Source organism: Anser anser, assembly GCF_964211835.1.
Source record: "Anser anser genome assembly, contig: HAP1_SCAFFOLD_32, whole genome shotgun sequence".
NCBI lineage: Eukaryota > Metazoa > Chordata > Aves > Anseriformes > Anatidae > Anser > Anser anser.
In genome coordinates this window covers 4,548,642-4,618,782 of record NW_028154148.1, presented here as the reverse complement: position 1 = coordinate 4,618,782, position 70,141 = coordinate 4,548,642, and the positions used below count along the sequence as shown (strand labels likewise).

Genomic DNA, 70,141 nt, shown 5'->3' with positions numbered 1-70,141 from the left:
CATTGTTTGAAACAGCACTGCAAATTTCATTGACCTGATAAATGGACTGAACTTGAGTTTCCCCCATGTTCCTGCCTCCCTCCTGCTGCACAGCAGGAAGGACTCCTCTGGAGCCCACAGCAGCCCCCGCTCCCAGTGCCACTCTCAGCCAGCACCAGCCGCAGCTCAAGCAGGAGAGCTGCAGAAAGGTTCTCCTGCAAAGAGAGAGGCTTGGACTGGGGGTGCTCTAAGACTTGCAATAGTTTTTCCTCAGAGAAGCCTCTTCTAACATTGTTCTGCCTTCTTTCTTCAACAGACAACTGTGTCCAAAGTCAGGAAATGCCCAACAGCAGCTCTGTGAGCGAGTTCCTCCTGCTGGCATTCGCAGACACGCGGGAGCTGCAGCTCCTGCACTTCGGGCTCTTCCTGGGCATCTACCTGGCTGCCCTCCTGGGCAACGGCCTCATCCTCACCGCCGTAGCCTGCGACCACCGCCTCCACACCCCCATGGACTTCTTCCTCCTCAACCTCGCCCTCCTCGACCTGGGCTGCATCTCCACCACTCTCCCCAAAGCCATGGCCAATGCCCTCTCTTCTTTGTATCAGCAGAATTTCATGTTCTCACCATCATGTCCTATGACCGCTACGTTGCCATCTGCAAGCCCCTGCACTACGGGAGCCTCGTGGGCAGCAGAGCTTGTGCCCAGATGGCAGCAGCTGCCTGGGGCAGTGGCTTTCTCAATGCTGTCCTGCACACGGCAACTACATTTTCCCTGCCCCTCTGCCAAGGCAATGCTGTGGACCAGTTCTTCTGTGAAATCCCCCAGATCCTCAAGCTCTCCTGCTCAGATGCCTACCTCAGGGAAGTTGGGGCACTTGTAATCAGTATTTCTGTATTATTTGGTTGTTCTATTTTCATTGTTATTTCTTATATTCAGATCCTCAGGGTGGTGCTGAGGATGCCGTCTGAGCAGGGCCAGCACAAAGGCTTCTCCATGTGCCTCCCTCACCTGGCCGTCGTCTCCCTGATGGTCAGCACTGGCATTTCTGCCTACCTGAAGCCCCCCTCCATCTCTTCCCCATCCCTGGACCTGCTGGTGTCTTTCCTGTACTCGGTGGTACCTCCAGCAGTGAACCCCCTCATCTACAGCCTGAGGAACCAGGAACTAAGGGATTCAGTGAGGACACTACTTGAATGCACACATCTTCAGCAAATTCACCTATAATAATATGCCTACAATTAAAAATCTCAACTTTTCTCAGAAACTTTCAAGATTTCTTCTGTTACTAAATGCCTGTATTATTATTTTATATAATTAATATGCTTTTGATTAAATAATGTTATTCTTAGTCTCCTCCTTGTCAGTTATTTACCTATAGAAGCCGGCTTCCTGTGTACCTACACCTACTGAAGAAACCTTGCGAACTTCATAGGTCTCAGCTTCCGTTTCTCCCCTTGCCTGGAGCTGGGGGAGCAGCCCCAGCACGCAGGAGGGGCTCAGGGCCCAGAGCCCAGCTGCCACAGGGAGGAGCAGCCCCGCTGGCCCTCGCGGCTGCCCCTCACTGCCCGCTGGGCTCTGCCTCTCTGCTGCCTTCGGGTCGGGGCTGCTGCTTCCCTGGAGCCATGGCCATGGCCAGCAGCAGGACGTGGCCTTTCCACTGCTGCTCTCTTCTGGCTTCCACATTGTGCTTCTTGTATTTGGATAAGCCCTGAGATCTCATGTATGTTGGTGACAGTCCTCTTATCTCTACATTGGCATCTCTTCAATGTCTCTGCACGCCTCTTGCAAACCTGTTTCAGGAATAAACCCAAGGAGCTGCTTCCTGAACAGACCTCTTTCTTTTCTGGGCCTCAGAATGGATCAGAACCCCAGAGTGATCAGTGAAGGACCAAGGGCTGGACCGGGAGCTGCCTTCCTCCTTGACTATGCCCCAGAAAAAAGTAATTGGCCTTGACTGGCCTGGTACTGTCCCAGTGGTGCTGTATCTGATGGCAAATGGCATCCTGGAGAGGAATCTGGAGCTGCTCTGTGCATGGGCCAGGCCTCTTGTGCTGGCCTGGGGAGCGGGGCTGGCCCTGCGGGGCACAGGCACTCTGTGCTGGGGATGTCCCAGGCAGGAGAGCAGGGCTCCTGCAGCTTCACGGCCCTCCATCTCCTGAGCCGTGGCTGGCCCCAGCGCGGGGGCTGCTGGGGAGGCCAAGAGCCGCCTTTGTGCCAGCAGCTGCGGTGCCTTGCGAGGGGCTGGGGCTGTGCTGGCCGTGCCCAGAGCCCTGCAGCAGCCTGCGGTGGGCACTGGCCTGGGGCCAGCCCAGCCTGGGCTGCCGGGCTGGGGAGAGGTCCAGGAGGTGGGGAGAGGTGGGCAGGGGCTGGGCTGGGCTGGGCAGTGCCCATCAGAGGGCAGCAGCAGCGTCAGGGAGCGGTGGCAGCATGCAGGGGAGGGCTCCCAGCAGGGCTTGGTGCTGCAGAGCCAGGGCTGGGGAAGGGAGCCCCGAGCTGCAGGGGCAGGGGACACGAGGCCGCTCGGGGCCCTTGCTGGCCTGGGCAGAGCAGGAAGGGGGCCCAGGGCATTCGTCCCCTCACCGCAGCCTGCCACGACCTGCACGGCGCTCACGGAGCGTCCAGGGCCAGGCTCTGCCCCGTGGTGCGCAGGGAGAGGGCAAAGCCTCTCTGAAAAAGAGGCTGAAAGTGAAAAAGTTCCCTCCGCTGCCCCGTGGTGTGACAGGGCCAGGGTGGGACAGCTTACCTTTATTTGATATAGTTCTTGTGTAATTTGCATTGGTGATGGCACAAAAAGACAGTTCCTTCACCAGTGATGTACATCCTTCTTCATGTCAGGACACAACTCAGCGTCCTTCACTCTGCTTTATCTCACGGATGAACTGGATTAGGTCTCCTTGATTACTCTGAGGCACAATGCAATGTTTTTTGCCTTCTGGCACTCCAGCACAATACCTATGACTTTCCCTTACTCTGTGCATTGACCTGACGGGTCATTTCACATTTTTCACTTTCATATCCCTAGTTGGAAGGGGATGATTCCCCGAAGTGGGGCAAGCTGATGGGTTCTGGCTCAGCCAATTGAAGCATGCTATACCGGTGTTTTTCAGCCTGAGTTTGCTAAAGATGACCCAGGAAGGGAAACGGATGTTCAAGTGTCTCGTAGGAATAAGGAAGTGTATCATGGGTTTCCAATGGCCATTTCAAATCTAGCTCTATCCCAGGAACCCACAGAAAAAGGGGTTTGTCTTTGAAGGGGTTTCCCTTTAGTGCTGGGCTTCCCTTCCAGTGCTGGGATGGGCTGCAGTTACAGGGACAAAGACCACTGCTGGCAGTGGAGGTGCCCTGGGAACTCCACCTGGCTCCACCTGATTTTCCCAAAGGGCTCCAGTCTCCTGCAGGTCTTTTCTGATATCTGCCGGTCCAGGGAAGTGCCTCAAACAGAATGGGGCCACAGGAGGTTTTCCTTGATTGCTTGTGGTCGGACAGAAAAATTCTGCCCGAATACCCAATAATTTCTTTAGTACTCAATTAATAAAGCAATTACTCATCAGCTCAAATGATTCAATCCCTTCCATTAAATGTCTCACGTGAATGATAATTTCTATCATGAAGAAATTTTCAGGATGTATATTCAGGACAGGAGAAGAAATCCTGGTGTTCAACTGTACTTGCTTTGTCATCACTTTCTCTATGATGGTGTGCTCCCTCATCTTCCAGGCATGAAACCCATCTTGATTACACAGACCCTGCCGAATGTCCCCTTTCCCCTTTCCTAGCAGGGCCACTGGCAGATGGCAGCCCCAAAGTGCACATCCCAGGGAGAAGCCAAGGCTGACCTGCCACCTCCAGACACAAGGCACCTCACAGTCCCTTTGCGTGACACGTTCCTGCTGCTGCCCTATCAGCTGCAGAGAGTGACCTCCCAGTCACTGCCCCAGTCACGTTCCTCCTGCTGGGGCAGGAGATCCTGAGGCACAGCTGAGCTCATCAGAGCATTCCCACCCATCTCCTCTTTGTGGCCCACAAGCTGATCAGATCCATGGCCCCTCACATCCATCTCTGAATGCCATGTGGCTGCAGAGAAGTCTCACAATTCCTGCCTTGCCCCAAGGGGCCAAGCACCTTAAGTTTAGGGTTAGGAGAGGGGCTGAAGGTAAGGAGGTTAATGCACAGGGACAGGGGCTTTATGTGTTAGATTTTCATGAATGCGATTAGGGACTAGGTCTCATATTTCTGGGTTAGAGTTTAAACGAAAATTTAGTGGGAGGGTTTGGTGTTCTGCCTGGTATGTCAGGTGTGTGGTTAGGGTATGGACAAGCCTTGTGATTGAGGGTTTTGTTTAGTTCTTCGAAGAAGTCTATGCTTAAATAGGGCATTTATATCTTGTTTTAAGGGTAGGGATCAAGGTAAGCAAGAGAGTAAGGGTAAGGGAAAGAGGCTATGGGCTGAGTTTTGGCTTCAGTGCATACTTTGAGGTCAGGCATAAGAGTAGTGGATTCCTGTCAGGGTGTGGAGTAGCATTTAAATTTAGGAATTAAGTTTACTGGTTGAAGCCGGTGAAGGGCTTCGTGTGACTATTTTAAGTCACAGTTATAGCAGCATCAGCATAACCTGAACCTTCTGACCTCTACAAAATCCTTAATTTCTGCTGGCCAAGCCCCTGTTCCCTCCTCCAAATCTCACATCTCTCCTGCCCTGGGTTTCTCCTGACCTCCCCATATCAGTCATCTTCTTAGGGGCATGTTAATGATGGCTTTCATGATCTCAGAGTATCCATCACACCTCTGCTGGCTACTCTATTTCTGAGAAAAGTGGCACTTAAGACCCGATGGAAAAGGACACAAAAGTCCATCAGAGCGCCCTGTACAATGTGCCCAGCAGCTCTGCACCTCCAGAAATGTGCTGTTCCTGCCTACAAGTTTTCTTTCCAGAATGGCTCCTATGGATCCAGGGTAACTTTTCCCAGGCCCTCACTTCCCCAGGCCACACCACTCTTGCCCACAGGCCCCACGTGTCTCTCCAACCCTCCCCTCTTCCCCTGCAGTAGTGGCACCTCGCCGCAGCAGGTTGGTGCATCTCCAGGCTCAGGGGTGTTTCCTGAGGGCCTGCTCCGTGTGGGGAGTGGCGGGGAGGAAGAGAGCAAGGTCAGCTCCTGGGGCATGGCTGAGCACAGCCCAGCCATCCCGCACCGCGGGCAGGCCCCTTCTCCCAGGCTGAGGCACACACGCAAGGTGGACACTTCTCCATCAGCCCAGCTTCGCGCAGGGCCCTTTCAGCCCTGCCCCTGTCCCAGGACTCACCAATTCCTCCTCCTCCACCCACAGACATACATTGCTTTCCATCTGGGGACTCAGGCAGCACTTTAAAGATCTGCTAAAGCCCTGAATTTCCTCGTTTGTCACAGCCTTCACACAAGTTGTTCTCCTGGCCCTCCCCACTGCCCAGCACTGCCTCTCAGGTGGCACTCAGTGACCCTTCAGAAGGGCCTTAGGGCTTCCTCAATTGTCCTGGTGTTTATGAGGACTTCCTGGCTCCTTCCAAATCTCAGAAGGAGCCTTCTTGTCCAGTGTGGGGCCCTCTATTTTCTCTGGCTGGGACAGAGTTACTCTTTGCAGAGCAGCCCCTGTGGTGCTGTGTTTTCTATAGGTGACCAGAGCAGTGTTGGTTAGCCATGGCTGTGGTCGCTGTTCCTGAGCAGTGCTTGCACAGCATCAAGGCTTTCTCTGCTTCTCACTCTGCCCCAGGGGTGAGTTGGCTGCAGGTGGGCAAGAGGCCGGGAGTGGAACCTGCTGTGACAGCTGACCCAGCCTGACCAATCTGAGCAGCCCATGCACTCCTCAGATTCACCTTGTTTGTTACCAGACACTACCTTGCACGGTCATTTTATGAAGTTCTAGTCACTACCCACTGAGCTCCTTGTCCCCAGAGATCCCCTGACATCTCCTGCCAGCTCCAGATTCCTCTCCAGGCTGGAATCTGCCATCAGCCCCACTGAGGGGGCACAGTCCCATGCAGATGAGTTTAGGATCAGTTGTCATCTCCTTAAGCAAGTACTGCCACAAAGGGAGCTCTTAGTCCTGCCCTTGGTCCCTCACAGACCGCCCTGGGACTTTCAGCCAGTGTCCTTCCCTCCATGAAGAAGCCCAGAAAACAGAAGAGCAGGGAGCAACCCCTTGGCTCTATTCCTGATAGCACAGTTGGAAGAGGTGTCCAGGCTTCTGGGTTTGCCCCGAGCAGCCCCTCTTGTTACTGTGGTGCTAGCAGGGAGGCCAGCTGTGAGCCAGGGCTGCACAGTGCCTGCTGCTGCCTGCAGGGACAGGGATGTCACTGCAGAGAGAACAGGACTGTCACCAAGGTACATGAGACCTCGAGACTAACACAGATACAAGAGCACAAGAAAACAATGAGGAACCAAAAAGAGAGCAGCAGTGGAAAGGCCACGTCCTGCTGCTGGCCATGGCCATGGCTCCAGGGAAGCAGCAGCCCCGACCCGAAGGCAGCAGAGAGGCAGAGCCCAGCGGGCAGTGAGGGGCAGCCGCGAGGGCCGGCGGGGCTGCTCCTCCCTGTGGCAGCTGGGCTCTGGGCCCTGAGCCCCTCCTGCGTGCTGGGGCTGCTCCCCCACCTCCAGAAGAAGAAAAGAGATAGGACTTGGAAACAGTGAAATTCTTTTGGATTTTTTTATTGTATTTAAGTACCCATGATGCCCGGTTACACAGCTACGTGATAGTATTGGATCAAAGTAAATGTAATAATCAATAGATTAGAGGATACCTATAAAATATTTAAATAAATATATTTTCATACTTGTAAGAAAGTAATAATACAGAAGAAAAACAAAAGATTGTCATAATATTTTTTGAGAGTTCTCTTAAGGTAATTGGCCCTTTATCAACATTGGATAACCATGTATCCAAAGACACAGTCACATTCCTCCTTCTTGGGCAGGAGATCCTGAGGCTGAGCTGACCTCTCTCTAGCCCCCTCAGTACCTGTTTTTCACTTTCTGTGTTAAAGATTAAGCAAAGTTTTAGTGGGAGTGTTTGGTGTTCTGCTTGTGGTGTCAGGTCTGTGGTTAAGGTATGGACAAACTCTGTAGTTTAGGGGTGTTTTAGGTCTGCCAAGAAGTCTAGTTTTAAGTAGAGCATTTTAATGCTAGTGTTAAGAAAAGGGATCAGGGCGAACAAGAGAGAAAATGGATTCCTTTCAGAGTGTTGGAGTAGCATTTAGGTTTAGGGATTAAAATTCCTGGTTCAAGTAAGGTAAGGGCCATACGTGACTGCTTTAAGTCAACGTTACTGCAGCATCAACATTACATGACCACTCTTACCTCTACGAAATCATTAATTCCTGCTGGCCAAGGTCTTCTTCCCACCCCAAAATCTCACATCTCTCTTGTCCAGGCTGATCCTGACCTCCCCATATCTTATTGGGATCAGCTTTCTGATGACATTCATGATCCCAGAATATCTGTCTCACCTCTGCTGGCTACTCTAGTCTTGAGAAGGAAGTGGCATTGTAGTCAGGAGGGAAAAGGGCACAAGGTCTTTAGGAGCATCCCTCACAATGTGCCCATCAGCTCTGCACCTCCACAAAACTGCGCTTCCTACCTACAAGTTTTGTTTCTCGAATGGCTTCTCTGGTGCAGGGTTCCTTTTTCCAGGCCCTCACACATGGTTTTGTTTTGGATGTGCACGGAGGGGTAAGGAAAGCCAAGGCACGGATGGAACTGAGCTTATCAAGTGAAGCAAAGAATAACAGGAAGAGATTCTACAGATACATTGCTCAGAAAAGGAAGGCCAAGGAGAGTGTACCCCCTCTGGTGGATGAGAAGGGTGAACTGGTAATGACAGACATGGAAAAGGCTGAGGAACCCAACAACGTCTTCTCCTCAGTCTTCACTGCCAGTCAGGCTTCCCAAGTCTTTCATTTCCCTGAACCCAGAGAAGGAGGCTGGGGTCAAAGTCCCACCTGCTGGAAGTGAAGAGCAGGTTCGAGACCACCTGATGAAACTAAACATGCACAGGTCTATGGGACCTGATGACTTGCACCACAGGTCCTGAGGGAACTGGCTGATGTAGTCGCCAAGCCTCTCTCCATCATATTTGAAGAGTCCTGGTAGTCAGGTGAAGTCCCTGGTGACTGGGAAAAGGGAAACATCACTCCGCTTTTGATGAAGGGTAGAAATTAAGACCCAGGGAACTACAGAACGGTGAGCCTCACCTCTGTGCCTGGCAAGATCATGGAAAAGATCCTCTGGAATCAATGTCAAGGCACATGGAAGACAAAAAAGTGATCCGAAACAGCCAGCATGGCTTCAGCAAAGGGTAAATTGTTTTGGGCCAATTGGATGGCTTTCTACAATGGAGTGACCACATCAGACAACAAGGGAAGACCGACTGATGTCATCTACTTGGAATTGTGTTGTCACAGTCAGCCATGATAATCTGGTCACCAAATTGTAGAGATACACATTTGATGGGTGGACCATTGAGTGGATAAGGAGTGGGCTTGAAGGTCACACCCAGAGAGCGATGGTCAACGGCTCTATGTCCAAGTGGAGGCTGGTGGTGAGTGGTGTCCCTCAGGGTCTATCCTGAGATCGGTACTGTTTTATATCTTTATCAATGACAGGGACAGTGGGGTAGAGTGCACCCTCAGAAAGTGTGCAGATGACACCAAGCTGAGGGGTGTAGTGGATGCAACAGAGGAAGGGATGCCATCCAAAGGGTCCTGGACAAGCTTGAAATTTGGGTCCATGTTAACTTAAGGAGGGTCAACAAGTGCAAGTGCAAGGTGCTGCACCTGGGCCGGGGAAATCCCAGACACAGGGATAGGCTGGGAGAAGAACTCATTGAGAGCAGCCCTGCAGAGAAGGACTAGGGGGTTCTGCTGCATGAAACGCTTGACATGAATCAGCAGTGTGTGCTTGTAGCCCAGAAGGCCAACTGCATCCTGGGCTGCATCAAGAGAGGGGTGGGCAGCAGTTAGAGGCAGGTGATTGTCCCTCTCTGCTCTGCCCTTGTGAGGCCCCACTTGGAATCCTGCATCCAGGTCTGGGGCCCCCAGCACAAGAAGGATCTGGGCTGTTAGAGTGGGTCCAGAGGGAGGCCACAAAGATGATCAAGGGGCTGGAGCACCTCTCCTATGAAGAAAGGCTGAGAATGTTGGGGCTGTTCAGCCTGGAGAAGAGAAGGCTCCGGGGTGATGTCATCGCAGACTTTGAATACTTAAAGGGGCCTTATAAAAGGGACGGAGAAGGACTCCTTACTCAGGTAGATAATTACAGGACAAGGGGAAGTTGTTTTAAATTAAAAGAAGGGAGATTGCGATTAGAGGTTAGAAGGAAATTTTTCACTCAGAGGATAGTGAGGCACTGGAACAGGTTTTCCACAGAGGTATTGGATGCCCCATCCCTGCAGGTCTTCAAGAGCAAGTTAGATGAAGTCCTGAGCAACCATGATCTCCTGGGAGGTGTCACTGCCCATGGTAGGGGGGTTGGAACTAGATGATCTTTGAGGTCCTTTCCAGCCCAGGCCATTCTGTGATTCCATGACTCTATGACTGGTTAAAAATATTTTTAAAACTTGTTATGCAGAAGGATAAGAATAACATTATTTCTATCAATATAAAATGTTGTTAAAATATTAATAAAAATACTTAAGGAAATCATTCTCTCAGTTTCCCAAATAACCAGGTAGTCCTGTTAGGATTATTTCTAATATTACATTTTGATAATAAGTATAATGACAAAAATGGTATGATAATAATTACAATAATGCAGTCATTATTGATGATGAAGAAGCATGTATAGAAATATTTTCCTCACTGCATCTTTGATCTCCTGGTTCCTCATGCTGTAGATGAGGGGGTTCAGTGCTGGTGGCACCACTGAGTACAGAAAAGAGAGCACCAGGTCCAGGGATTGGGAGGTGATGGAGGGAGGCTTCAGGTAGGCAAACAAGCCAGTGCTAACAGCCATAGAGACCACGGCCAGGTGAGGGAGGCACGTGGAAAAGGCTTTGTGCCGGCCCTGCTCAGAGGGCATCCTCAGCACGGCCCTGAAGATCTGCACATAGGACAGCACAATGAAAAGAAAACAAAAAAATACTAAAGAAAGAGTAAAGACAAGTGCCCCAACTTCCCTGAGGTAGGTGTCTGAGCAGGAGAGCTTGAGGATCTGGGGGATTTCACAGAAGAACTGGTCCACAGCATTGCCTTGGCAGAGGGTCAGGGAAAATGTGGTGGCTGTGTGCAGGACAGCATTGAGAAAGCCACTGCCCCAGGCAGCTGCTGCCATCTGGGCACAAGCTCTGCTGCCCACGAGGCTCCCGTAGTGCAGGGGCTTGCAGGTGGCAACGTAGCGGTCGTAGGACATGACGGTGAGAAGGGAATACTCTGTTCCAATGAAGAAGACAAAAAAGAAGACCTGTGCGACACATCCTTGATAGGAGATGGCCCTGGTGTCCCAGAGGGCATTGGCCATGGCTTTGGGCAGAGTGGTGGAGATGGATCCCAGGTCGAGGAGGGCGAGGTTGAGGAGGAAGAAGTACATGGGGGTGTGGAGGCGGTGGTCGCAGGCTACGGCGGTGAGGAAGAGGCCGTTGCCCAGGAGGGCAGCCAGGTAGATGCCCAGGAAGAGCCCGAAGTGCAGGAGCTGCAGCTCCTGCGTGTCTGCGAATGCCAGCAGGAGGAACTCGCTCACAGAGCTGCTGTTAGCCATTTACTGGCTTTGGTCATGGACACTGCCAAATGAGAAAGAAAAAAAAATATATAGAGAGAGAGTGTTATGCATAAAGTCTCTGAGAAAAGTTCAGTTAATTCCCAGTTAAAGCCTCATGTTCCCTTTTTCCAAGAGGACCTCTGTCTGTCTCCGTGTGTGGAGCCCTGCTCTGTGCTTGCTGAGTGTCCTGTACACTGCAGCTGCCTCTGCCCAGCAGCTCCCAATGAGCCTGCTCTGCTCCATTGGAGGTCCCAAGAGGGCAGGTTCCTGGGAAGGGGCTCCCTCGGTTGAGTGAGGGGTGTTTGGCTGTGTGACTCCGTGTGCATCTTCCCTGTTCAATACCTAGGAGACAAAAGCAGCAGGTGGATCGTGCGTGCCTGGCCGGAGAGAGCAGGGAGCATCTCCTCCTGCCTCACCCTCCGTGCACAGCACTCCCTGTCAGAATCAGGCACCAGCAGCTGCCACGCTGGGCAAGGGAGAGAAGCAGGCATGGGCAGGCAGGGCGGACCCAACGCGGTGCCGAGGCTGCGGTGTCGGTGAGGTAGAGCCTGTCCTCACAGCCCTGTGCCATCTGCCCGGCACAGCCAGCAGAGGGAAAAGAGCTCTGGAGTGTAAGAAGCGTTTGGAATGTGCTCCTTGTCCTATGGTAGGAATCGGGGGGTAAGTTTAATTGTCTCGGTTCAGTGCAAGAGGAATTTCCATCATCTGTGCAATCCCTACAACTCTGTTAACACAGCCTGCCCAAGAATTAGAGCAGGAAAAGGCAGGCAGAGACTCCAGAAAGTGCCTTCTCTTTGCAGGCAGCCCCTGCCCTCCCCTTCCTCTGCCAAAGGCTGCCCTGCAGCACCTTCTCCTCCACACTGCACAAGCCACGAGAGACATCCTGGCAGCTCCTGGCCAGGCAGAGATGTCCCGGACCCAGGAGCCCCTTCCAGGAACCTCCCCTGCACTGTCCTGCAGCCAGAGACTTACCGTGTGCAGGGCTGTGAAGGTTTCTCCTGCACTCAGCTCTCCTCTGCCCGCACCCTGCAGGCTGCCTGGAATCCCTTTCTGCCTGGGTGCCTGCGGTCAGAGCCCCCAGCCCTGCTGCGCTGTGCACAGGAGCTGCTCCTGGGCACAGCTGTCTCTCTGCACCAGGGCCCTCTTGCCACGAGCTCTCTCTGTCCCACGAGCCCGGCCCAGCTCAGCACCACACGCCCAGCCCAAGGCATTGGAATCCCCCCTCGGGGGGCTTTGCTGAGGAGCCCATGAACCTCAGGCACTGAGAGACAATTGAAGACATCTCTCAACAAGTCCAAGTCAGAGGCAAGTTTCCTGCAGTGTCCCCCTGAGGGCCAGCACTGACACAGCCTCCCTTGGAGCTCGTTAGAGCAGAGCATTGGAGGCAATGAGGACAAGGAGACAAAGGCACTGTGAAGGTGACACTGATGTGTAGAAAAGCTGGATGTGTGTCACAAAGACCAAGGGCCAGGCCTTGACCCCTGGCACCAAGGAAGGGAGATCCTTTCCCTTTACACACTGCTCAGGGCTCTTCGTGGGGCAGGAGGAGATGGGGATGTGCATGGGCAAGTGCAGGAGAATGGTACGAGCCCTGCCTGGTTCATGGGTGGGGGTGAGGAGGCAATGAGGCCCTGGTGCTTTACCGAGAAGCTGTCTCCTCCTAGGCCTCAGTGACAGAGACAACAGCCAAAGCCATGGACACAAAGCCCTGGGTCCTGTTGGGACTCTCAGCCTTCCTACATCCCTTGCTCCTCTCCACACCAGGCTGTCCTAGGGACTCCCAGGCCTGCACATCTTTCTCTGCTGGCTACACAGTCTTGTCCCTGTGGTGTCACACGGGATCTGAGCTGAGTCTGGTAACTCAGATATTCTTGGTGGCCATGCTCCTCATAAGGCAGCTCTGTAGGAAGCTGGCCTGGTTCCTGGGGAGCAGCACCACTGCTCGTATGGCATCCCTCGTGGTGCCCAGGCCCTCCTCCTCCTGGGCACTGCTCACTCAGCAGGGTCCCAGTCTGCCCTGATATATGGGGTTCCTCTTCCTCCATTGGACGACCTCACTCTTCCTGTGACTGTCAAGAGGTTTTTGAAGGCAAATTCATGCAGTTTCTCAATTTGCCCCTAGACAGATGCTCCATTCTGTCAGCTGTTAATGTCTGTATGCAGATGACTCACCGTAATTGTGCTATCTCTGACAAGACAGCGGCATCAGGAGCTGCAGGAAAGTTTGGATAACACAGGAGTAACCACCTGAATGGAACTGCAGCACAGAGTCACAGAAGGGTAGGGGACGGAAGGCTGCCAGGTTCCACCTCTTCTGTGCTTCCTTCTTGCGCGTGCTCTCATTTTGCCTGGAGCGGTGTCCTAAATGTTGTGAGGCTGTGCAAGGCAAAGTTAGAAGGGCTAAAGCTCTAGTCTAGCTCAGAAGGGCTAAAGCTCTAGTCTAGCTCAGTCTGGCTACTAGTTTCTAAGACAGTAAAAAAGTTTTTATTAATAAATAAAAAATTTAAAAGGAAGATTAAGAAGTGTCTTCGACCTTTATTGGATGTGGGAGGAAGCCTACTGAGAAGTGATGAGGAAAAGGCTGAGTTACTTAATGACTTCTTTGCCTCAGTCTTTACCAGCTGGACCATTTGTTCCCCTGGTACTCAGCCCCCAGAGCTGGTAGATAAGGACACCGAGAGGGCAATGGGGGGACACTTTTGCCCACTTCTTCACTCTCCCGTTCTACTTCACCTCCTCCTTCTCCTCCAGGATAATTACACTAGTTCTTCAAAGCTTTGAATATCCTTGGGATGGTCAAACCAGCATGTTCCTATTGTGATGCCTCCTGAATGTGTTTCAGGATTTGTTTAACATTAACCAACTTATTAATAATGCCCTCCAGAGATCTGCCCCATGGCAGGAGAGTTAAGGGTTGCAGGGATTGTGGGAGGATACGAGCAGGCACCTTGATCAGTGGGCACCTCCAGTGCTTTGGAACTTCACTCCTGAACAAGTGCAGAATTCTAGAAAAAATGGTGAAATGCTTGAAAGAGGTTTGTCATCAGCCTGGCAATTCCAAAGAGACACAAATCACTGCAATGTGCAACTTGGCCTGTGCTTACTGAGCTGCAGTCAGTGCCACTCCAACCCTTGTGACAGGCCCCACAGCCGCTGCAACTCCTCTTAATGGCCTTGCAGCCACAGCAACTCCTACAATGGGCCGTGCAACCACTCCAAACCCCTGCAACAGGCCATGCAGCCTGAACAAGTCCTGTGATGGGCCCTGCAGCCCCAGCAACTCCTGCAACAGGCCCTGCAGCCACTCCAACGGCTGTGATGGGCTTCAGGGCTGGGACAGAGAACCAACCTGTGTCACTATTGATTGCTCCTATATGTGAGAGAAAACAATGTATGTGAAAGTCAGGGTTTTTAAAAAGGAAAGAAACTCCTACCCAGACAAGAAAGGAGGAAGAAGACGTGGAATGTTACGGTAAAGTTGGGCCATCGTGGAAGCAGGAGGGCAAAGAGGAAGAGATCATAACAACATCAGTAACCACAGCATCTCTACTCCAGGGTGAGCTAGGAGATTTGTGGAAAGATTTCAGCCACCATCTAAGTGAGCACATTGCCACCTGGCTGCTGGGAGAAAGGGGCCAATAGCCTGGAATTAGAGGGCAGGGATGCAAAGCAGCTGGGATCCCCCTCTAGGGAAGGGGTGACTGACAAACAATTGGAAAATGGGCAGAAGGAACATACTCCTGTCAGGTGTGAAGGAAAGGTATCCCCTGAAGGAAGATCTTGTATGTCAACCAGGCAAGTGGACGACAGTGGAGTTGGGTATCTGGTGCCCGATGGAATTAGTCATGCTGGAGGTGATATATAAAAACCTAGCCAATGAACAATTATCCAAAGATCCTGATGAAGTAAAGTGTACATGATCTATGTGGTGGAAGTTTGTATAGAGTGGTGCACCATGTGCATCCATGCACCATGGATCATCATATGCCATCTCATTGGCAGAAATGACCTGGAAAGGCCAAGAGAAACCCAGAGTGGATGAATCAGCTAGCCAACACTGGCAGTATGAAGGAAGTCTCTCTTCTTCCTCATGGGCCTGCATTTTAGCTGTGGATAAACTTTCTCAAGAGGTCCAGGAAGAACAAGAGAATGCATCTTTCTCCCTACCTGTAGAAACCAATATGTAAGCTGCCAGGTGTACGTAAAAGAACGTTGCTCAAGAAAGAGAAATGAGTGGGTACACACCATGTGCCAACATGTGGTTCTGCCATGGGGAGGACATGAGAAAATGGGATGGAAAATCTACCTCCATCCTAGAGGCACGGATCCATGAATTGCAAGGAAATGCAATCACAAAAAGGGGTTCTTCTGAGAAAATTGCTGCTCCAGTTTCTATCAGGCAGTCCTCCAGACAGAGTAGTCATAAAATCATAGAATGGTTTGTGTTGGAAGGGACCTCAAAGATCTTCTAATTTCAAACCCCCTGTCATAGGCAGGGTCACCACCCACTGGATCCGGTTGCTCAGGGCCTCATCTAACCTGATGAATGAATACTATGAGCAGGACTAGAGGCACCTGGCCTCCAGCCACAGGGAGGGTAGGGACAATTGGGCTTATTGGACTTTGAGGATTCCATGGCCTGGCACATGAGACCAACAGAAGATATAAGGCTCTAGTGGGCACCGGTGCACAGCATACCTGCTCCACTGTGGTACACCATAGGCTGTCGGCCTGCTTCATCATGGACCTCACCACAGGCCACAGGGAACTTCTGCTCCGGCTCCTGGAGCACCTCTCCCCCTCCTTCTTCACTGGCCTTGGTGTCTGCAAGGCTGTTTCTCACTCCTCTCTCTCTCCCAGATGCTATTCCACAGCAGTTTTGCCCCTTTTTTAAATATGCTCTCACAGAGGCGCAAACAACATCACTTATTGGCTCAGGTCTGGCCAGTGTCGGGGCCCTTATCTGACATGGGGCAGCTTCTGGATTCTTCTCGCAGAAGCCACCCCTATGGCTCCCCCGCTACAAAACCTTGCCACGTAAACCCACTACAGGCCCAGAACAATGACAATCCTTTGAACAAATTCAAAGGAAGATAGTTCCTGCCGTAGCTCTGGGGCCAGTCGGAGCAGGACAGGATGTAAAACTTGTGCTCTACACGGCACCTCAGGAGAATCGCCCTGCCTGGAGCCTCTGGCACAAAGTACCAGGGGAGATGCGAGGTTGACCCCTAGGGTTGTGGAGTCAGGGACAGTGAGGATGCAAGGCCCACTATACTTTGCCTGAAAAGTGATGTTGGCAGCATATGAAGGGGTTGGGTCTGCTTTGGAATTGGTTCATACTGAAGCACAGCTCCTCTTGGCACCCTGACGGCTGGCGCTGGGTTGGAAGTTCCAAGGGAGGGCCCCTTCTACACATCATGCACCTTATGCTCCACGGAGTGAGCGGGCTGCACTGATTACACAGCAGGCTCCGATAGGAAACCCCAGTCTTGGAGTCTTGGAAGTGATCATGGACTGTCCAGAGGACAGGGACTTGGAAATGTCGCCAGAAGAGGAGGTGACTAATGTTGAAGAGGCCTCTCTGTCTCACCCTCCCAGAAGATGAGAAGGACAATATCCTGCTCACTGATGGCTCTGCTCAAATAGTGGAAAAACCATCCCTCTAAAATGTCTGTTGAGTTCAGTCAGTCCATGAATTTGGGCTCCATCTGTCATCACAGTCCTTCACAACAAAAGAGGCGGTGTGTGGTGTTGCATTGTTGTATGCTGAGGCCAGCTCTGGTTCCATCACTGCTGCGCTTCTCGGGTGCTGTCACCACTGCCCCTTACCTGGTTTTCCTTCTCTGGGCCCTTCTGCTTGGTGAAACACATCCGGTTTCCCTACACATCACTGTCACATTCACATTTCCTTTGTCTCCTTGTCCTCACTGCCTCCAGTGTTCTGCTCCAACGAGCTCCAACAAAGGCTATGTCAGTGCTGGCCCAGGAGAAGCAGGGCACCACGAGGGATGCCATACGATCAGTGGTGCTGCTCAGCAGGAACCAGGCCAAGTTCCACCAGGGCTGCCTTACGAGGAGCATGGCCACCAAGAAGATCTGAGGTATCAGACTCAGCTCAGATCTGGTGAGACACCACACGGACAAGGGACTAGAGCCAGCAGAGAAAGAGGTACAGGTGTGGGAGTCCCTAGGACAGCCTGGTGTGGAGAGGAGCAAGGGATGTAGGAAGGCTGAAAGTCCCAACAGGACCCAGGTCTTTGTGTCCATGGCTCTGGCTGTTGTCTCTGCCACTGAGGCCTACGAGGAGACAGCTTCTCGGTAAAGCACCAGGGCCACATTGTCTCCTCGCCCCACCCGTGAACCAGGCAGGGCTCGTACCATTCTCCTGCACTTGCCCATGCACATCCCCATCTCCTCCTGCCCCACGAAGAGCCCTGAGCAGTGTGTGAAGGGAAAGGATCTCCCTTCCCAGGGGCTGGGGGTCAAGGCCTGGCCCTTGTGCTTGGTGAAACACATCCAGTTTGGAAAAGTGACATCAGGGTCAACTTCACAGTGCCTTTGGCTCCCTGTCCTCCCTGTCTCCAATGTTCTGCTCTAACGAGCTCCAAGGGAGGCTGTGTCAGTGCTGGCCCTCAGGGGGACACTGCAGGAAACTTGCCTCTGACTTGGACGTCTTGAGAGATGTCTTCAATTGTCTCTCAGTGCCTGAGGTTCATGGGCTCGTCACCAAAGCCCCCCGAGGGGGGATTCCAATGCCTTGGGCTGGGCATGTGGTGCTGAGCTGGGCCGGGCTCCTGGGACAGAGAGAGCTCGTGGCAAGAGGGCCCTGGTGCAGAGAGACAGCTCTGCCCAGGAGCAGCTCCTCTGCAGAGCACACCAGGGCTGGGGGCTCTGACCGCAGGTGGCACGGGGAGAGGAGAGAAGGAGAGAGGGCTTGGAGGCAGTTGGCAGTGGGAGGATGCTGAGAGCTGCCTGCAGGAGAAATCTGCACAGCCCTTGACAAGGTACGTCTCTGGCAGCAGGGCCATGCGGCTACAGTTGCCAGAAGGGTCTTCTACAGCTGGCACATCTGATTCCTGATGCCATCTGTCGGGATAGTTGTCTCTCTGTTTCTCCAGCAAAGTGTAGAAGAAGCTGTAGAGAATGGCATTTACAAGAGGAAATTTCGAAGGGAAGACAGAGGCTTGGTTTATCTGAAGGGAAAGGCTTTTTTGGATTCTCTGCTTTCAGATTCCTGCAGTGGAGGGGAATCTGAGTGAATCTGAGTACACAGCTTGTGGGATGGATTCTGTGAGTGTAGACAGGGAGGAGACGTGGGGACACAGAAGCGGCTCGCAGCAGGGACACGGGCAGGCAGCAGGGACATGGGCAGGCGGTGAGAGGGAGCTGCTGCCAGAAATGCTGTGCGAGGGAGGGCTCAGGCACCTCCCAGCCAGCCCCTGCAGGGCAGGCGCCTTCCCTGGGACACCCCCTGCTCTCCTCTGCCACCAGCACAGCCTCTGCCCTCAAGCCCCCGCTGTCCCCAGCAGGAGCTGCCTCCTCTGCAGGCAGAGCTGCAGCACAGGAGGGTGTGCTGAGTGTCCGTCTGTCCCTCCCTGGCCTTGCCTCCCCTGGCAGCAGCACGCTGCCATTCCTCCTGGCTTCTCCACCTGGCCGTGCTGCTGCTGCTCTTGTTCCCAGGCTGCCTGGGGATGCGGGTCTCACCTGCCCTTGGAGTGAGCCCTCGGGGTGCTTGGGGGAAGGGCAGTACAGGGACAGGGTGAGGGGTCTGGAGATGGGCACTTGGAGCCTGGCTTCTTCTGCCCTCAACAGTCTTCAAGGTCTTCTCAGGAGAACCTCCGTAGCGGAATTGTCCAGCAGTCAAAGAAATGCCAGCAGAGTGCAGCTGAAACCAGTGCAGGAAAGGGATCTGCCAACTGTCTGCGTGCAATTGGGCAAGTGCTTTGAGGGAGTTAACTGAGAAATGGGAATGGTTTTCTCAGATCACTGTGGTATGTTATTGCTGTATTGCAGTTCCTTTGGCAGGACCCCATGCCCAGAACCAGCAAATGCCCAACAGCAGCTCTGTGAGCGAGTTCCTCCTGCTGGCATTCGCAGACATGCGCGAGCTGCAGCTCCTGCACTTCGGGCTCTTCCTGGGCATCTACCTGGCTGCCCTCCTGGGCAACGGCCTCATCCTCACCGCCGTAGCCTGTGACCACCACCTCCACACCCCCATGTACTTCTTCCTCCTCAACCTCGCCCTCCTCGACCTGGGCTGCATCTCCACCACTCTGCCCAAAGCCATGGCCAATGCCCTCTGGGACACCAGGGCCATCTCCTACCAAGGATGTGCTGCTCAGGTCTTTTTCTTTCTCTTCTTCATATCAGCAGAATATTATACTCTTACTGTCATGGCCTACGACCGCTACGTTGCCATCTGCAAGCCCCTGCACTACGGGAGCCTCGTGGGCAGCAGAGCTTGTGCCCAGATGGCAGCAGCTGCCTGGGGCAGTGGCTTTCTCAATGCTGTCCTGCACACGGCCACTACCTTTTCCCTGCCCCTCTGCCAAGGCAATGCTGTGGACCAGTTCTTCTGTGAAATCCCCCAGATCCTCAAGCTCTCCTGCTCAGACACCTACCTCAGGGAATTTGGGGCACTTGTATTTAGTTTTTCTTTAGCATTTGGCTGTTTTGTTTTCATTGTTGTGTCCTATGTGCAGATCCTCAGAGCCGTGCTGAGGATGCCCTCTGAGCAGGGCCGGCACAAAGCCTTTTCCATGTGCCTCCCTCACCTGGCTGTGGTCTCCCTCTTTCTCAGCACTGCCATGTTTGCCTACCTGAAGCCCCCCTCCATCTCTTCCCCATCCCTGGACCTGGTGGTGGCAGTTTTATATGTGGTAGTACCTCCAGCAGTGAACCCCCTCATCTACAGCATGAGGAACCAGGACCTGAAAGCCACACTGAAGAAACTGATTCTAGTGGTAATATTTACTTAGCAATAAATTGGCTGTCTCCCTTTTCTAGTTTTATTCAAGTTAATCTCAGGCAATTCTTGACCTTTAGGTACGTATTCTTTAAAATTCTGTTTGCAGATAAATATTTTTTTTCATTTCTCTTTTCCAGATGACGAACCCTCTGTGTGACCTAGAGAATGTGTTTATTTCTAAATGACACCTGTCCTCTGTTGTGGCATCTTGGTACTAAAAGTGAAGTTCCTCAGTGCTCAGGGCTCTTCTTCCCAAAGCGGAGTGCAGAAGATGCTCAGGGAATGCCAGGCTCAAGGCCTCACTCTTGTGCTTGGGTGCCACCTGGACACAGGGGCATGAGGGCACGGGGTGGGGGGTGAGGGAATAAGGGCTGGACTGAGTCGTCACTGGTGGATTCCCAGTGCCCCTGGAGGCCCTGACCAGTCAAGAAGCGGCTTCCTGGGATTGAAATGTGACAGGGCTGGCGGCATCAGGGAGGTATCGGGAACCACCAGGATACCCTAAGGGTTCTCCTGGGATGCCGTGTGCCTTGTGTTGGGTGGGCAGCGAGTGGGTCTTCACAGTAGAGCTAAGCCAAAGGATGCACGGGCTGATGGGAGCTCTGCAATGCCAGGACACACAGCGAGGCCACAGCACAAAGGTCTCAGAGGCCTTCAGGGAACAGTAGGAAAGGACCTAGACTGGGTGACCAGGCAAGGGCAGGGGGGTGGGGAGAGGTGGGCAGGGGCTGGGCTGGGCTGGGCAGTGCCCGGCAGAGGGCACCAGCAGCGTCAGGGAGCGGTGGCAGCATGCAGGGGAGGGCTCCCAGCAGGGCTTGGTGCTGCAGAGCCAGGGCTGGGGAAGGGAGCCCAGAGCTGCAGGGGCAGGGGACACGAGGCCGCTCGGGGCCCTTGCTGGCCTGGGCAGAGCAGGAAGGGGGCCCAGGGCATTCGTCCCCTCACCGCAGCCTGCCACGACCTGCATGGCGCTCACGCAGCGTCCAGGGCCAGGCTCTGCGCCGTGGTGCACAGGGAGAGGGCAAAGCCTCTCTGAAAAAGAGGCTGAAACTGAAAAAGGTCCCTCCGCTGCCCCATGGTGTGACAGGGCCAGGGTTGGAAACGTTACCTTTATTTGATGTAGTTCTTGTGTAATTTGCATTGGTGATGGCGCGAAAAGACGCTTCCTTCACCAGTGATGTACATCCTTCTTCATGTTAGGACACAACTCAATGTCCTTCACTCTGCTTTATCTCACAGATGAACTGGATTAGGTCTCCTTGATTATTCTGAGGCACAATGCAATGCTTTTTGCCTTCTGACACTCCAGTACAATATGTGTGACTTTCCCTTCCTCTGCACATTGACCTGACGGGTCATTTCACATTTTTCACTTTCAAAACCCTAGTTGGATGGGGACCATTTCCAAAGGGGGGCAAGCTGATAGGTTCTGGCTCAGCCATTTGAAGCGTGCTGTACTTGAGTATCACAGTACCACAGTATCACAGATTTCTAGGTTGGAAGAGACCTCAAGATCATCGAGTCCAACCTCCGACCTAACACTAAGTACTCCACTAAACCATATCGCTAAGCTCTACATCTAAACGTCTTTTAAAGACCTCCAGGGATGGTGACTCCACCACCTCCCTGGGCAGCCCGTTCCAATGCTTAATAACCCTTTTGGTAAAAAGTACTTCCTAACATCCAACCTAAAACTCCCCTGTCGCAACTTTCGCCCATTCCCCCTCATCCTGTCACCAGGCACGTAGGAGAACAGACCAACCCCCACCTCTTTACAGCCTCCTTTAAGGTACCTGTAGAGAGCGATAAGGTCGCCCCTGAGCCTCCTCTTCTCCAGGCTAAACAACCCCAGCTCCCTCAGCCGCTCCTCGTAAGACTTGTTCTTCAGACCCCTCACCAGCTTGGTCGCCCTTCTCTGGACTCGCTTGAGCATGTCCATGTCCTTCCTGTAGCGAGGGGCCCAAAACTGAACACAGTACTCAAGGTGCGGCCTCACCAGAGCCGAGTACAGGGGCACAATCACTTCCCTAGACCTGCTGGCCACACTGCTTCTTATACAGGCCAGGATGCTGTTGGCCTTCTTGGCCACCTGGGCACACTGCTGGCTCATATTCAGCCGACTATCAACCAATACTCCCAGGTCCTTCTCGGCCAGGCAGCTTTCCAGCCACTCATCTCCCAGCCTGTAGCTCTGCTTGGGGTTGTTGCGCCCCAGGTGCAGGACCCGGCACTTGGCCTTGTTGAACTTCATACAGTTGACCTCAGCCCATCGCTCCAGCCTATCCAGATCCTCCTGGAGAGCCTTCCTTCCCTCGAGCAGATCGACACACGCACTTAGCTTGGTGTCATCTGCAAACTTCCTGAGGGTGCACTGGACGCCCTCATCCAGATCATCGATAAAGATATTAAAGAGGACCGGCCCCAGTAAAAGAGCTGAAAAGAAAAGCTGAAAAAAGCTGAAAGAGTCTTTCAGCTTGACTTTGCTAGAAGACCGAGGAAGATGACCCAGGAAAGTAAATGGATGTTCAAGTGTCTAGTAGAACTAAGGGAGAGTATCATGGGTTTCCAATGGCCATTTCAAATCTAAGTTAATCCCAGGAGTGCACTGTAGAAGGGGTTTGTCTTTGAAGAGGTTTCCTGTGCTGGACTGGGCTGCAGTTACGGGGACAAAGACCACTGCTGGCAGTGGAGGTGCCCTGGGAACTCCGTCTATCTCCACCTGAATCCCTCAAGGGGCTCTGGTCTCCTGCAGGTCCTTTCTGAAAGCTGACAGTCCATGGAAGTACCTCAAATACAAAGGGGTCTCTGGTGGTTTTCCCTGGTTGCTTATGGTCAGACAGCAAAACTCTGCCTCAATACCCATTAATTTTTTTAGTAATTAACTAATAGAGCTACTACTCATCACTTCAAATAATTTAATCCCTTCCATGAAATGTCACACAGTGTAGTTTCTGCCACGAAGACGTGAATTTTTAGGATGTATATTCATCGCAGGAGAAGAAATTCTGAAGTTCACCTGCACTTGCTTTGTCATCAATTAGTCTACCATGGTGTGCTCCCTCATCTTCCAGGTACATCCACATGTCTTGATTTAACAGTCCATGTTGAATGTCCGCTTTCCAGCTGCCTGTCTGGATCTACGCACTTCCTATAATTCTCCTGGTTTGCCCTCCCCTTACTCTTTGATCATTCAGACTGCTCTCACTGACCCAGTTGCTGCTTTGTGCTTTGAGATAGAAGCAGCTCAGCTTCCCCATCTCTCAGCAGTCTGTCTAATTGTTTCCTTACCAAGATCCTCATCATTTCTCATTGAATTCATATGATATGGATTAATAATAACACTATCATTTTTAATTTCCTATCTATCACTATAAAATACTACTACAGTCGTTCTTTTGTGAAGGTAAACTTCACAGGAGGCATACATGATGAGCTTGCTTTGTTTTTTGGATAATTGCAGCATGTTTTCACGTTCTTTGGCTGGAAATAGGAAAAACCCTTCTGCACCTGAGTGCAGCCAGGTCTCTAAGGAAAGCAGGTGGGAGCTGGTGCAAAGGAGCTCTAACATCCAGCTGCAGACTTCTGTGCCAAAGTCTGGTGGAAGGAAAAGTGACGCAAGCACCAAGTAGACAATGGGAGAAATGTCAGGGCTGGGGTGGTTGTCCATGCAGTGTCAGATCTCAAGAGTCTGCTTTTCCTATCTATGCAATTCCCCAAAGGAGACACCCTGGATCAATATAAATCAGTGAACTGAAATGTTCCAAACCGAAATTAAACTAAAAGCATCCTTTAAGATGAGAAAAAAAAAATATTAGGTGTTCTTTGAAATCTTCAAACCTAAACTACACCATGAAAGCTCTCCAATTAGCTGTGCAAGTCTTGAAGTCTTGAACAATACTATGTAAGAAGTGTTAGGAGTTTCTTCATTTTAATGAGTTCCACAGTGTATTTTGGTGCTGAATTTATGAAGCTCAGGTACTGAGAGGAGAATGATGCAATCGATTGGGAAAGTAAAGTCAGAAGGAAAAGTTGAAGTGACTTGGAGTATTAATGGGCCCACTGATGGTTGTTACTAACAAAGCCTCCCCAGGGACTTGTTAGAGCAGATAATTGGACACCATGATTGCAGCCAGGCAAAGCACTGTGCTGAGAAATATTTTGATGAAGCAGAAGGGCCAAGACCTGATACCAGCTACTGGAGGGGAGATCCTGCACCCCCACGTCTGGCTCAGGGCTCTTCTTGGGGTCTATATGATGTGGTGGGCAGTGTGATGCCACGAAAAGAACACTGGTATGACACCTCCCCGCCTCTGCACAGGGTTGCAAGGAAGCAAAGAGGCTGCACTGCAATGTTTCTCATGTCCTCATAAGCTCTAGCCAAGGGGACAAAAACCTCAGAGCAGTTGGGGCCTTCCATTCTTGCCAGCACCCACCTCTTTGTCCTCTCCAGACTTTCCTACACTGTCCCACACTTTGCCCTATTTCCTTGAAGTCTGCAGACACCCATCTCTATCCACCACCTTGCTCTCATCCAGGACTTTCCATCATCTCACCCATGTCTCGTCAACCCTCATCAGCTCTTCCTTGAAACACAAAGCAATGGTCTGATAATAGATACTCTTTGGGTGACCTCTCGCACCACAGCACTACCATTTGAGGGATATTTTTTTCCTCCTTGTGGCCAGTGCCACCCTTCCAAGGTGTACTTTGTGGCAGATTTTTCTCTCCTGCTCTTTTCTACTACCAAAGAAAGCTCCATCAGGGTGGAAACCACTCCTGAAGCAGGCATCCCAACCCATCAGGCTCCTTGCGGCCTGTCAGCCAAGCAGACAGAAGTCACCTCACCAGCATCTTCCAAGGCTTGGGCCTGCTGCTGGCCTTGCAGCTTCTTGGCTAGACACAGCCAAGCCTTGGGCCTCCTGCTGTCCAGTCCTGGACTCAAGCAAAAGGGACAGGACAACCCCTGTGCGGGCCTTCTTTCTGTCTGGGTCCTCCTGGGGATGGAGGAAGAGGGGATCCCACAGGCAGCATGCCAAGCAGGGGCCTTCTGCTGGCCTAGCAGGGCCACTGGCAGATGTCAGCCCCAAAGTGCCGATCCCAGGGAGAAGCCAAGGGTGACCTGCCACCTCCAGACACAAGGGACCTCACAGTCCCTTTGCGTGACACGTTCCTGCTGCTGCCCTATCAGCTGCAGAGACAGAAGTGACCTCCCAGTCACTGCCCCAGTCACATTCCTCCTGCTGGGGCAGGACATCCTGAGGCAGAGCTGACCTCCAGAGCCCCCTCGGTACCTGTTTTTCACTTTCGGGGTTAGAGATTAAGCAGAGTTTTAGTGGGAGTGTTTGGTGTTCTGCTTGTGGTGTCAGGTCTGTGGTTAAGGTATGGATAAGCTTTGTGGTTTAGGGGTGTTTTAGGTCTGCCAAGGAGTCTAGGGTTAAATAGAGCATTTCAGTGCTGGTGTTAAGGGAAGGGATCAGGGTGAACAAGAGAGAAAATGGATTCCTGTCAGAGTGTTGTAGTAGCATTTAGGTTTAAGGATTAAAATTCCTGTTTCAAGTGAGGTAAGGGCCATACGTTACAGTTTTAAGTCAGTGTTACCGCAGCATCAACATTACATGAACCCTCTTACCTGTACAAAATTATAATTTTATTCTGACCAAGCTCTTCTTCCCACCCCAAAATCTCACATCTCTCTTGTCCAGGCTGCTCCTGACCTCCCCATGCCTTATTGGGGTCAGCTTTCTGATGACATTCTTGATCCCAGAGTATCTGTCTCACCTCTGTTGGCTACTCAAGTCTTGAGACAGAAGTGGCATTGTATTCAGGAGGGAAAAGGACCCAAGGTCTTTAGGGTCATCCTGAACAATGCGCCCATCAGCTCTGCACCTCCACAAAATTACGCTTCCTACGTATAAATTTTATTTCCCCAATGGCTTCTCTGGACCCAGGGTTACTTTCCCCAAGCCCTCACGCATGCTTCAGTATCATGCATACTTTCTGTTCATGGAACTGAGCTTATCAAGTGAAGCAAAGAATAACAGGAAGAGATTCTACAGATACATTGCTCAGAAAAGAAAGGCCAAGGAGAGTGTACCCCCTCTGATGGATGAGAAGGGTGAACTGGTAATGACAGGTATGGAGAAGGCTGAGGGACTCAGCAACGTCTTCTCCTCAACCTTCACTGCCAGTCAGGCATCCCAAGTCTTTCATTTCCCTGAAATCATTCATTTCCACCTGGGCCGGGGAAATTCCAGACATGGGGATAGTCTGGGAGAAGAACTCATTGAGAGCAGCCCTGCAGAGAAGGACTTGGGGGTTCTGCTAGATGAAAAGCTCGACATGAGCCAGCAGTGAGGACATACATCCCAGAAGGCCAACTGCATCCTGGGCTGCATCAAGAGAGGGGTGGCCAGCAGGTAGAGGCAGGTGATTGTCCCCCTCTGCTCTGCCCTTGTGAGGCCTCACCTGGAGTACTGTGTCCAGGTCTGGGGCCACCAGCACAAGAAAGATGTAAACGTCTCACAGCAAAATTTAGAGAAGGGCTACAAAGATGATCAGAGGGCTGGAGCACCTCGCCTGTGAAGACAGGCTGAAGGAGTTAGGTTTGTTCAGCCTGGAGAAGAGAAGGCTCCAGGGAGACCTCCTTGCAGCTTTTCAATCCTTAAAGGGGTCTTTTAAAAACAATGGAGGAGGACTCTTTACTCAGGTAGACAATGACAGGAGGATGTGGGAATGGTCTTTCAGATTTAGACTAGACATCAGGAGGAAAATCTTCAGTGTAAGGGTAGTGAGGTACTGGAACAGGTTGCCCAGAGAAGTTGTGGATGCCCCGTCCCTGGAGGTGTTCAAGGCCAGGCTGGATGAGGCCTTGGCCAACCTGATCTAGTGGGTGGAATCTGGGGGGAGTTCACTTATATGATCTGTAAGGTCCCTTCCAACCCAAGCCATTCTACAATTCTATGATACTAGGATGGAAATTAACTGAATCCTAACCAAAACCAGGACACAAATAGACTAAGGGCAAGATACCTCTGTGTGTATATCAAAAGAGAGGATAGATGGTGATAGTTATTTAGAAAGTGTCAGACCTGAGTATGACATAGGAACAATGGTATGGAATGAGGGGTGGATATAGTCCGAGTTTTAGCTGGGATAGACTGAATTTTTTCTTCCAAGGAACTGGGGGTCAAGGTGCAGCACCTTGCACTTGGACTTGTTGACCCTCCTTGTGTTAGCTGGGGGTCAAGGCCTGGCCCTTGTGCTTGGTGAAACACATCCAGCTTTTCTACACATCAGGGTCACCTTCACACTGCCTTTGTCTCCTTGTCCTCCCTGCCTCCAATGCTCTGCTCTAACGAGCTCCAAGGGAGGCTGTGTCAGTGCTGGCCCTCAGGGGGACACTGCAGGAAACTTGCCTCTGACTTGGACTTGTTGAGAGATGTCTTCAATTGTCTCTCAGTGCCTGAGGTTCGTGGGCTCCTCAGCAGAGCCCCCCGAGGGGGGATTCCAATGCCTTGGGCTGGGCGTCTGGTGCTGAGCTGGGCCGGGCTCCTGGGACAGAGAGAGCTCGTGGCAAGAGGGCCCTGGTGCAGAGAGACAGCTCTGCCCAGGAGCAGCTCCTGTGCACAGCGCAGCAGGGCTGGGGGCTCTGACCACAGCTGGCACGGGGACAGGAGAGAAGGAGAGAGGGCTTGGAGGCAGTTGGCAGTGGGAGGATGCTGAGAGCTGCCTGCAGGAGAAATCTGCACAGCCCTTGACAAGGTACGTCTCTGGCTGCAGGGCCATGCAGCTGCACGTCCTGGAAGGGTCTCCTGCTGGGTCTTGTTCCTGGGAGGGCAGTGGGCAATGCAGTAGGCTTTGGGAGTCCTGCTGGATGGCACTGCGAGGTGTGGCAGTCTGGCAGAAGCCCCTTGGAGTGTCAGAACCCAGCTGCCCCTGGTCAGCCGAGAGTGGGTGGCCAAGCCTCCTCCAGACACTGAAGGGGATGCAGATGGGATATTGGGACACCCCAGCTTGCGGATATTCATATCTGTCTGTGGGGTGTTCTTCTGGGCTGGAGGCTGCTCTCCAGCAGGATGCAGCTCTCTCATGCCATCCTTGTGTTATCCAGGTGCCCCAAGGAGGAGGCACCTCCGTGCTAAGGCCATGTCCGTGCTGCTGGATGGCTGTCTGTGGGCAGCTGGAGTGAGGCCTCTGCAGCCCTGTCTAGGAGGGAAGAGCTGAGATCCTGCTCAGGCACCAAGAGACAAGGTGAGAATTCTGTCCAGATGAACTGGGACTGGGGCTTCTCTGCTTTAAGCAGTCTCCACTTATTGGGAAACACAAGAGTGTGATCACTGTCCTAAGCATAGGAATATTTGCCTTGCTGTACATTGGTTGCATGAGTTCTTTGGAACAACACTGCAAAGTTTATAGATCTCATAAGTGGATTGAACTTGAGTTTCCCCCATGTTCCTGCCTCCCTCCTGCTGCACAGCAGGAAGGACTCCTCTGGAGCCCACAGCAGCCCCTGCTCCCAGTGCCATTCTCAGCCAGCACCAGCCGCAGCTCAAGCAGGAGAGCTGCAGAAAGGTTCTCCTGCAAAGAGAGAGGGTTGGGATGAGAGTGCTGTAAGAACTGCAACAGGTTTTCCTGAGAGAAGTCTGTTCTAACTTTTTTCTGCCTTCTCCTTTTCAACAGACAGCAGTGTCCAAAGTCTGCAAATGCCCAACAGTAGCTCTGTGAGCGAGTTCCTCCTGCTGGCATTCGCAGACACGCGGGAGCTGCAGCTCCTGCACTTCGGGCTCTTCCTGGGCATCTACCTGGCTGCCCTCCTGGGCAACGGCCTCATCCTCACCGCCGTAGCCTGCGACCACCGCCTCCACACCCCCATGTACTTCTTCCTCCTCAACCTCGCCCTCCTCGACCTGGGCTGCATCTCCACCACTCTCCCCAAAGCCATGGCCAATGTCCTCGGGGACACCAGGGCCATCTCCTATCAAGGGTGTGCTGCACAGGTCTTTCTGTTTGTATTTTTGATGTCAGCTGAATATTCCCTTCTCACCATCATGGCCTACGACCGCTACGTTGCCATCTGCAAGCCCCTGCACTACGGGAGCCTCGTGGGCAGCAGAGCTTGTGCCCAGATGGCAGCAGCTGCCTGGGGCAGTGGCTTTCTCACTGCTGTCCTGCACACGGCCACTACATTTTCCCTGCCCCTCTGCCAAGGCAATGCTGTGGACCAGTTCTTCTGTGAAATCCCCCAGATCCTCAAGCTCTCTTGTTCAGATGCCTACCTCAGGGAACTTGGGGCACTTGTGTGTAGTGTTTCTTTATTTTTTGGTTGCTTTATTTTCATTGTGCTGTCCTATGTGCTGATCTTCAGGGCGGTGCTGAGGATGCCCTCTGAGAAGGGCCAGCACAAAGCCTTTTCCACGTGCCTCCCTCACCTGGCCGTGGTCTCCCTGTTTGTCAGCACTGCCATGGTTGCCTACCTGAAGCCCCCCTCCATCTCCTCTCCGTCCCTGGACCCGCTGGTGGCAGTTCTGTATTCAGTGGTGCCTCCAGCCTTGAACCCCCTCATCTACAGCATGAGGAACCAGGAGCTCAAGGATGTGCTCTGGAAATTGATAACTAGATGAGTTTCGGAAGCAATAAATTTCCATTCTACGTCTGCAGATGACTAATAATGTCAATGACTACAAGAATATTATTAACTAATATTATATATATAATTATTTTTTGTGTGTTTCTGTATTTATGAATATTTTCATTACAGGACTTTGTTTTAATGCAGCTAAAGTTGCCCATTAAAATATGATTCCTCTCATTTCTTTTACAGTATGTACCTGTTGAGTATAGCTCAGAGACTCTGTATACGAGGAGCCCGTTTCTCTGTGAACATAAACAAAGTGAAGGAGCCTGCACTGCCTTCCTTGTGTGACGTCCTTCCTGTGAGAGCTGCTCTGGCTCTGCAGGGGCAGTGCCATGTGCAGGGCTGCAGAGGAAAAGAGTCCCATCCCAGCAGCACGGGCAGGGAGCACCAGCGCTTGGGGCATGCCGAGCTGCTCTCTTGCCACTGCCCCCCTCTGGTGCTGAGCCCTGCTGGTGGGGTCAGGCCCGGCTGCTCCTGTAGCTTGGTGCCAGTGCTGCTGTGGGGCTGTGCTGGGACTGCAGGCAGGGACAGGCAGTGGGCACGGCAGTGGCACAGCCGGCCTGCGCTGCAGCACTTCCCTCCTAAGGGGGGAGCTCCTCCAAGGTGGACTGACCACAGCTCAAGGGCTCAGTCTGCTGTGAGCAGGCAGAGGAGAGCTCTGCAGCCCCAGGGCACGCAGCAGCCCCAGCCAAGGAGTCTGGCGAGTGATTTGACTGCAAGGTCCCTCATGCCCTAGCACCTCCCAGAACTGGCATGGCACTGGCTCCTGTGTGTCAGAGAGGCTGGGAGCCCAGGAGGTGTGCCATGGGCTGGAAGGATCACAACCAGATCACTTCTACCTGGGCAGATTCTGGGCCAAAAAGGGGGTGTTTTGTAGGTGTGGTATTATGATCTCAGTGGTGCCTCCGAAGCTCCAAGTCCAGTAGGAAGCTAATGGCTCTTAAGTGGCCGGTGAGGTGACTTTTTTCTGAAGCAGCTGACAGGTCATCCTTGGACTCCTGGCTGGGATCTGTGCCTTTAGGCTCACATCTGCTGGTCTCCATGATAGGCCAGCAGATGCATCTGCTCTGCACACAGTTTGTGAGACCCTCTCTTCCTAAGTAGCTGGTAGGCCCCATAGAGGAAGAGGTCTTAAATAGGTGTTGTCATGTCAGAGGTATCCGCTTTTGCCTGAACTCATCCTTCAGGTTTGCTTTTGTGGAGGTGCAGAGCTTCTGGGCACGTTGTGCAGGGTGCTCCTACAGCCTTTGTGTCCTTCTCCATGCTGGCTTGGGAGCAGCTTCTTTCTCAGGAGCAGAGTAGCCAACCGAGGTGAGACAGATACTCTGAGTTCATGAAAGCCATCAGAAAGCTGCCCCTAAGAAGATAAGTGATATGGAGAAGTCAGGAGAAGCCTGGCCAGGAGAGATGTGAGATTTGGGGGAGGGAAGAAGAGCTTGGCCAGCAGAAGCTAATGATTTTGGAGAGGTAAAAATGCTCAGGTAATGTCGATCCCACAATAATGCAGACTTAAAGCAGTCATGTGAGGCCCTGTTTTAACCTGTAACATTAATACCCTAATCGAAATGCCACTCCACACCCTGACAGGAATCCACTGCTCTAATTTTTGACCACAATATCCCTTGAAGCCAAAATTAGTCATAACACCATTTCCATTACCTTTACTCTCTTGCTCACCCTGATCCCTGCCCTTAACATTAACATTTAAATGCTCTAATAAAATCTAGTATTCTTGCAGACCTAAACAAAATGCTAAACCAAAGAGCTTGCCCATACCCTAAACACAGATCTGACACCCCAAGCCCAACACCAAACCCTCCCACTCAATAGTTGCTTAAGCTCTCACCCAGAAATGTTCTCCGTAGTCCCTAATGCCATACATGAACAACTAACATCCAAACCCTGTCCTCCTGTGCATTAACAACTTCACCTCCAACCACTCACCTAACTCTTAACTTTAGGTTCATTTTCCCTTGGGGTAATGCAGGAACCGTGAGGATGTCGTGCAGTCACACGGCATTCAGAGATGGATGTGAGGGGCCATGGATCTGATCAGCTTGTGGGCCACAAGGAGGAGATGGGTGGGAATGCTCTGCTGAGCTCAGCTCTGCCTCAGGATCTCCTGCCCCAGCAGGAGGAATGTGACTGGGGCAGTGACTGGGAGGTCACTTCTGTCTCTGCAGCTGATAGGGCAGCAGCAGGAACGTGTCACGCAAAGGGACTGTGAGGTGCCTTGTGTCTGGAGGTGGCAGGTCACCCTTGGCTTCTCCCTGGGATCTGCACTTTAGGGCTGCCATCTGCCAGTGGCCCTGCTAGGCCAGCAGAAGGCCCCTGCTTGGCATGCTGCCTGTGGGATCCCCTCTGCCTCCATCCCCAGGACGACCCAGACAGAAAGAAGGCCCGCACAGGGCTTGTCCTGTCCCTTCTGCTTGAGGCCAGGACTGGACAGCAGGAGGCCCAAGGCTTGGCTGTGTCTAGCCAAGAAGCTGCAAGGCCAGCAGCAGGACCAGGCCTTGGGAGATGCTGCTGAGGTGACTTCTGTGTGCTTGGCTGACAGGCCGCAAGGAGCCTGATGGGTTGGGATGCCTGCTCCAGGAGTGGTTTCCACCCTGATGGAGCTTTCTTTGGTAGTAGGAAAGAGCAGGAGAGAAAAACTGCCACAAAGTGCCCCTTGGAAGGTTGGTACTGGCCACATAGAGGAAAAAATATCCCTCAAAGTGTAGTCCTGTAGTGACAGAGGTCACCCAAAGAGTATCTGTGATCACACCATGGCTTTGAGTTTCAAGGAAAGCTGGTTAAGGTTGAAGAGACATGGGTGAGATGATGGAAATGCCGGGATGAGAGCAAGGTGGTGGACAGAGATGGGTGTCTGCAGACTTCAAGGAAATAGGACAAAGTGTGGAACAGCATAGGAAAGCCTGCAGAGGAGAAGGCAGAGGGTGCTGGCAGGAATGGAAGGCCCCAACAGCCCTGACGTTTTTGTCCCTTTGCCTAGAGCTTGTGAGGAGACGAGATAGAGTCATTGCAATGGGGCCTCACTGCTTCCTTGATACCCTGTGCAGGGGTGGGGTGTTGTCATAATGAAGTTCTCGTGGCATCACGCTGCCCACCACATCATACAGACCCCAAGAAGAACCCTGAGCCAGACGTGGGGGTGCAGGATCTCCCCTCCCAGGGGCTGGGGTCAGGCCTTGGCCCTTCTGCTTCACCAAAACCAACCAAGACTTTTCTCAGCACAGCGCTTTGCCTGTCTGCAATCATGGCCTCCAATGATCTGCCCTAACAAGTCCCTGGGGAGGCTTTGTTAGGAACAGCCCTCAGTGGGGCCCATTAATACTCCAAGTCACTTCAACATTTCCTTCTGACTTTACCTTCTCAAGCAGTTACATCATTCTCCTCTCAGTACCTGAGCTTCATAGACTGAGCACCAAAATACACCACGGAACTCATTAAAATGCAGAACGTCCTAAGCAGACATATCTCTCCCAGAATTTTCTTCATGTCTTCAAGACTTGTAAAGCTAATTGGAGAGCTTTCATGGTGTAGTTAAGGAGGAAGATATCAAGAAGCACCTGAAAAAAATCTTTTCTCATCTTAAAGGATGTGTTTAGTTGAATTTCAGTTTGGAGCATTATTCTCTAACTGATACTGATTCAGGGTGTCTCCTTTGGAGACCTGCATAGGGAGGAAAAGCAGACTCTTGGGGTCTGACACTGCATGGAGAACCTTGCTCCTCACCACCCCAGCCCTGACATTTCTCTCTTTGGCGCTTGCATCACTTCTCCTTCCACCAGACTTTGGCACAGAGGTCTGCAGCTGGATGTTACAGCTCCTTTGCACCAGCTCCCTCCTGCTTGCCTTAGAGACCTGGATGCACACAGGCGCAGAAGGGTTTCTCCTTATTTCAAACCAAACAACAGGAAAACATGCAGCAATCTTCCAAAAGCAAAGCAAGCTCCTCATCCTGTATGCCTCCTGTGAGGTTTATGTTCCCAAAAGGATGACTGGACCAGAAGTCTTTTATACTGATAGACCGGAAATTATAAGTGTTAAGATTTGAATTAATCCATATGATATTAACTCAATGATAAATGATGATGAGCTTTCTAAGGACACAGTTAGACAGACTGCAGATAGCTGGGCAAGCTTCAACTCCCTGAAGCTCAAAGCAGCACCTGGGTTGGTGAGGGCGGTCTGAGTGATCCAGGAGGAAGGGGAGGGCAAGCCAGGAGAACCATGGGAAGTGCATAGGTCCAGACAGGCAGCTGGAAAGGGGACATTCAACATGGACTGTTTAATCAAGACAGGTGGATGTACCTGGAAGATGAGGGAGCACACCACGATAGACAAAGCGATGACAATGCAAGTACAGGTGAACACCAGTATTTCTTTTTCTGTGATGAATGTACATCCTGAAAATGCCTATTTCTTCATGAGAGAAACTACACTGTGTGACATTTTACAGAACGGATTGAATCAATTGAGGTAATGAGTAGTTGCTTTATGACTTAGGTACTGAAGAAAATACTGGGTATTGAGGCAGAGCTTTGCTGTCTGACCATAAGCAACCAGTGCCAAGGTCTTCAGAGTAGTTTACACACTTTTGAAATATTTCCTTGAAATCACATTTAATCACAGTAATTCCCTGGAATGGAAGCTGTCTGAAAGGACCTGCAGGAGACCAGAGCCCGTTGGTGGATAAGGTGGGGACAGGTGATGTTTCCCGGGCACCTCCACTGACAGCAGTGCTCTTTCTCCTTGAAACTGTAGCCCAGCCCAGCACAGGAAATCCCTTCAAGGCAAATTCCTTCTTCAGCTCTTTCTTGGGATAGACCTAAATTTGAAATGGCCATTGGGATCTCAAGACACTCTCCCTCCTTCCTAGTAGGCACCTAAATATCCATTTACCATCCTAGGTCATGTGTGGAAAACTCAGCCTGAAAAACTCAAGAGCAGGAAACTTCAAAGGGCTGAGGCAGAACCCATCAGCTTGCCCCACTTCGGGGAATCATCCCCTTCCAACTAGGGATATGAAAGTGAAAATTGTGAAATGACCCGTCAGGTCAATGCGCAGATGAAGGGAAAGTCACACATATTGTGCTGGAGTAGCAGAAGGCAAAAAGCACTGCACTGTGCCTCAGACTACTCAAGGAGACCTAATCCAGTTCATCTGTGAGATAAAGCAGAGTGAAGGACATTGAGTTGTGGCCTAACATGAAGAAGGATGTACATCACTGGTGAAGGAGCTGTCTTTTTGTGCCATCACCAATGCAAATTACACAAGAACTACATCAAATAAAGGTAAGCTGTCCCACCCTTGCCCTGTCACACCACGGGGCAGCGGAGGGACCTTTTTCACTTTCAGCCTCTTCTTCAGAGAGGCTTTGCCCTCTCCCTGCGCACCACGGGGCAGAGCCTGGCCCTGGACGCTCCGTGAGCGCCGTGCAGGTCGTGGCAGGCTGCGGTGAGGGGACGAATGCCCTGGGCCCCCTTCCTGCTCTGCCCAGGCCAGCAAGGGCCCCGAGCGGCCTCGTGTCCCCTGCCCCTGCAGCTCTGGGCTCCCTTCCCCAGCCCTGGCTCTGCAGCACCAAGCCCTGCTGGGAGCCCTCCCCTGCATGCTGCCACCGCTCCCTGACGCTGCTGGTGCCCTCTGCCGGGCACTGCCCAGCCCAGCCCAGCCCCTGCCCACCTCTCCCCACCTCCCGGACCTTGCCTGGTCACCCAGTCTTGGCCCTTTCCGCTTGTTCACTGAAGGCCTCTGAGACCTCTGTGCTGTGGCCTCGCTGTGTGTCCTGGCATTGCAGAGCTCCCATCAGCCCGTGCATCCTTTGGCTTAGCTCTACTGTGAAGACCCACTTGCTGCCCACCCAACACAAGGCACACAGCATCCCAGGTGAACCGTTAGGGTATCCTGGTGGCTCCCGATACCTCCCTGATGCCGCCAGCCCTGTCACGTTTCAGCCCCAGGAAGCTGCTTCTTGACCAGTCAGGGCCTCCAGGGGCACTGGGAATCCACTAGTGGTGACTCAGTCCAGCCCTGGCTCCCTCACCCAGCACCCCGTGTCCTCGTGCCCCTGTGTCCAGGTGGCACCCAAGCACAAGAGTGAGGCCTTGAGCCTGGCATTCTCTGAGCACCTTCTGCACTCCAGTTTGGGAAGAAGAGCCCTGAGCACTGAGCAACTTCACTTTTAGTACCGAGATGCCACAATGGAGGCCAGGTGTCATTTAGGAATAAACATGTTTACAGAAAACGTCTCGGTCACACAGAGGGTTGGTCATTTGGAAAAGAGGAGTGAAAGCAAACATCTAACTGAAAACAGAATTGCAAACAATACTACACATAAAGGTCAAAAATTGGCTCAGATTAACTTGAATAAAACTAGAAAAGTGAGATAGCCAACTCATTACTAAGTAAATATTACCACTAGAATCATTTTCTTCAGTGTGGCTTTCAGGTCCTGGTTCCTCATGCTGTAGATGAGGGGGTCACTGCTGGAGGTACTACTACATATAAAACTGCCACCACCAGGTCCAGGGATGGGGAAGAAATGGAGGGGGGCTTCAGGTGTGCAAACATGATAGTGCTGATAAAGAGAGAGACCACGGCCAGGTGAGGGAGACGTGTAAAATGTTTTGTGCCGGCCCTCCTCAGAGGGCAACCTCAGCACAGCCCTGAAGATCTGCACATAGGACAGCACAATGAAGACAAAACAACCAAAGCCTAAAGAAACATTAAACACAAGTGCCCCAACTTCCCTGAGGTAGGCATCTGAGCAGGAGAGCTTGAGGATCTGGGGGATTTCACAGAAGAACTGGTCCACAGCATTGCCTTGGCAGAGGGGCAGGGAAAAGGTAGTGGCCGTGTGCAGGACAGCGTTGAGAAAGCCACTGCCCCAGGCAGCTGCTGCCATCTGGGCACAAGCTCTGCTGCCCACGAGGCTCCCGTAGTGCAGGGGCTTGCAGATGGCAACGTAGCGGTCGTAGGACATGACAGTAAGAGTATAATATTCTGCTGATATGAAGAAGAGAAAGAAAAAGACCTGTGCAGCACACCCTTGATAGGAGATGGCCCTGGTGTCCCAGAGGACATTGGCCATGGCTTTGGGCAGAGTGGTGGAGATGCAGCCCAGGTCGAGGAGGGCGAGGTTGAGGAGGAAGAAGTCCATGGGGGTGTGGAGGCGGTGGTCGCAGGCTACGGCGGTGAGGATGAGGCCGTTGCCCAGGAGGGCAGCCAGGTAGATGCCCAGGAAGAGCCCGAAGTGCAGGAGCTGCAGCTCGCGCGTGTCTGCGAATGCCAGCAGGAGGAACTCGCTCACAGAGCTGCTGTTGGGCATTTCCTGCTTCTGGGCATGGGGTCCTGCCAAAGGAACAGCAATACATCAATAACATACCACAGTGATCTGAGAAAACCATTCCTGTTTCTCAGTTAAGTCCCTCAAAGCACTTGCCCAATTGCACGCAGACAGTTGGCAGATCCCTTTCCTGCGTTGGTTTCAGCTGCTCTCTGCTGGCATTTCTTTGACTGCTGGACAATTCCGCTACGGAGGTTCTCCTGAGAAGAGCTTGAAGACTGCTGAGGGAAGAAGAATCCAGGCTCCAAGTGCCCATCTCCAGACCCCTCACCCTGTCCCTGTACTCCCCTTCCCCCAAGCACCCCGAGGGCTCACTCCAAGGGCAGGTGAAACCCCCATCCCCAGGGAGCCTGGGAACAAGAGCAGCAGCAGCACGGCCAGGTGGAGAAGCCAGGAGGAATGGCAGCGTGCTGCTGCCAGGGGAGGCAAGGCCAGGGAGGGACAGACGGACACTCAGCACACCCTCCTGTGCTGCAGCTCTGCCTGCAGAGGAGGCAGCTCCTGCTGGGGACAGCGGGGGCTTGAGGGCAGAGGCTGTGCTGGTGGCAGAGGAGAGCAGGGGGTGTCCCAGGGAAGGCGCCTGCCCTGCAGGGGCTGGCAGGGAGGTGCCTGAGCCCTCCCTCGCACAGCATTTCTGGCAGCAGCTCCCTCTCACCGCCTGCCCATGTCCCTGCTGCCTGCCCGTGTCCCTGCTGGGAGCCGCTTCTGTGTCCCCACGTCTCCTCCGTCTACACTCACAGAATCCATCCCACAAGCTGTGTACTCAGATTTACTCAGATTCCCCTCCACTGCAGGAATCTGAAAGCAGAGAATCCAAAAAAGCCTTTCCCTTCAGATAAACCAAGCCTCTGTCTTCCCTTCAAAATTTCCTCTTATAAATGCCATTCTCTACAGCTTCTTCTACACTTTGCTGGAGAAACAGAGACCCATCCCGACAGATGCTGTCAGGAATCAGATGTGCCAGCTGTAGAAGACCCCTCTGGCAACTGTAGCCGCATGGCCCTGCAGCCAGAGACGTACCTTGTCAAGGGCTGTGCAGATTTCTCCTGCAGGCAGCTCTCAGCATCCTCCCACTGCCAACTGCCTCCAAGCCCTCTCTCCTTCTCTCCTCTCCCCGTGCCACCTGCGGTCAGAGCCCCCAGCCCTGCTGCGCTGTGCACAGGAGCTGCTCCTGGGCAGAGCTGTCTCTCTGCACCACGGCCCTCTTGCCACGAGCTCTCTCTGTCCCAGGAGCCCGGCCCAGCTCAGCACCAGACGCCCAGCCCAAGGCATTGGAATCCCCCCTCGGGGGGCTTTGCTGAGGAGCCCACGAACCTCAGGCACTGAGAGACAATTGAAGACATCTCTCAACAAGTCCAAGTCAGAGGCAAGTTTCCTGCAGTGTCCCCCTGAGGGCCAGCCCTGACACAGCCTCCCTTGGAGCTCGTTAGAGCAGAGCATTGGAGGCAGGGAGGACAAGCAGACAAAGGCAATGTGAAGGTGGCACTGATATGTAGGAAAACTGGATGTGTTTCACCAAGCAGAAGGGCCAGGCCTTGACCCCCAGCCCCTGGGAAGGGAGATCCTTTCCCTTCACACACTGCTCAGGGCTCTTCGTGTGGCAGGAGGAGATGGGGATGTGCATGGCCAAGTGCAGGAGAATGGTACGAGCCCTGCCTGGTTCATGGGTGGGGGCGAGGATGCAATGAGGCCCTGGTGCTTTACCGATAAGCTGTCTCCTCCTAGGCCTCAGGGGCAGAGACAACAGCCAGAGCCATGGACACAAACCTGGGTCCTGTTGGGACTTTCAGCCTTCCTACATCCCTTGCTCCTCTCCACACCAGGCTGTCCTAGGGACTCCCACACCTGTACCTCTTTCTCTGCTGGCTCTAGTCCCTTGTCCGTGTGGTGTCTCACCGGATCTGAGCTGAGTCTGATACCTCAGATCTTCTTGGTGGCCATGCTCCTCGTAAGGCAGCCCTGGTGGAACTTGGCCTGGTTCCTGCTGAGCAGCACCACTGATCGTATGGCATCCCTCGTGGTGCCCTGCTTCTCCTGGGCCAGCACTGACATAGCCTTTGTTGGAGCTCGTTGGAGCAGAACACTGGAGGCAGTGAGGACAAGGAGACAAAGGAAATGTGAATGTGACAGTGATGTGTAGGGAAACCGGATGTGTTTCACCAAGCAGAAGGGCCCAGAGAAGGAAAACCAGGTAAGGGGCAGTGGTGACAGCACCCGAGAAGCGCAGCAGTGATGGAACCAGAGCTGGCCTCAGCATACAACAATGCAACACCACACACCGCCTCTTTTGTTGTGAAGGACTGTGATGACAGATGGAGCCCAAATTCATGGACTGACTGAACTCAACAGACATTTTAGAGGGATGGTTTTTCCACTATTTGAGCAGAGCCATCAGTGAGCAGGATATTGTCCTTCTCATCTTCTGGGAGGGTGAGACAGAGAGGCCTCTTCAACATTAGTCACCTCCTCTTCTGGCGACATTTCCAAGTCCCTGTCCTCTGGACAGTCCATGATCACTTCCAAGACTCCAAGACTGGGGTTTCCTGTCGGAGCCTGCTGTGTAATCAGTGCAACCCGCTCACTCCGTGGAGCATAAGGTGCATGATGTGTAGAAGGGGCCCTCCCTTGGAACTTCCAACCCAGCGCCAGCCGTCAGGGTGCCAAGAGGAGCTGTGCTTCAGTATGAACCAATTCCAAAGCAGACCCAACCCCTTCATATGCTGCCAACATCACTTTTCAGGCAAAGTATAGTGGGCCTTGCATCCTCACTGTCCCTGACTCCACAACCCTAGGGGTCAACCTCACATCTCCCCTGGTACTTTCTGCCAGAGGCTCCAGGCAGGGCGATTCTCCTGAGGTGCCGTGTAGAGCACAAGTTTTACATCCTGTCCTGCTCCGACTGGCCCCAGAGCTACGGCAGGAACTATCTTCCTTTGAATTTGTTCAAAGGATTGTCATTGTTCTGGGCCTGTAGTGGGTTTACGTGGCAAGGTTTTGGTAGCGGGGGAGCCATAGGGGTGGCTTCTGCGAGAAGAATCCAGAAGCTGCCCCATGTCAGATAAGGGCCCCGACACTGGCCAGACCTGAGCCAATAAGTGATGTTGTTTGCGCCTCTGTGAGAGCATATTTAAGAAAGGGGCAAAACTGCTGTGGAATAGCATCTGGGAGAGAGAGAGGAGTGAGAAACAGCCTTGCAGACACCAAGGTGTCCTGGTTCCAGTTAGGACAGAGTTAAGTAGCTCATAGTAGCTGGTAGGGTGCTATGTTTTGGATTAGGATGAGAAGAGCGCTGATAACATGCTGATGTTTTAATTGTTGCAGAGCAGTGTTTACACCAGGCCAAGGACTTTTCGGCTTCTCGCTCTGTCCTGCCAGCGAGCAGGCTGGGGGTGCAGCAGGAGCTGGGAGGGGACAGACCCAGGACAGCTGACCCCAACTGGCCACAGGGGTATTCCATACCATCTGGCGTCATGCTAAACAATATATAGGGGTGGCTGGCCGGGGTGGGGGGGCCGGCTGCTCGGGAATAGGCTGGGCATCGGTCAGCGGGTGGTGAGCAATTGCATTGTGCATCACTTGTTTTCTTACACATTATTATTGTTAATACTATTACCATTATCACTATTATTATTATTATTGTTATTATTATTTTCCTGTCTTAATAAACTGTCTTTATCTCAACTCACAGGCTTCACTTTCCCGTTTCTCTCCCCCATCCCAGAGAGGGAGGGGGGAGGGTGAGCGAACGGCTGTGTGGTGTTTAGCTGCCAGCCGGGTTAAACCACAACAGTCCTTTTGGCGCCCAACGTGGGGCCCGAAGGGTTGAGATATCGACAAATCTGACCAGAGTGTGTTAAACTAAAATTGGTATAAGTATTGGACCTGCTTAATAGTTGCTAGTCACGATGTTGATTGCCTTAATCTCCAGTCTGCTGTACCTGTATTCCAAATTGAGTTTTATGGTGCGTTACTTTCTGTATGTGCTCCCTGTTGCACTGTTTATCCTTTCCGGGCCCTGGTTTAAGATTGTTATGGTACTGTGCGGTGTAACAATGGCTTATGAAATGATGAAATATCTGGTCACGACTTTAACCTGGTATTTGTACTCAGCACTGACGTCGACTCTATACTTTGGAACCCATATCTCGGAAACTATTAGCAATTACACCTATTGCCTGTTTTCGTTAGGGAGCCAATCTGTGAAGGGGACAGGGGAAGACATGTTTCCCTCCCTGTTCACTCTCCCTTTCTCCTTCACCACCCTCTTATCCCCCGAGCTAGTTACGGTGGTTCTCCGAGATGTTGAATATCCTTGGGATACTCAGACCAGCCTGCTCTTGTTGTTATGTCTCCTGAATGCGCTTCAGATTTTGTGGAGGGTTAAACAACTACTTAGGAATCTCATCCGGAGATCTGTCTTGAGGCGGGATAGTTGCGAGTGGCAGGGAGTGTGGGAGGATATGGGCAGGTTTCTAGAGCAGCGGTCACCTCCAGTGTTTTGGACATTCACCCCTGAACAACTGCAAAATCCTAAAAAGCTGGCAGAATGCTTGAAAAAAAGGTGTCATGACTCTGGCAGTTCCAAAGTGACACAAATCACTGTAGCGTGCTGGGGTCTGGCTTGTGCCTATCGAGCTGCAATTGATGCTACTAGCAACCTAGCTCCAGCTCCTGCAGCCGCTCCAGCTCCAGCTCCTGCAGCCGCTCCAGCTCCAGCTCCTGCAGCTACTCCAGCTCCAGCTCCTGCAGCCGCTCCAGCTCCAGCTCCTGCAGCCGCTCCAGCTCCAGCTCCTGCAGCCGCTCCAGCTCCAGCTCCTGCAGCCGCTCCAGCTCCTGCAGCCGCTCCAGCTCCTGCAGCCGCTCCAGCTCCTGCAGCCGTTCCGGCTCCAGCTCCTGCAGCCGTTCCAGTTCCAGCCCCTGCAGCCGCTCCAGCTCCAGCCCCTGCAGCCGCTCTAGCTCCTGCAGCCGCTCCAGCTCCTGCAGCCGCTCCAGCTCCTGCAGCCGTTCCGGCTCCTGCAGCCGCTCCAGCTCCAGCCCCTGCAGCCACTCCAGCTCCAGCCCCTGCAGCCGCTCCAGCTCCTGCAGCTGCCCCAGCTCATGCAGCTGCTCCCACTCCTGTGGCTGGGTCAGAGAAACGAGCTGTAGCAGTGCAAGTTGACCCCGCAGAGGGTATTCCAAGCCCTGTGGCAGACCCTGTGTCTGGGTCAGAGAAACGAGCTGTAGCAGTGCAAGTTGCCCCTGTAGACAAGGTGAAAAAATGGTATAGAGGCTCAGGTCGTTTAAAACGCAGACAGTCTTCTGCTAAGTCTGGGCGTAGTGAAGACGAGGCTGGGCCATCAAAGGTGCAGGAGACTGAAGATGAGGATGAGGATGGCGAAAAATCAACAGTAACTACCCGGACTCCATACCAGCCATCAAAGGTGCAGGAGACTGAAGATGAGGATGAGGATGTCGGAAAATCAACAGTAATTACCCGGACTCTATATCAGCGTGAGCTACGAGATGTGCGAAAAGATTTTGGTCGCTGTATAGGCGAGCAGCTTGTCACCTGGCTGCTCCGGTGCTGGGACACGGGAGCCAATTATGTGGAATTGGAGGGCAAGGAAGCCAGGCGGCTGGGATCCCTTGCTAGGGACGCATGCATTGACAAAGCAATTGGAGATGGAGCACGATCTCGCAGCCTCTGGAGGCGTCTCCTGTCAGCTGTGCAGGAAAGGTATCCCTTCAAGGAAGAACTTGTATGTTTACCAAGCAAATGGACCACCATGGAGAAGGGAATTCAGTACCTGAGGGAATTGGCCGTACGGGAAGTAATTTATAAGGACCTAGACGACGCACAAACATCCGCAGATCCAGATGCAGTCCGGTGTACACCACCCATGTGGCGGAAGTTTGTACAGAGTGCCCCATCATCATATGCCAACTCATTGGCAATACTAGCCTGGAAAACGGAGGAGAATCCCACAGTGAATGAAGTGACTAAAATACTCCGGCAGTACGAAGGAAATCTCTCCTCTTCCCTAAAGGCCTGTGTCTCAGCTGTGGAGAAACTCTCTGAAGAGGTCCACCAACTTAAAGAGAATTTATCTTCCCCTTCACCTGAACGAACCAGTGTCCACCAGCTAAAAGAGAATGCTTTGGAGAAACTTTCTGAAAAGATCCACCAACTTGAAGAAAGATTATCTTCCCCTTCACCTGAACGAACTAGTGTCCACCAGCTAAAAGAGAATACCTTGGAGAAACTTTCTGAAGAGATCCACCAACTTAAAGAGAGATTATTTTCCTCCCCACCTGTACAAACCAGTGTCTCAGCTATTAGGGGTAAACGTTCATCTATGCAAGGAAGACAATATGGTGGGCACACACACCGCGCCACCCTGTGGTTTTACCTACGTGACCATGGAGAGGACATGAGAAAATGGGATGGAAAATCTACTGCAACCCTAGAGGCACGGGTACGTGAATTGCAAAGGAAAACAATTGGGAAAAAGGAGTTCTCTGAAAGGTTTGCTGCTCCAACTTCCAGCAGGCAGTCCTTTAAACACAGAAATGAAGATTCTGACCAGGACTAGAGGGGCCCTGCCTCCAGCCAGGGGGAGGAAAGGGACAATCGAGTTTATTGGACTGTGTGGATTCGATGGCCTGGCACGTCAGACACACAGAAGTATAAGGCTTTGGTAGACACCGGTGCACAATGTACTCTAATGCCATCAAGCTATAAAGGGCCAGAGCCCATCTGTATTTATGGTGTGACGGGGGGATCCCAGCAGTTAACTGTATTGGAGGCTGAAGTGAGTCTAACCGGTAATGAGTGGCAAAAGCACCGTATTGTGACTGGCCCAGATGCTCCGTGCATCCTTGGCATAGACTATCTTAGAAGAGGATATTTCAAGGACCCAAAAGGGTTCCGCTGGGCTTTTGGCATAGCTGTCTTAGAGACAGAGGACATTAAACAGTTGTCTACCTTGCCTGGTCTCTCAGAGGACCCTTCTGTTGTGGGGTTGCTGAGGGTTGAAGAACAGCAAGTGCCGATCGCTACCACAACTGTGCACCGGCGGCAATATCGCACCAACCGAGACTCCCTGAGTCCCATCCATAAGCTAATTCGTCAACTGGAGAGCCAAGGAGTGATCAGCAAGACTCATTCACCTTTTAATAGTCCCATATGGCCAGTGCGAAAGTCTAATGGTGAGTGGAGACTAACAGTGGACTATCGTGGCCTGAACGAAGTCACGCCACCACTGAGTGCTGCAGTGCCGGACATGCTAGAACTCCAGTATGAACTGGAATCAAAGGCAGCCAAGTGGTATGCCACAATTGATATCGCTAATGCATTTTTCTCCATCCCTCTAGCAGCACAGTGCAGGCCACAGTTTGCTTTCACTTGGAGGGGAGTCCAATATACTTGGAATCGGCTGCCCCAGGGGTGGAAACACAGCCCTACCATTTGCCATGGACTGATCCAGTCTGCGCTGGAGCAGGGGGAAGCTCCTGAACACCTGCAGTACATCGATGACATCATTGTGTGGGGTGACACTGCAGAAGAAGTTTTCGAGAAAGGGAAGAAAATAGTCCAAATCCTTCTGAAGGCTGGTTTTGCCATAAAACAGAATAAAGTTAAAGGACCTGCACGAGAGATCCAGTTTTTAGGAATAAAATGGCAAGATGGACGCCGTCAAATCCCAATGGATGTGATCAACAAAATAACAGCTATGTCTCCACCAACTAGCAAAAAAGAAACACAAACTTTCCTAGGTGTCGTGGGGTTTTGGAGAATGCATATTCCAAATTACAGTCTGATTGTAAACCCGCTCTACCAAGTAACCCGTAAGAAGAATGCTTTTGAATGGGGCCCTGAGCAACGACAAGCCTTTGAACAAATTAAGCAGGAAATAGTTCATGCAGTAGCCCTCGGGCCAGTCCGAACAGGACCAGATGTAAAGAATGTGCTCTACACCGCAGCCGGGGAGAATGGTCCCACCTGGAGCCTCTGGCAGAAAGAACCTGGGGAAACTCGAGGTCGACCCCTGGGGTTTTGGAGTCGGGGATACAGAGGATCTGAGGCCCGCTATACTCCAGCCGAAAAGGAGATATTGGCAGCATATGAAGGAGTTCGATCTGCTTCGGAAGTGGTCGGTACTGAAGCGCAGCTCCTCCTGGCACCCCGACTGCCGGTACTAGGCTGGATGTTCAAAGGAAGGGTCCCCTCTACACATCATGCAACTGATGCTACATGGAGCAAGTGGGTTGCACTGATTACTCAGCGGGCCCGAATAGGAAACCCCAGTCGCCCAGGAATCTTGGAGGTGATTATGGACTGGCCAGAAGGCAAATACTTTGGGATATCATCAGAGGAGGAGGTGGTCCGTGCTGAAGAAGCCCCGCTGTACAACAAGCTACCGGAAAAAGAGAAGAAATATGCCTTGTTCACTGATGGGTCCTGTCGTATTGTGGGAAAGCATCGGAGATGGAAAGCTGCTGTATGGAGTCCTACACGACGAATTGCAGAAGCTGCTGAGGGAGAAGGTGAATCGAGTCAGTTTGCAGAAGTGAAAGCCATTCAGCTGGCTTTAGATATTGCTGAACGAGAAAAGTGGCCAGTTCTCTATCTCTGTACTGATTCATGGATGGTAGCAAATGCCCTGTGGGGGTGGTTACAGCAATGGAAGCAGAACAACTGGCAGCGCAGGGGCAAGCCCATCTGGGCTGCGGCATTGTGGCAAGATATTGCTGCCCGGGTAGAGAACCTGGTTGTAAAGGTACGCCATGTAGATGCTCATGTGCCCAAGAATCGGGCTACTGAAGAACACCAAAACAACCAGCAGGTGGATCAGGCTGCTAAGATTGAAGTGGCTCAGGTGGACCTGGACTGGCAACATAAAGGTGAATTATTTATAGCCCGATGGGCCCATGACACCTCAGGCCATCAAGGTAGAGATGCAACCTACAGATGGGCTCGTGATCGAGGGGTGGACCTGACCATGGACACTATAGCACAGGTTATTCATGACTGTGAAACATGTGCTGCAATCAAGCAAGCCAAACGGTCAAAACCTCTTTGGTATGGAGGACGATGTCTGAAATATAAATATGGAGAGGCCTGGCAGATTGATTACATCACACTCCCTCAAACCCGCAACGGCAAGCGCCACGTACTTACAATGGTGGAAGCAACCACCGGATGGCTGGAAACATATCCTGTGCCCCATGCCACCGCCCGGAACACTATCCTGGGCCTTGAAAAGCAAGTCTTATGGCGACATGGCACCCCAGAGAGAATTGAGTCAGACAACGGGACTCATTTCCGAAACAACCTTATAGACACTTGGGCCAAAGAACATGGTATTGAGTGGGTGTATCACATCCCCTATCATGCACCAGCCTCTGGAAAAGTTGAACGATACAATGGACTGTTGAAGACTACACTGAAAGCAATGGGTGCTGGGACATTCAAAAATTGGGATACACATTTGGCAAAGGCCACCTGGTTAGTCAATACCAGGGGATCTGCCAACCGAGCTGGACCTGCCCAATCAAACCTGTTACGCACTGTAGAAGGGGATAAAGTTCCTGTAGTGCACGTAAGAAACATGCTGGGTAAAACAGTCTGGGCTACTCCTGCCTCAGGAAAAGGCAAACCCATTCGTGGAATTGCTTTTGCTCAGGGACCTGGATGCACTTGGTGGGTAATGCAAAAGAATGGGGAGGTCCGGTGTGTACCTCAAGGGGATTTGATACTGGGTGAGAATAGCCCATGAGTTGAATTGTAGTATGTTAATTATTATATATTACTGTATGTCGTCACTACCATGATTGCTATATATCATAGATGAAAATGGTGATTAATTAGAATGTATTGGACAGAGTGTAACCTGAGCATGACATAAATGGTATGGAATAAGGGGTGGATATCTGTCCTGGTTCCAGTTAGGACAGAGTTAAGTAGCTCATAGTAGCTGGTAGGGTGCTATGTTTTGGATTAGGATGAGAAGAGCGCTGATAACATGCTGATGTTTTAATTGTTGCAGAGCAGTGTTTACACCAGGCCAAGGACTTTTCGGCTTCTTGCTCTGTCCTGCCAGCGAGCAGGCTGGGGGTGCAGCAGGAGCTGGGAGGGGACAGACCCAGGACAGCTGACCCCAACTGGCCAAAGGGGTATTCCATACCATCTGACGTCATGCTAAACAATATATAGGGGTGGCTGGCCGGGGTGGGGGGGCCGGCTGCTCGGGAATAGGCTGGGCATCGGTCAGCGGGTGGTGAGCAATTGCATTGTGCATCACTTGTTTTCTTACACATTATTATTGTTAATACTATTACCATTATCACTATTATTATTATTATTGTTATTATTATTTTCCTGTCTTAATAAACTGTCTTTATCTCAACTCACAGGCTTCACTTTCCCGTTTCTCTCCCCCATCCCAGAGAGGGAGGGGGGAGGGTGAGCGAACGGCTGTGTGGTGTTTAGCTGCCAGCCGGGTTAAACCACAACACAAGGCCAGTGAAGAAGGAGGGGGAGAGGTGCTCCAGGAGCCGGAGCAGAAGTTCCCTGTGGCCTGTGGTGAGGTCCATGATGAAGCAGGCCGACAGCCTATGGTGTACCACAGTGGAGCAGGTATGCTGTGCACCGGTGCCCACTAGAGCCTTATATCTTCTGTTGGTCTCATGTGCCAGGCCATGGAATCCTCAAAGTCCAATAAGCCCAATTGTCCCTACCCTCCCTGTGGCTGGAGGCCAGGTGCCTCTAGTCCTGCTCATAGTATTCATTCATCAGGTTAGATGAGGCCCTGAGCAACCGGATCCAGTGGGTGGTGACCCTGCCTATGACAGGGGGTTTGAAATTAGAAGATCTTTGAGGTCCCTTCCAACACAAACCATTCTATGATTTTATGACTACTCTGTCTGGAGGACTGCCTGATAGAAACTGGAGCAGCAATTTTCTCAGAAGAACCCCTTTTTGTGATTGCATTTCCTTGCAATTCATGGATCCGTGCCTCTAGGATGGAGGTAGATTTTCCATCCCATTTTCTCATGTCCTCCCCATGGCAGAACCACATGTTGGCACATGGTGTGTACCCACTCATTTCTCTTTCTTGAGCAACGTTCTTTTACGTACACCTGGCAGCTTACATATTGGTTTCTACAGGTAGGGAGAAAGATGCATTCTCTTGTTCTTCCTGGACCTCTTGAGAAAGTTTATCCACAGCTAAAATGCAGGCCCATGAGGAAGAAGAGAGACTTCCTTCATACTGCCAGTGTTGGCTAGCTGATTCATCCACTCTGGGTTTCTCTTGGCCTTTCCAGGTCATTTGTGCCAATGAGATGGCATATGATGATCCATGGTGCATGGATGCACATGGTGCACCACTCTATACAAACTTCCACCACATAGATCATGTACACTTTACTTCATCAGGATCTTTGGATAATTGTTCATTGGCTAGGTTTTTATATATCACCTCCAGCATGAGTAATTCCATCGGGCACCAGATACCCAACTCCACTGTTATCCACTTGCCTGGTTGACATACAAGATCTTCCTTCAGGGGATACCTTTCCTTCACACCTGACAGGAGTATGTTCCTTCTGCCCATTTTCCAATTGTTTGCCAGTCACCCCTTCCCTAGAGGGGGATCCCAGCTGCTTTGCATCCCTGCCCTCTAATTCCAGGCTATTGGCCCCTTTCTCCCAGCAGCCAGGTGGCAATGTGCTCACTTAGATGGTGGCTGAAATCTTTCCACAAATCTCCTAGCTCACCCTGGAATAGAGATGCTGTGGTTACTGATGTTGTTATGATCTCTTCCTCTTTGCCCTCCTGCTTCCACGATGGCCCAACTTTACCGTAACATTCCACGTCTTCTTCCTCCTTTCTTGTCTGGGTAGGAGTTTCTTTCCTTTTTAAAAACCCTGACTTTCACATACATTGTTTTCTCTTGCATATAGGAGTAACCAATAGTGACACAGGTTGGTTCTCTGGCCCAGCCCTGAAGCCCATCACAGCCGTTGGAGTGGCTGCCGGGCCTATTGCAGGAGTTGCTGGGGCTGCAGGGCCCATCACAGGACTTGTTCAGGCTGCATGGCCTGTTGCAGGGGTTTGGAGTGGTTGCACGGCCCATTGTAGGAGTTGCTGTGGCTGCAAGGCCATTAAGAGGAGTTGCAGCGGCTGTGGGGCCTGTCACAAGGGCTGGAGTGGCGCTGACTGCAGCTCAGTAAGCACAGGCCAAGTTGCACATTGCAGTGATTTGTGTCTCTTTGGAATTGCCAGGCTGATGACAACCCTTTTTCAAGCATTTCACCATTTTTTCTAGAATTCTGCACTTGTTCAGGAGTGAAGTTCCAAAGCACTGGAGGTGCCCACTGATCAAGGTGCCTGCTCATTTCCTCCCACAATCCCTGCAACTCTTAGCTCTCCTGCCATGAGGCAGATCTCTGGAGGGCATTATTAATAAGCTGGTTAATATTAAACAAAGCCTGAAACACATTCAGGAGACATCACAATAGGAACATGCTGGTTTGACCATCCCAAGGATATTCAAAGCTTTGAAGAGCTAGTGTAAGTATCCTGGAGGAGAAGGAGGAGGTGAAGTAGAAAGGGAGAGTGAAGAAGTGGGCAAAAGTGTCCCCCCATTGCCCTCTCGGTGTCCCTATCTACCAGCTCTGGGGGCTGAGTACCAGGGGAACAAATGGTCCAGCTGATAAAGACTGAGGCAAAGAAGTCATTAAGTAACTCAGCCTTTTCCTCATCACTTCTCACTAGGCTTCCTCCCACATCCAATAAAGGTCGAAGACACTTCTTAATCTTCCTTTTTAATTTTTTATTTATTAGAAAAACTTTTTTACTGTCTTAGAAACTAATAGCCAGACTGAGCTAGAGTAGAGCTTTAGCCCTTCTAACTTTGCCTTGCACAGCCTCACAACATTTAGGACACCGCTCCAGGCAAAAAGAGAGCATGTGTGACAAGGAAACAGAGAAAAGCTGGGACCTAGCAGCCTTCCATCCCCTACCATTCTGTGACTCTGTGCTGCAGTTCCATTCAGGTGGTTACTCCTGTATTATCCTAACTTCCCTGCGGCTCCTGATGCTGCTGTCTTGTCAAATATAGCACAATTACAGTGAGTCATCTGCATATAGACATTAACAGCTGACAGAATGGAGCATCTGTCTAGGGGCAAATTGAGAAACTGCATGAATTTGCCTAGAGAAACCTCTTGACACTCACAGGAGGAGTGAAGTCGTGCAATGGAGAAAGAGCAACCCCACACATCAGGGCAGACTGGGACCCTGCTGAGTGAGCAGTGCCCAGCAGGAGGAGGGCCTGGGCACCACGAGGGATGCCATACGAACAATGGTGCTGCTCACCAGGAACCTGGCCAGCTTCCTACAGAGCTGCCTTACGAGGAGCGTGGCCACCAAGAAGATCTGAGTTATCAGACTCAGCTCAGATCTGGTGAGACACCAGAGGGACAAATGTCTACATCCATCAGGGAAAGATGTGCAGCTTTGAGAGTGCCTAGGTTAGCCTGTTGTGGAGAGCAGCAAGGGCTGTGACAAGGCTGAGAGTCCCAACAGGACCCAGGTCTTGGTGTCCATGGCTCTGGCTGTTGTCTCTGCCACTGAGGCCGAGGAGGAGACAGCTTATCGGTAAAGCACCAGGGCCTCATTGCCTCCTCGCAGCCACCCATGAACCAGGCAGGGCTCGTACCATTCTCCTGCGCTTGGCCATGCACATCTCCATCTCCTCCTACCCCAGAAAGAGCCCTGAGCAGTGTGTGAAGGGAAAGGATCTCCCTTCCCAGGGATGGGGAGTCAAGGCCTGGCCCTTTTCATTCGTGAAACACATCCAGTTTTCCTACACATCAGGGTCACCTTCACAGTGCCTTTGGCTCCTTGTCCTCCCTGCCTCCAATGCTCTGCTCTAACGAGCTTCAAGGGAGGCTGTGTCAGTGCTGGCCCTCAGGGGGACACTGCAGGAAACTTGCCTCTGACTTGGACTTGTTGAGAGATGTCTTCAATTGTCTCTCAGTGCCTGAGGTTCGTGGGCTCCTCCCCAAAGCCCCCCGAGGGGGGATTCCAATGCCTTGGGCTGGGCGTCTGGTGCTGAGCTGGGCCGGGCTCGTGGGACAGAGAGAGCTCGTGGCAAGAGGGCCGTGGTGCAGAGAGACAGCTGTGCCCAGGAGCAGCTCCTGTGCACAGCGCAGCAGGGCTGGGGGCTCTGACCGCAGCTGGCACGGGGAGAGGAGAGAAGGAGAGAGGGCTTGGAGGCAGTTGGCAGTGGGAGGATGCTGAGAGCTGCCTGCAGGAGAAATCTGCACAGCCCTTGACAAGGTACGTCTCTGGCTGCAGGGCCATGCAGCTGCACGTCCTGGAAGGGTCTCCTGCTGAGTCTTGCTTCTGGGAGGGCAGTGGGCAGTGCAGTAGGCTTTGGGAGTCCTGCTGGATGGCACTGCGAGGTGAGGAAGTCTGGCAGAAGCCCCTCGGAGTGCCCTAAGCCAGGTGCCCCCGGTCAGACCAGAACACCCTGCACTGCCTGCCCCTGTTGGGCTCTCTGCCAGCTGCCCCGGGGCTCCTGCAGCCATGGAAAGAAGAGAAGCTCCCAAGCTCCCTCTGGCTTGCTGTGGCCCTTCTTCCTCAGCAGCATTCTCCTGTTTCTTCTCAGGGAAACACCTGAATGGGATGACAGTGCAGCTCAGAGAGGGGTGAAACAAGGCAGCTGAGAACAGGACTGGTGGACAGAAGTGCTCTTCTCGGTCTGCACTAATTGACACTCCCATAAAATATCAGCAGGACTGTACAGGGAATGTGAGGGCATTCAAACATCCAATACCTATCCTAAGCATTACAGGGCCTACTGGGATAAAATAAAGCAAACAAAATCCCTACAGCTCAGCTCTGTGTTCAGATGATTTGTTTGCAACAACCGATAAGTCGAATGGAGTTGAGTTTCCCCCTTGTTCCTGCTTCCCTCCTGCTGCACAGCAGGAAGGACTCCTCTGGAGCCCACAGCAGCCCCTGCTCCCAGTGCCACTCTCAGCCAGCACCAGCTGCAGCTCAAGCAGGAGAGCTGCAGAAAGGTTCTCCTGCAAAAAGAAAGGCTCAGGCTGGGGTATCCTCTAAGAGACAGAATAGGTTTTCATCAGAGAAATCTGTTTGAACTTTCTTCTGCCTTTTCCTCTTTAACAGAAAAGCATGTCTAAAGACATCAAATGCCCAACATCAGCTCTGTGAGCTAGTTCCTGCTGCTGGCATTTGCAGGACCAAGTAAAACTCAGGAAAGGGACCTGCCATATGCCTGCCTGGATGTGGAGAATCATTTGGGGAGGTTTAAATGAGAAATGGTAGGAGTTTTCCTCTGCTAAGTCAGTTCTACATTATGAATGTCTTTCTCTTCTTTGAGCAGAACCCGATGCCTCTAAACAGCAGATGTCCAACAGCAGTTCCATCACCTAGTTCCTCGTGCTGGCATTCGCAGACACGCGGGAGCTGCAGCTCCTGCACTTCGCGCTCTTCCTGGGCATCTACCTGGCTGCCCTCCTGGGCAACGGCCTCATCCTCACCGCCGTAGCCTGCGACCACCGCCTCCACACCCCCATGGACTTCTTCCTCCTCAACCTCGCCCTCCTCGACCTGGGCTGCATCTCCACCACTCTCCCCAAAGCCATGGCCAATGTCCTCTGGGACAACAGGATCATCTCCTATAAAGGATGTGCTGCCCAACTCTTTTTCGTTGCTTTCTTGCTTGGAGCAGAGTATTCCCTTCTCACTGTCATGTCCTATGACCGCTACGTTGCCATCTGCAAACCCTTGCACTACGGGAGCCTCGTGGGCAGCAGAGCTTGTGCCCAGATGGCAGCAGCTGCCTGGGGCAGTGGCTTTCTCAATGCTGTCCTGCACATGGCCACTACATTTTCCCTGCCCCTCTGCCAAGGCAATGCTGTGGACCAGTTCTTCTGTGAAATCCCCCAGATCCTCAAGCTTTCCTGCTCAGATGCCTACCTCAGGGAAGTTGTGGCACTTGTGTGTAGTGTTTCTTCAGCTTTTGGCTGTTTTGTTTTCATTGTTTTCTCCTATATTCAGATCTTTAAGGCCGTGCTGAGGATGCCCTCTGAGCAGGGCCGACACAAGGCCTTTTCCACGTGCCTCCCTCACCTGGCCGTGGTCTCCCTGTTTATAAGCACTGGCATGTTTGCCTACCTGAAGCCCCCCTCCATCTCCTCTCCATCAATGGATCTTATTGTGGCAGTTCTCTACTCAATTGTTCCTTCATCAGTGAACCCCCTCATCTACAGCATGAGGAACCAGGAGCTCAGGGTTGCAGTAAGGAAACTCTATGGATACTTGCTTCTTTGGAAACAATAATGGTTTTGATTTCCCTGATTATTTCAGACACCGTGAGGAGAATTTTTTGTTATTATATTTCTTTATAAATATTTTCTCCAAGTTGTTTTGATTTAAATAATTTTAACCTTAACCTGTCAACGTGATACTTTTTTGATTTACAGTGACCCAATCATCAAATCTACTTAAAGAAGCGGGCTTACCATGTAGACAAACACAATAAAAAAACCATCAGAACTATATTGGTCTCAGCTGCTGTCTCCTCCTGTCTCCTCTGGGGCTTGGGGAGCAGCTCCAGCATGCAGGAAGAGCTCAGGGCCCCTGCTGCTTCCCTGGAGCCATGGCCGTGGCCAGCCACAGGACTTGGCCTTTTCACTGCTGCTCTCTTTTGCCTTCCAGTGTGTTCCTCCTGTGCTCTTGTATCTGTGTTAGTCTTGAGGTCTCATGTACCTTGGTGACAGTCCTGTTCTCTCTGCAGTGACATCCCTGTGGCTGCAGGCAGCAGCAGGCACTGTGCAGCCCTGGGTCACAGCCGGCCTCCCTGCTAGCAGTGCAGTAACAAGAGGGGCTGCTCAGGGGAAACCCAGTCTTGGACTCATCTGCATGGGACTGTGCCCCCTGCAGTGGGGCTGATGGCAGATTCCAGCCTGGAGAGGAATCTGGAGCTGGCAGCAAATGTCAGGGGATCTGCAGGGACAATGTGCTCAGTGGGTAGTGATTAGGACCTCTTAAAATGAGTGACCATCCAAGGAAGAGTCTTTTAGGGGGAAAAGCGAATCTGAGGTGTCCAGGGGCTAAGGAAGGCTCTGCAACACCAGGGGAGGCCGTGAAGAGGCAGCAGGTGAAGGCCCATAAGACTGCAGAGTAATTGAGGAGACCTTATTTAAAGCCCTGAAGAAGCCGCAATACTTCTTCATCTCTGCAGCCTGCCCCCGAGAAATTGCCTGCTCCCCGAGAAATTGCCCCCCTCTCTTGGAAAGATGACCCCATTATTTATTGCTGAGCACCACGTTACTGAGTTCCACCTGGAAGGCAGAGCTAGGCAGTGGGGATGGCAGGAGGAAGACTTGTGTGAAGACTATGAAAAACATGGAAATTCAGGGCTTTAGCAGATCCTTAAAGTCCTGCCTGGGTCCCCAAATGGAAAGCGATGTATATCTGTGGGTGGAGGAGGAGGAGGCGAGTCCCAGGACAGGGGCAGGGCTGAACGGCCCTGCGCGAAGCTGGGCTGATGGAGAAGTGTCCACCTTGCGTGTGTGCCTCAGCCTGGGGGAAGGGGCCTGCCCGCGGTGCGGGATGGCTGGGCTGTGCTCAGCCATGCCCCAGGAGCTGACCTTGCTCTCCTCCTCCCCGCCACTCCCCACACGGGGCAGGCCCTCAGGAAACACCCCTGAGCCTGGAGATGCACCAACCTGCTGCGGTGAGGTGCCACTGCTGCAGGGGAAGAGGGGAGGGTTGGAGAGACACGTGGGGCCTGTGGGAAGAGTGGTGTGGCCTGGGGAAGTGAGGGCCTGGGAAAGGTTACCCTGGATCCATAGGAGCCATTCTGGAAAGAAAACTTGTAGGCAGGAACAGCACATTTCTGGAGGTGCAGAGCTGCTGGGCACATTGTGCAGGGCGCTCTGATGGACTTTTGTGTCCTTTTCCATCATGTCTTAAGTGCCACTTTTCTCAGAAATAGAGTAGCCAGCAGAGGTGTGATGGATAAGCTGAGATCATGAAAGCCAGCATTAACGTGCCCCTAAGAAGATGACTGATATGGAGAGGTCAGGAGAAGCATGGACAGGAGAGATGTGAGATTTGGGGAGGGAATAGGGGCTTGGCCAGCAGAAACTAAGGATTTTGTCGAGGTAAGAAGGTTCAGGTTATGCTGATGCTGCTGTAACCGTGACTTAAAACAGTCACACGAAGCCCTTCACTGGCTTCAACCAGTAAACTTAATTCGCAAACCTAAATGCTACTCCACACCATAACAGCGATCTACTACTCTAATGCTTGACCTCAAAGAAACCCTTGAAGCCAAAATACTTTCCCTTACCCTTACACTTTTCCTTACCTTGATCCCTCCCCTTAACACTAGATTTAAATGCTTTATTTAACCCTAGTCTTCTTGGCAGACCTAAACAAAACCCTAAATCACAAAGCTTGGTCATACCCTAACCACAGACCTTGACACCGTAAGCAGAAAACCAAACCTGCCCATGAAATATTTGATTAAATTGTAACCCAGAAAAGTGAGCCCAGGTCCTTAATCAAAACCTGAACACCAAACAGAGAAAGCACTTGTTCCTGTGTATTAACCTCCCCACCTTCAGACACTTTTTAACCCTTAACGTAAGGTGCTTGGCCCCTTGGGGCAGGGCAGAAAGAGTGAGGTTGTTGTGCAGTCACATGGCATTCAGAGATGGATGTGAGGGGCCGTGGATCTGATCAGCTTGTGGGCCACAAGGAGGAGATGGGTGGGAATGCTCTGCTGAGCTCAGCTCTGCCTCAGGATCTCCTGCCCCAGCAGGAGGAATGTGACTGGGGCAGTGACTGGGAGGTCACTTCTGTCTCTGCAGCTGATAGGGCAGCAGCAGGAACGTGTCACGCAAAGGGACTGTGAGGTCCCTTGTGTCTGGAGGTGGCAGGTCAGCCTTGGCTTCTCCCTGGGATCTGCACTTTGGGGCTGACATCTGCCAGTGGCCCTGCTAGGCCAGCAGAAGGCCCCTGCTTGGCATGCTGCCTGTGGGATCCCTCTGCCTCCATCCCCAGGAGGACCCAGACAGAAAGAAGGCCCGCACAGGGGTTGTCCTGTCCCTTCTGCTTGAGTCCAGGACTGGACAGCAGGAGGCACAAGGCTTGGCTGTGTCTAGCCAAGAAGCTGCAAGGCCAGCAGCAGGCCCAGGGCTTGGGAGATGCTGGTGAGGTGACTTCTGTCTGCTTAGCTGACAGGCCGCAAGGACGTTCTTCTCATGGAATCACACTGCCCACCACATCATACAGACCCCAACAAGAACCCTGAGCCAGACGGGGGGGTGCAGGATCTCCCCTCCCAGTGGCTGCGGTCAGGCCTTGGCCCTTCTGCTTCACCAAAACCAAGACTTTTCTCAGCACAGCGCTTTGCCTGTCTGGAATCATGGCCTCCAATGATCTGCCCTAACAAGTCCCTGGGGAGGCTTTGTTAGTAACAGCCCTCAGAGGGGCCCATTAATACTCCAAGTCACTTCAACTTTTCCTTCTCACTTTAACTTCTCAAGCGGTTACATCATTCTCCTCTCAGTACCTGAGCTTCACAGACTGAGCACCAAAATGCAACATGGAACTGTGTGGTTTAACCCGGCTGGCAGCTAAACACCACACAGCCCTTCACTCACCCTCCCCCCTCCCTCTCTGGGATGGGGGAGAGAAACGGGAAAGTGAAGCCGGTGAGTTGAGATAAAGACAGTTTATTAAGACATGAAAATAATAATAACAATAATGATAATAGTGATAATGATAATAGTATTAATAATAATAATGTGTAAGAAACAAGTGATGCACAATGCAATTGCTCACCACCCGCTGACCGATGCCCAGCCTATCCCGGAGCAGCCGGCGCCCCACCCCGGCCAGCCACCCCTATATATTGTTTAGCATGACGCCAGATGGTATGGAATACCCCTTTGGCCAGTTTGGGTCAGCTGTCCTGGGTCTGTCCCCTCCCAGCTCCTGCTGCACCCCTAGCCTGCCTGCTGGCAGGACAGAGCGAGAAGCTGAAAAGTCCTTGGCCTGGTGTAAACACTGCTCTGCAACAATTAAAACATCAGCATGTTATCAGCGCTCTTCTCATCCTAATCCAAAACAGAGCACGCTACCAGCTACTAGGAGGAAAATTAACTCTGTCCTAACTGAAACCAGGACACATATACACCCCTTATTCCATACCATTTATGTCATGCTCAGGTTACACTCTTTCCAATACCTTGTAATTAATCACCATTTTCATCTATGGTGTATAGCAATCATGGTAGTGATGACATACAGTATTATATAATAATGAACATACTACAATTCAACTCATGGGCTATTCTCACCCAGTATCAAATCCCCTTGAGGTACACACCGGACCTCCCCATTCTTTTGCAGTACCCACCAAGTGCATCCAGGTCCCTGAGCAAAAGCAATCCCACGAATGGGTTTGCCTTTTCCTGAGGCAGGAGTAGCCCAGACTGTTTTACCCAGCATGTTTCTTACGTGCACTACAGGAACTTTATCCCCTTCTACAGTGCGTAACAGGTTTGATTGGGCAGGTCCAGCTCGGTTGGCAGATCCCCTAGTATTGACTAACAAGGTGGCCTTTGCCAAATGTGTATCCCAATTTTTGAATGTCCCAGCACAAATTGCTTTCAGTGTAGTCTTCAACAGTCCATTGTATCGTTCAACTTTTCCAGAGGCTGGTGCATGATAGGGGATGTGATACACCCACTCAATACCATGTTCTTTGGCCCAAGTGTCTATAAGGTTGTTTCGGAAATGAGTCCCATTGTCTGACTCAGTTATCTCTGGGGTGCCATGTCGCCATAGGACTTGCTTTTCAAGGCCCAGGATAGTGTTCCGGGCGGTGGCATGGGGCACAGGATATGTTTCCAGCCATCCGGTGGTTGCTTCCACCATTGTAAGTACGTGGCACTTGCCGTTGCGGGTTTGAGGGAGTGTGATGTAATCAATCTGCCAGGCCTCTCCATATTTATATTTCAGCCATCGTCCTCCATACCAAAGAGGCTTGGACCGTTTGGCTTGCTTGATTGCAGCACATGTTTCACAATCATGAATAACCTGTGCTATAGTGTCCATGGTCAGGTCCACCCCTCGATCACGAGCCCATCTGTAGGTTGCATCTCTACCTTGATGGCCCGAGGTGTCATGGGCCCATTGGGCTATAAATAATTCACCTTTATGTTGCCAGTCCAGGTCCACCTGAGCCACTTCAATCTTAGCAGCCTGATCCACCTGCTGGTTGTTTTGATGTTCTTCAGTAGCCCGATTCTTGGGCACATGAGCATCTACATGGCGTACCTTTACAACCAGGTTCTCTACCCGGGCAGCAATATCTTGCCACAATGCCGCAGCCCAGATGGGCTTGCCCCTGCGCTGCCAGTTGTTCTGCTTCCATTGCTGTAACCACCCCCACAGGGCATTTGCTACCATCCATGAATCAGTACAGAGATAGAGAACTGGCCACTTTTCTCGTTCAGCAATATCTAAAGCCAGCTGAATGGCTTTCACTTCTGCAAACTGACTCGATTCACCTTCTCCCTCAGCAGCTTCTGCAATTCGTCGTGTAGGACTCCATACAGCAGCTTTCCATCTCCGATGCTTTCCCACAATACGACAGGACCCATCAGTGAACAAGGCATATTTCTTCTCTTTTTCCGGTAGCTTGTTGTACAGCGGGGCTTCTTCAGCACGGACCACCTCCTCCTCTGATGATATCCCAAAGTATTTGCCTTCTGGCCAGTCCATAATCACCTCCAAGATTCCTGGGCGACTGGGGTTTCCTATTCGGGCCCGCTGAGTAATCAGTGCAACCCACTTGCTCCATGTAGCATCAGTTGCATGATGTGTAGAGGGGACCCTTCCTTTGAACATCCAGCCTAGTACCGGCAGTCGGGGTGCCAGGAGGAGCTGCGCTTCAGTACCGACCACTTCCGAAGCAGATCGAACTCCTTCATATGCTGCCAATATCTCCTTTTCGGCTGGAGTATAGCGGGCTTCAGATCCTCTGTATCCCCGACTCCAAAACCCCAGGGGTCGACCTCGAGTTTCCCCAGGTTCTTTCTGCCAGAGGCTCCAGGTGGGACCATTCTCCCCGGCTGCGGTGTAGAGCACATTCTTTACATCTGGTCCTGTTCGGACTGGCCCGAGGGCTACTGCATGAACTATTTCCTGCTTAATTTGTTCAAAGGCTTGTCGTTGTTCAGGGCCCCATTCAGAAGCATTCTTCTTACAGGTTACTTGGTAGAGCGGGTTTACAATCAGACTGTAATTTGGAATATGCATTCTCCAAAACCCCACGACACCTAGGAAAGTTTGTGTTTCTTTTTTGCTAGTTGGTGGAGACAGCTGTTATTTTGTTGATCACATCCATTGGGATTTGACGACGTCCATCTTGCCATTTTATTCCTAAAAACTGGATCTCTCGTGCAGGTCCTTTAACTTTATTCTGTTTTATGGCAAAACCGGCCTTCAGAGGGATTTGGACTATTTTCTTCCCTTTCTCGAAAACTTCTTCTGCAGTGTCACCCCACACAATGATGTCATCGATGTACTGCAGGTGTTCAGGAGCTTCCCCCTGCTCCAGCGCAGACTGGATCAGTCCATGGCAAATGGTAGGGCTGTGTTTCCACCCCTGGGGCAGCCAATTCCAAGTATATTGGACTCCCCTCCAAGTGAAAGCAAACTGTGGCCTGCACTGTGCTGCTAGAGGGATGGAGAAAAATGCATTAGCGATATCAATTGTGGCATACCACTTGGCTGCCTTTGATTCCAGTTCATACTGGAGTTCTAGCATGTCCGGCACTGCAGCACTCAGTGGTGGCGTGACTTCGTTCAGCCCACGATAGTCCACTGTTAGTCTCCACTCACCATTAGACTTTCGCACTGGCCATATGGGACTATTAAAAGGTGAATGAGTCTTGCTGATCACTCCTTGGCTCTCCAGTTGACGAACTAGCTTATGGATGGGACTCAGGGAGTCTCGGTTGGTGCGATATTGCCGCCGGTGCACAGTTGTGGTAGCGATCGACACTTGCTGTTCTTCAACCCTCAGCAACCCCACAACAGAAGGGTCCTCTGAGAGACCAGGCAAGGTAGACAACTGTTTAATGTCCTCTGTCTCTAAGACAGCTATGCCAAAAGCCCAGCGGAACCCTTTTGGGTCCTTGAAATATCCTCTTCTAAGATAGTCTATGCCAAGGATGCACGGAGCATCTGGGCCAGTCACAATACGGTGCTTTTGCCACTCATTACCGGTTAGACTCACTTCAGCCTCCAATACAGTTAACTGCTGGGATCCCCCCGTCACACCATAAATACAGATGGGCTCTGGCCCTTTATAGCTTGATGGCATTAGAGTACATTGTGCACCGGTGACAACCAAAGCCTTATACTTCTGTGCGTCTGACGTGCCAGGCCATCGAATCCACACAGTCCAATAAACTCGATTGTCCCTTTCCTCCCCCTGGCTGGAGGCAGGGCCCCTCTAGTCCTGGTCAGAATCTTCGTTTCTGTGTTTAAAGGACTGCCTGCTGGAAGTTGGAGCAGCAAACTTTTCAGAGAACCCCTTTTTCCCAATTGTTTTCTTTTGCAATTCACGTACCCGTGCCTCTAGGGTCGCAGTAGATTTTCCATCCCATTTTCTCATGGCCTCTCCATGGTCACGGAGGTAAAACCACAGGGTGGCGCGGTGTGTGTGCCCACCATATTGTCTTCCTTGCATAGATGAACGTTTACCCCTAATAGCTGAGACACTGGTTTGTACAGGTGGGGAGGAAAATAAACTCTCTTTAAGTTGGTGGACCTCTTAAGGAAGTTTCTCCAAAGTATTCTCTTTTAGCTGGTGGACACTGGTTCGTTCAGGTGGAGGGGAAGATAAATTCTCCTTAAGTTGGTGGACCTCTTCAGAGAGTTTCTCCACAGCCGAGACGCAGGCCTGTAGGGAAGAGGAGAGATTTCCTTCGTACTGCCTGAGTTGTTTAGCCACTTCATCCACTGTGGGTTGCTCATCCTCTTTCCAGGTTAGTATTGCCAATGAGCTGGCATATGATGATGGTGCACTCCGTACAAACTTCCGCCACATGGGTCGTGTACACTGGACTTCATCTGGATCTGTGGATGTTTGTGCGTCGTCTAGGTCTTTATATATTGCTTCCCGTATGGCCAATTCCCTCAGGTACTGAATTCCCTTCTCCATGGTGGTCCATTTTCTTGGTAGACATACAAGTTCTTCCTTGAAGGGATACCTTTCCTTCACAGCTGACAGGAGACGCCTCTAGAGGCTGTGAGATCGTGCTCCATCTCCAATTGCTTTGTCAATGCATGCGTCTCTAGCAAGGGATCCCAGCCGCCTGGCTTCCCTGCCCTCTAATTCCACACAATTGGCTCTGGTGTCCCAGCACCGGAGCAGCCAGGTGACAAGCTGCTCACCTATACAGCGACCAAAATCTTTTCGCACATCTCGTAGCTCACGCTGGTATAGAGTTCGGGTAGTTACTGTTGATTTTTCGACATCCTCATCCTCGTCTTCATCCTCCTGCACCTTTGATGGCCCAGCCTCATCTTCTCTATACCCAGACCTAGCAGAAGACTGTCTGCGTTCTAAACTACCTGAGTCTCTATACCATTTTTTCACCTTGTCTACAGGGGCAACTTGCGCTGCTACAGCTTGTTTCTCTGACCCAGCCACAGGGTCTGCCACAGGGGTTGGAATACCCTCTGCGGGGGCAACTTGCACTGCTACAGCTCCTTTCTCTGACCCAGCCACAGGAGTGGGGGCAGCTGCAGGAGCTGGAGCTGCTGCAGGGGCTGGAGTGGCTGCGGGAGCAGGAACTGGAGCGGCTGCAGGAGCTGGAAGTGGAGTGGCTGCAGGAGCTGGAGTGGCTGCAGGAGCTGGAGTGGCTGCAGGAGCTGGAGCAGCTGCAGGAGCAGGAGCTAGGTTGATAGTAGCATCAATTGCAGCTCGATAGGAACAAGCCAGACCCCAGCACGCTACAGTGATTTGTGTCACTTTGGAACTGCCAGAGTCATGACACCTTTTTTCAAACATTCTGCCAGCTTTTTAGGATTTTGCAGTTGTTCAGGGGTGAATGTCCAAAACACTGGAGGTGACCACTGCTCTAGAAACCTGCCCATATCCTCCCACACTCCCTGCCACTCGCAACTATCCCACCTCAAGACAGATCTCCGGATGAGATTCCTAAGTAGTTGTTTAACTCTCAACAAAACCTGAAGCGTATTCAGGAGACATAACAACAAGAGCAGGCTGGTCTGAGTATCCCAAGGATATTCAACATCTCGGAGAACCACCATAACTAGCTCGGGGGATAAGAGGGTGGTGGTGAAGGAGAAAGGGAGAGTGAACAGGTAGGGAAACATGTCTTCCCCTGTCCCCTTCACAGATTGGCTCCCTAATGAAAACAGGCAATAGGTGTAATTGCTAATAGTTTCCGAGATATGGGTTCCAAAGTATAGAGTCGACGTCAGTGCTGAGTACAAATACCAGGTTAGAGTTGTGACCAGATATTTCATCATTTCATAAGCCATTGTTACACCGCACAGTACCATAACAATCTTAAACCAGGGCCCGGAAAGGATAAACAGTGCAACAGGGAGCACATACAGAAAGTAACGCGCCATAAAACTCAATTTGGAAAACAGGCACAGCAGACCGGAGATTAAGGTAATCAACATCGTGACTAGCAACTATTAAGCAGGTCCAATACTTATATCAATTTTAGTTTAATACACTCAGGTCAAATCTGTCGATATCTCAACCCTTCGAGCCCCACGTTGGGCGCCAAAAGGGCTGTTGTGGTTTAACCTGGCTGGCAGCTAAACACCACACAGCCGTTCGCTCACCCTATCCCCTCCCTCTCTGGGATGGGGGAGAGAAAACGGGAAAGTGAAGCCGGTGAGTTGAGATAAAGACAGTTTATTAAGACAGGAATATAATAATAACAATAATAATAATAATAGTGATAATGATAATAGTATTAACAATAATAATGTGTAAGAAACAAGTGATGCACAATGCAATTGCTCACAACCCGCTGACCGATACCCAGACTATCCCCGAGCAGCCGGCCCCCCACCCCGGCCAGCCACCCCTATATATTTTTTAGCATGACGCCAGATGGTATGGAATACCCCTGTGGCCAGTTGGGGTCAGCTGTCCTGGGTCTGTCCCCTCCCAGCTCCTGCTGCACCCCCAGCCTGCTCGCTGGCAGGACAGAGCGAGAAGCCGAAAAGTCCTTGGCCTGGTGTAAACACTGCTCTGCAACAATTAAAACATCAGCATGTTATCAGCGCTCTTCTCATCCTAATCCAAAACAGAGCACCCTACCAGCTACTATGAGGAAAATTAACTCTGTCCTAACTGGAACCAGGACATCTACCTTGCCCAGTCTCTGGGAGGAGCCTTCCGTTTGTGGAGTTGTTGAAGGTCAAACAAGAGCAGGTGCAGGTGGTTACCACAATGTTCTACCAGTTGTGGACAGGCTGGACATCAGTAAGTAATGAGCAATTGCACTGTGCATAACTTGCTTTGTACATAACAACAACAACAATAATAATAATAATAATAAAACAACAACAACAATGATAATAATAATAATAATCATCATCATCATAAAAGCTACTGTTATTATTTCTCTTCCCTTTCGGTCCATTAAACTGCCCTTATCTCAACACATAAGCATTTGGGGGGTTGGTGTGAGCTAACTGCTGTGTGGTGCTGAGCAACTTGCCAGGTTAAAGGACAACATGTTTGACAACTACACTCTAATAGCACAAATCACAGTGAGGAAGTGACCTCACAGTCACTGCCCCAGTCACATTCCTCCTGCTGGGGCAGGAGATCCTGAGGTAGAGCTGAGCTCTCTCTAGCCCCCTAGGCACCTGTTTTTCAAGTTCTGGGTTAGAGATGAAGCAAAGTTTTAGTGGGAGTCTTTGGTGCTCTCCTTGTGGTGTCAGTCTGCGGTTAAGGTATGGACAAGCTCTGCGGCTTAGGGTTTTTAGGTCTGCCAAGAAGTCTAGGGTTAAATAGACCATTTTAATGTTAGTGTTAAGGAAAGGGATCAGGGTTAGCAAGCGAGAAAACGGATTCCTTTGAGAGTGTTGTAGTACCATTTAGGTTTAGGGATTAAAATTCCTGGTTCAAGTAAGGTAAGGGCCATACATGGCTGTTTTAAGTCAGTGTTACTGCAGCATCTACATTACATGACCCCTCTTACCTCTACAAAATCATAATTTTCTTCTGGCCAAGCTCTTCTTCCCACCCCAAAATCTCACATCTCTCTTGCCCAGGCTGCTGCTGAACTCCCATATCTTATTGGGATCAGCATTCTGATTACATTCTTGATCCCAGAGTATCTGTCTCACCTCTGTTGGCTACTCTAATCTTGAGAAGGAAGTGGCATTGTAGTCAGGAGGGAAAAGGGCACAAAGGTCATCCTGCACAATGTGCCCATCAGCTCTGCACCTCCACAAAACTGTGCTTCCTACCTACAAGTTTTGTTTCCAGAATGGCTTCTATGGTCCAGGGTTTCTTTTCCCAGGCCCTCATGCATGGTTTTTTTTCGGATGTGCAGGGATGGGATAAGGAAATCCAAGGCATGGATGGAACTGAGCTTGGGAGGGGATGCAAAGAACAAAAGGAAGATATTCTATAGATATATGGCTCAGAAAAGAAAGGGCAAGGAGAGTTTACCCCCTCTGATGGATGAGAAGGGTGAACTGGTAATGACAGACATGGAGAAGGCTGAGGGACTCAGCAATGTCTTTTCTTCAGTCTTCCCTGCCAGTCAGGCTTCCCAAGTCTTTCATTTCCCTGAACCCAGAGATGGAGACTGGGGGTCAAAGTCCCACCTGGTGTAAGTGAAGAGCAGGTTCGAGACCACCTGATGAAACTCAACAAGTATAAGTCTATGGGGCCTTATGACATGCACCCCAGGTCCTGAGGGAACTGGCTGATGTAGTTGCCAAGCCTCTCTCCATCCTATTTGAAGAGTCCTGGCAGTCGGGTGAAGTCCCTGGTGACCTGAAAAAGGGAAACATCACTCGCCTTTTGATTAACGGTAGAAAGGATGACCCAAGGAACTCCAGAACTGTGAGCCTCACCTCAATGCCTGGCAAGATCATGGAAAAGATCCTCCTGGAATCACTGTCAGGCACATGCAAGAGAAAGAGGTGATCCAAGAGAGCCAGCATGGCTTCACCAAAGGGTAAGTCATGCCGGACAGGCCTGGTGGCTTTCTACAATGGAGTGACCACATCAGACGACAAGCAAAGACCGACTGATGTCATCTACTTGGACTTCTGTAAGACCTTTGACACGGTCAGAAATGGCATCCTGGTCTCCAAATTGGAGAGAGACGCATTTGCTGGGTGGACCATTGAGTGGATAAGGAGTTGGCTTGAAGGTCATACCAGAGAGTGGTCGTCAATGGCTCTATGTCCAAGTGGAGGCTGGTGATGAGTGGTGTCCCTCAGGGGTCTATCCTCGGACTAGTACTGTTTAATATCTTCGTCAACATAGACAGCGGCCCTGAGTGCAGATGACACCAAGCTGAGTGGTGTAGTTGATGCAACAGAGGAAGGGATGGCATCCAAGGGGACCTGGACAGGTTTGAGAAATGGGCTCATGTTAACCTAAGGAGCGTCAAGAAGTCGTTCAGAAAGTTCAAGTGCAAGGTGCTGCACCTGGGCCGGGGAAATCCCAAACATGGGGATAGGCTGGGAGAAGAACTCATTGAGAGCAGCCCTGCAGAGAACCTGGGGGTTCTGCTGCATGAAATGCTCAACGTGAGCCAGCAGTGCGTGCTTGTAGCCCAGGAGGCCAAGTGCATCCTGGGCTGCATCAAGAGGAGTGGGCAGCAGGATGAGGCAGGTGATTGTCCCCCTCTGCTCTGCCCTTGTGAGGCCCCACTTGGAGTCCTGCATCCAGGTCTGGAGCCCCCAGCACAAGAAGGGTGTGGGCTGTCAGAGTGGGTCCAAAGGGAGGCCACAAAGATGATCAGAGGGCTGGAGCACCTCTCCTATGAAGAAAGGCTGAGAATGTTGGGGCTGTTCAGCCTACCAGAAAAGAAAGCTCCAAGGTGATGTCGTTGCAGACTTAAAGAGCCTTATAAAAGGGATGGAGAAGGACTCTACTCAGGTAGATAATGATAGGACAAGGGGGAATGGTTTTAAATTAAAAGGGGAAATTCCTATTAGAGGTTAGCAGGAAATTTTTCACTCAGAGGATGGTGAGGCACTGGAACAGGTTTTCCACAGAGGTATTGGATGCCCCATCCCTGCAGGTCTTCAAGAGCAAGTTAGATGAAGTCCTGAGCAACCATGATCTCCTGGGAGGTGTCACTGCCTATGGTAGGGGGGTTGGAACTAGATGATCTTTGAGGTCCTTTCCAGCCCAGGCCATGCAATGATTCTATGATTATATGACTGGTTAAAAATAATTTTAAAACTTGTTATGTAGAAGGATAAGAATAACATTATTTCTATCAATATAAAATGTTGTTAAAATATTAATAAAAATAGACTTAACGAAATCATTATCTCATTTTCCCAAATAACCAGGTAGTCCTCTTAGGATTATTTCTAATATTATATTTTGATAATAAGTATAATGACAAAAATGGTATGATAATAATCACAGTAATTAAGTCATTATTGATGATAAAGAAGAATGTATAGAAATAGTTTCCTCACTGCATCTTTAAGCTCCTGGTTCCTCATGCTGTAGATGAGGGGGTTCACTGCTGGAGGCACCACCGAGTACAGAACTACCACCACCAGCTCCATGGATGGGCAAGAGACGGAGCGGGGCTTCAGGTAGGCAAACAAGCCAGTGCTAACAGTCATAGATACCACGGCCAGGTGAGGGAGGGACGTGGAAAAGGCTTTGTGCCTGCCCTTCTCAGAGGGCATCCTCAGCACAGCCTTGAAGATCTGCACATAGGACAGCACAATGAAAACAAAACAATCACATCCTAAAGAAACACTAAACACAAGTGCCCAAAATTCCCTGAGGTAGGCATCTGAGCAGGAGAGCTTGAGGATCTGGGGGATTTCACAGAAGAACTGGTCCACAGCATTGCCTTGGCAGAGGGGCAGGGAAAATGTAGTGGCCGTGTGCAGGACAGCAGTGAGAAAGCCACTGCCCCAGGCAGCTGCTGCCATCTGGGCACAAGCTCTGCTGCCCAGGACGCTCCCGTAGTGCAGGGGCTTGCAGATGGCAACGTAGCGGTCGTAGGCCATGATGGTGAGAATGGAATATTCTGCTGCTATAAAGAAGAGAAAGAAAAAGACCTGTGCGGCACACCCCTGATAGGAGATGGCCCTGGTGTCCCAGAGGGCATTGGCCATGGCTTTGGGCAGAGTGGTGGAGATGCAGCCCAGGTCGAGGAGGGCGAGGTTGAGGAGGAAGAAGTCCATGGGGGTGTGGAGGCGGTGGTCGCAGGCTACGGCGGTGAGGATGAGGCCGTTGCCCAGGAGGGCAGCCAGGTAGATGCCCAGGAAGAGCCCGAAGTGCAGGAGCTGCAGCTCGCGCGTGTCTGCGAATGCCAGCAGGAGGAACTCGTTGATGGAGCTGCTGTTGGACATCTGCTGTTTAGAGGCATTAGGTTCTGCTCAAAGAATAGAAAGACAGTAATAATGTACAACCAACTTACCTGGGGGAAACTCCCACCATTTCTCATTTAAATCTCCCCAAATGATTGTCCACATCCAGGCAGGCATATGGCAGGTCCCTTTCCTGAGTTCTACTTGGTCCTGCCTTAGGGTGTCCCTGGGAGCAGGAGACTTTGCTGTGGGCAATGAAAGAGACAGTCCTGTCCTACAGCCAGACATAAAGAGGAATTTGGTGTCATCTCAGCTTTACTTTACTCCTAATACCAAAGACTTTTGCCCCAGTTTGGCTCATATTCAAACCAACTGCTGAGGAGTGCTGTTGGGATTTTTTATTTTCATTTTGTATTTTTTATTCTAGCTGCCCCAAGACACCTGAAGGCTGCTTTTAAGTCAGAAGTCCAGGCATCTCTCCTGCACTCCAAGTAAGACCCTGTGAATCCTCAGAGACAAAGGGACTGTACCCTTACAGCCAAGAGTCCTTTAGAGTTTTAAGGCCCTAAGTCCATCAGTCCTGCTATCAGCTGCCCTCTGCTGGCGTTTCTTTGATCTACAGGGCAGTTGCACTCAGAAGTGCACCTCAAAAAAACCTGGATGCTGCTGAGAGCAGAGGAATCCAGGCTCCAAGTGCCCATCTCCAGACCCCTCACCCTGTCCCCGTACTCCCCTTCCCCCAAGCACCCCAAGGGCTCACTCCATGGGCAGGTGAAACCCCCATCCCCAGGCAGCCTGGGAACAAGAGCAGCAGCAGCACGGCCAGGTGGAGAAGCCAGGAGGAATGGCAGCGTGCTGCTGCCAGGGGAGGCAAGGCCAGGGAGGGACAGACGGACACTCAGCACACCCTCCTGTGCTGCAGCTCTGCCTGCAGAGGAGGCAGCTCCTGCTGGGGACAGCGGGGGCTTGAGGGCAGAGGCTGTGCTGGTGGCACAGGAGAGCAGGGGGTGTCCCAGGGAAGGCGCCTGCCCTGCAGGGGCTGGCAGGGAGGTGCCTGAGCCCTCCCTCGCACAGCATTTCTGGCAGCAGCTCCCTCTCACTACCTGCCTATGTCCCTGCTGCCTACAGCTATCCCTGGCAGCAGCTCTTTCTCTGTCCCCACGTCTCCTCCCTGTCCATTCTCACAGACCCATCCCACCCGCTGTGTGCTCAGATTCACTCACATTCCCCTCCACTGCAGGAATCTGAAAGCACAGAATCCAAAAAAGCCTTTCCCTTCTGATAAACCAAGCGTTTTTTTTCCTCTGGAAATTTCCTCTAATAAATGCCATTCTCTACAGCATCTTCTACACTTTGCTGCAGAAAAAGAGACACAACTATCCAGAGAGGTGCTGTCAGGCATCGGATGTGCCAGCTGTAGAAGACCCCTCTGGCAACCCCACCTGCATGGCCCTGCAGCCAGAGACGTACCTTGTCAAGGGCTGTGCAGATTTCTCCTGCAGGCAGCTCTCGGCATCCTCCCACTGCCAACTGCCTCCAAGCCCTCTCTCCTTCTCTCCTCTCCCCGTGCCAGCTGCGGTCAGAGCCCCCAGCCCTGCTGCGCTGTGCACAGGAGCTGCTCCTGGGCACAGCTGTCTCTCTGCACCACGGCCCTCTTGCCACGAGCTCTCTCTGTCCCACGAGCCCGGCCCAGCTCAGCACCACACGCCCAGCCCAAGGCATTGGAATCCCCCCTCGGGGGGCTTTGCTGAGGAGCCCACGAAGCTCAGGCACTGAGAGACAATTGAAGACATCTCTCAACAAGTCCAAGTCAGAGGCAAGTTTCCTGCAGTGTCCCCCTGAGGGCCAGCACTGACACAGCCTCCCTTGGAGCTCGTTAGAGCAGAGCATTGGAGGCAGTGAGGGCAAGGAAACAAAGGCAATGTCAAGGCACACTGATATGTCAAAAATCTGGATGTGTTTCACCAAGCACAAGGGTCAGGCCTTGACCCCCAGCCCCTGGGAAGGGAGATCCTTTCCCTTCACACCTTGCTCAGGGCTCTTCCTGGGGCAGGAGGAGATGGGGATGTGCATGGGCAAGTGCAGGAGAAGGGTACGAGCCCTGCCTGGTTCATGGGTGGGGGCGAGGAGGCAATGAGGCCCTGGTGCTTTACCAATAAGCTGTCTCCTCCGAGGCCTCAGTGGCAGAGACAACAGCCAGAGGCATGGACACAAAGACCTGGGTCCAGTTGAGACTCTCAGCCTTGTCACAGCCCTTGCTGCTCTCCACACCAGACTGTCCTAAGGACTCCCACACCTGTACCTCTTTTCCTGCTGGCTCTAGACCCTTGTCCATGTGGTATATCACAAGATCTGAGCTGAGTCTGATAACTCAGATCTTCTTGGTGGCCATGCTCCTCGTAAGGCAGCTCTGTAGGAAGCTGGCCTGGTTCCTGGGGAGCAGCACCACTGCTCGTATGGCATCCCTCGTGGTGCCCAGGCCCTCCTCCTCCTGGGCACTGCTCACTCAGCAGGGTCCCAGTCTGCCCTGATGTGTGGGGTTCCTCTTCCTCTGGTGCAGCACTGGGCTCTTCTCCTTGTAAATGCCAAGATGTTCCTTTAGGCAAAATCCTGCCGTTTCTCAAGGTTCCCCTGGACAGATGCTGCATTCTGTCAGCTGTTAATGTCTGCAGGCAGATGGCTCACCCTGATTATGCTGTCTCTCACAAGGTAACAGCAGCAGGAATTTGCAGGACAGTTTTGACAATACCGCAGTAACTATTTGAATGGAATTGCATCACAAACTCATTTAAGGGTACGGGATAGAAGGCTGGCAGATTCCACTTTTTCTCTTCTTCCTTCTCATGCATGCG

General features: G+C 51.7%; 3 protein-coding genes and 2 pseudogenes across 5 annotated transcripts; 3 read left to right on the top strand and 2 right to left on the bottom strand.

Moving 5' to 3' along the window:
- Nucleotides 1–17,616: 17,616 nt before the first annotated feature.
- Nucleotides 17,617–19,805, top strand: LOC310890602 (olfactory receptor 14C36-like). Its single transcript, XM_083852916.1, has one exon. It carries the CDS (start codon nt 18,750–18,752, stop codon nt 19,677–19,679), a length of 930 nt encoding a protein of 309 aa, XP_083709042.1. The 5' UTR covers nt 17,617–18,749; the 3' UTR covers nt 19,680–19,805.
- Nucleotides 19,806–28,368: 8,563 nt separating this feature from the next.
- Nucleotides 28,369–29,286, top strand: LOC310890589 (olfactory receptor 14C36-like; the record flags this gene model as incomplete). Its single annotated transcript, XM_083852906.1, has 1 exon — nt 28,369–29,286. One exon carries the CDS (start codon nt 28,369–28,371, stop codon nt 29,284–29,286), a length of 918 nt encoding a protein of 305 aa, XP_083709032.1.
- Nucleotides 29,287–35,486: 6,200 nt separating this feature from the next.
- Nucleotides 35,487–37,341, bottom strand: LOC310890664 (olfactory receptor 14J1-like; annotated as a pseudogene). The gene has a single exon. The product of its transcript is annotated as an olfactory receptor 14J1-like (transcript).
- A 14,735-nt stretch (nt 37,342–52,076) lies between these two features.
- Nucleotides 52,077–53,012, top strand: LOC310890588 (olfactory receptor 14C36-like; annotated as a pseudogene). The gene has a single exon. The product of its transcript is annotated as an olfactory receptor 14C36-like (transcript).
- Nucleotides 53,013–65,719: 12,707 nt separating this feature from the next.
- LOC310890677 (olfactory receptor 14C36-like) lies at nt 65,720–67,331 on the bottom strand (the record flags this gene model as incomplete). Its single annotated transcript, XM_083852988.1, has 1 exon — nt 65,720–67,331. The coding sequence occupies one exon, from the start codon at nt 67,329–67,331 to the stop codon at nt 66,396–66,398; it is 936 nt and encodes a 311-aa protein (XP_083709114.1). The 3' UTR covers nt 65,720–66,395.
- Between the last annotated feature and the right edge of the window lie 2,810 nt (nt 67,332–70,141).

Coding starts and splice junctions, on each gene's coding strand:
- LOC310890602 (XM_083852916.1), top strand. CDS start 18,750: ATGCCCAACAGCAGCTCTGTGAGCGAGTTCCTCCTGCTGGCATTCGCA.